We start from the raw sequence: 67,123 nt of genomic DNA on the forward strand, positions 1-67,123 counted from the left end.
ACAGATAAACACTATAAAAAGGTTCCACCCCAGGCCCCAAACACAGACTTTACCCAAGATCCAATTCCCCAATTTTCATTATAATAGTCCTGATATTTCTGTCCCTCATTGTAAATGTGTTGGGCCAGATCTGAGATGTGCTCAGAATTATCAGGAATATATGTGCAGCATTCAGTGCCAATTACTGCACAAGTTCCTCCTTGGGCCGCCAGTACATAATCTAAAGCTAGTCTGTTCTGCATGGCCACTGTTCTGAGGGCTACCATCTCATCATTAACAGCCTTCAGACTAGATGAGGTAGAATTTGCTAATTCTTCTAAAGTCGAGGCAATTTGAATTAACTCTCGACTCAGAAAGTTAATGCCGGCTTGTGGAAATATTATACCTAAATAATATTCCCAATCAGCCAGTTTTCTTTGTGGTCTGTGGTTAGGTCCGAAGGGGCTGTGGGTTTGAACACGGATATGAGGAACCACATATCCTAAGATAATTTATGGTCCGCTAACATCTTTTGAAACACTACAACAGGTAACACCCCGTGTGAAACATCATGAACATCTGTTAAAGCCTGAGTTTTACATACTCTAACGTAAATAAACGTTAGTGTTTTCCGGTGTGTGAGCCAATTTCGCCAAAAAAATATTTGTTAGTCTGCCGGGAGGCTGTGCAAGGTGTTAAGAAATAGAATTTCTAAAAGATAGGCTCCCTAAGCTTAACATCAAGGCAGAAAAAATGCTGTTTTCTCTACAGAAATGCTCTTTAAATTTCAGCACTGTTGCAACTCCCTTTATAAAGGGTGTGCACACGTATACAACCAAGGCATTGAAAGTTTTTTTTTAATTATTGTTCCAAAAAAATGTTCCATTTGTTTTCTTTTTAATGTTGTTGATTAAAAGATTTTATTAAATGTGAAAAAAATCTGAATGTGAAAAAAGGTCAAAATGCTATTGAAAAAAATCAGTAATGTGAGGAAAGATGGATTGTAGGAGCCGCTTAACTACTCATATCATGCTGTATTTCTCACTCATTCTACTGGGAGTGGTGCCGTCGCTTCTGGATAAAGTCTGTCAGTGGTCATTCCAGACGGGTCAGGTATGACTGCTCTTTGGCACAAGAGACACGTGACTTGCCAGGATCCCGACAGTGTCAGTTTTTTTTCAGAGCCCGGATAGCTCAGTCGGTAGAGCATCAGACTTTTAATCTGAGGGCCCAGGGTTCAAGTCCCTGTTCGGTCGGCTGTGCCGTTCTTAAGTCTATTGTGAATGTCATTCTAAGTAGTCTTTTATCTTTCACTCTTCTAGCTGTACTGTGGTTATTTTAAATGTCCATTACTTGTATTTACAGTAGTGTATTTAGTGTTTCATTTCACAAACCGAAAATGTTCAAGTAGATCTTGTCACTCTACTCCACGTAATCATCTAAATTAAATCACAGTAGAGTACAGAACACGCAGCGAGGAGCTCACACAGTGAGTACTCTTGAATACGACAAGAGGAAAGGCACACTGCACATCATCACGTCCGAGTTTACAGAGACAGCAGAGGTTGGAAGCAAAGTAGTTTTTTTATTACTCGCTCGCTGAACGATCTCTCAAGAAACCTCGGTGGAGATTTAACGGGTGTCTAATAATCACGTTCAAAAAGGTGACGATAAGTTTTTTTTTTAACTAGGTAGCCTTAATGGCAACACGGTGTGAGTAGATCTTAAAGCAGCAGCAGACAGAGTACCCGTAATGGCACCGCAGTGCTTTGAGTTCGGCTTTTCTTATTTCTTCTGCAGAACCAGTGGTATCGGAATATACTGATCCGCATAAGAAGCGCTTTTGGGTTCTGATCATTTTTATTGAGCGCTACTCTAAACTTTACATTTGCTCGGGCAAGTTTTCCCCATGAAAAAAAGACATATCCCTAATTACATAATTTCACTTTTTTCTTATCAACGAGTAGAAAGAAATAAAATATATACTTCATTATAAGCACTGTATCTGGGAACAGTGTGTAGATGACAGGTTTGTGACTTTCTCATGAGCACGGTATATGAATCCTTCAGATTAAAGGCACTGTGAGTTTGAATAAAATTAACGATAGTCTGTCCCAGCTCACCGCGATGGTGTAGTGGACAGTACTTTGTGCTGTGACCGCAATACCCGCGCTTTGAATCCGGGTGACAGCAGCCCAAGACAAGAGAGCTTCCTTCGTCGATATTACTTCAGTGAAGGGGGGCATGCGTGTACAGCGAACGATCATCGAGTTGATGTGTTGCCCCATATAAGCAATGTGAACCAACACTGCTTTACAAAGGAGCACTACCTGAGCTTATCGTTGGTAAACTGGAGACCAGACCGACCTCTTCTCTGACGAGAAGAAAAGGACAGGAGCCGCAGTATTTAATATAAATAAGAGATTTCAATTTTCTGTGGCGCAACTATCACCAAACACTTAATCTCGGGGTTGTGAATTCGAGCTCCACGCTGGTAAGAAATCATATAGGTTATGATAAATTTACTTTTTTAAATAAAAAGTAATATTATAAAACTTTCCCGATACCAGTTTGCAGGTGACATTTTCTTTATAAAAGTAATCTTTAGTATGGGATCAATAACCGCGCCAGAACAAATATCGGAAAGAAATCGCCTGTCACTAATGAATTTAAGGAAAGTAGAGACATAGTCAGAAAACCTACATATAGGAAATGTTAGTTACTTTGTATGTGCTTTAGCGTTTTCTTTTATATACCGAAAAAAAGTTCAAGGCGTTCTAGTCGCTGTACTCCTCGTAGATAATCTCAACGAAATCACAATACAGTACAGGACATGCAGTGAGGAGCTCACGCAACGAATAGTCTTGAACATGCCAAGCGTAAAGGCACACTACACACCTGCGAAACATCACATCCTAGTTTAGTTACAGTGAGATTATAGACTGGAAGCTAGGAAGTCTCAGATCACTTTTTTATTAAAAGTTCAAGCAAACACAAATACCTTTGTAAGAGACATTTCAGAATCCCAGTCAAATCCAGTACGATTGCTGGATCCCTCGAATTCGGCAATATCACAGATCTGCAGTCCACGATTAGAATACTTTAGGTGCGTTGTGTAAGACATACCACCCAGAGCATTTCTAAGACAGGAAATACATTTTCGTTACGAAATGAGATATACTATACGTAGAGTCAAATGGTCTGGTACGAGTCCTAAGTTTGAATAGTTCAAAAAAGACGAAAAGGGTAATTACAGACTCTTTCGAAATATAAGAACATTAAAGCTGCGCGGACCTTATCTTCATTTACCTAGTTTAATCGTTTTCAGAAAGTATAATTGTATTATTTTATGTACCCCTGACGATTCTACTGATGTTATAAGTGCTCTTGTTTATATTGAATCTATTTTGTTGTTCAAATAAAAAGTAAAAAAAAAACTTTCCGGATGCGGCTGCTGTAAAAATAAAATGATATCAAAAGCGTTGTACGTAGAGTTCTGAAGCCTGCTCCACAGAAGAACTAGCTGAGATGAAGAGTTCGATATTCTACTGACAGGGCTATTATCGTCAACTCAGTTTCTTTCTGAAACAACATTTTTCAAGAAAAACTTACACCAAAATTTCACAATTTGAAATAAAATGTTTGCTTAAAAGTGCAGATTATTTTTTACCCAAAAACTGTAAATGGAGAAAACCGACCCGTTGGAGTCTCTGTGGTACCATTGGTCAGTGCAGTCAGGTCGGGACTAAAACGATAGTAAGGTTCTGGTTCAAGCATATCTAGGCACGCCTTTCTCACTGTTCCATCGTGAACATCATCTAGAGAAAAAGTGGCATGTACTGTTTAGTACATTATTGACCTTATTAATAATTTGAGGGAATACAAATGCTTTGCATGTATCGAATTACAGCACGTAACAACTGACTACCTGAGTCGATATCACCGGGCAATTTCCAATAACGACCAACATCAGAAACTTCAAGAAAAATAAGATTCCATATTTTGGAATGTAGGGCGGGAGAATTCATTTATAATCCTGTTGCATCTTGAGCTAAACTTTTTTTTTTAAAATATGACGCAGATTTGCTCAAGATACTTGTAATCGCCTTAAAGAGAGTTTTCATGAAAACGTACATCGGGTAGCTCTCCACTGTTAATTGACAGAACTTTTGAAGAAACTGTTCTTATATAAGCAACATACAAATTACACATCTTAATGAACATGAAGGGAAATCTATGGAAGCCCGTTTCTGCCAGGGAGTAAAAAAAAAACGCGCTATGGTATCTCATTGTATGTCCTTTTTTACTTAAAAAAGGTCTTCTTTAGCTCAGCTGGCAAGACCTGGGTTCGAGCCAATGCAGTGAGGCACGAACTAGGGTGGGAGCGGCGAGGGCACAAGCCCTAGAACCCGAATCCGTTACAATAACAAAAGGACAGACAATGAAATATGGGCTATTTCGAAGTCGCAAATGTGAGATATAAAGTCGGAATTCTGAGTTACTAAGTCGCAATTCTGAGTTGCTAAGCCGGAATTCAGAGATACCATAGCGGTTTTTTTTTTACTCCCTGGCACCTAAGACCACTCAGCCATCCTGACAAGCAGTGGAGGATGCCCGTTACTTTGTCAAAGGATTATTAACTACTTTTCTTTTCTTATTATTACAAAAATTTCTACATTGCAAGACAATTGACGATTTAGATAAAGGTATGTCGTGGTAAGCAACACGAGGCACGGACGGGGTTTGAACCCGTGCTCTTCGGTTTACGAGACCGACGCCTTACCACTTGGCCACTGCGCCCACAGTTTATTTTCCTTTCCCATCAAGGCTAATACATTTTGAAAATCAATAAAAAAAATCTTTGTGCACAAATTGCAATGGCAGGAGAACTAAAACAAATATGATTATGATGTACAGTAATTGTTCACTTAGTGAAATACTCACTTTTTTGGCCCACTAAATATAGTTCTTCTATGGAGCCAGCTTCAGACTCTGCTTATAGCGCCCGTCAAATAAAATAGATATTTAATTTTTACAGGAAGACGCATTCCGAAATGTATCTCTGCAGTTTTAGAAAAGTTTTGAATGGCATATTTTATACAACTCACAAACCGTATTCTAATTGCAGACTGCAGATCTGTGCAGCAATCGTACTACATTTCACTGTGATTCTGAAATACGTCTAGCAAACATATTCAGGTTTCCTTGAACTTTTAATAAAAAACGACTTCGCTTTCAATCTCTGATGTCACTGTAAACATCGGACATGATGTTCCGCAGATGTGCAGTGTGTGCCTTCTTGTCTTATTCAAGTTTACTGGATTTTTGAAACGAAAATACAAACTGGATAGTTTCAGACATACAATGGGTCATTGCTACGAACCTGGCTGCTGAAATGTGTCAGCAGCTCTGTACTAAACCTGTTCTCAATTGCAACAAACCTAAAATAACATCTGCTGCCCATAAGATCTTACTGATGTAGGAGACTAACTTAAACCACCTCTTCACAGGGTTTAAGTAGCTCAGTAGTGGAACAGTTGATCGCTTTTGAACTGTTCTGAATGTAGTGGAAATAATATGGTCACAAAGTAACGAACATACAGTATTCACCACTCACGTAGTGTAATTTATTAATAATTAAGATTAATGTAAACCTTTATTAGTAGCTGTATTACCGGTTAATCTGATGAGAATTCAGAACACAAGTCTCTCGCTCAGTAAACACGCTTTATCGTTTACTGAGCTTTCGATAAACGTCTAAGTGAAAGACAAATTCACTATTTTCACTTTTTGTTTAAAGAACACTTTATCACATGTTCTGCACTCCTGATGGTGTTTAACGGTGCTCTTCTCTACACGCCTGATTTGAGGATCCCCAGCTAAAATATTTTTTACTTAACAGGCTGGATTTGAGCGTCTTTACAGAGAGCCGATTTGGAAGCCTCACATATGCAAATGGTGACACTTTATCTTCGCTCCACATAAGAAACTCATTAATCTTTGAATGCTTTCCTCTTCACTTGCAGCACTAGCATTTGTCTACAGTTTGTGGCATCTTTTCAACACAATATATTTCACCATGGACTGAAAGGTCAAATGGTTTTGGCAAAAGATAAGGAGATCTCCTGGCCTGTAAGGGATCAAACCCACAACCGTAGAGTTATTAGAACGACAATCGATCCAACTGAGCTACACATATGCGTGAGACTCTCTGTGCAGCATAAAATTTAATTTAGAGAATTATTTTTCCCTCTGAATTTAAACCCTCACAATTATGTGTACTGGCTTTCTGGAAGTGGTGGATATGATGAAGAAGAGATCAGCCTCTGTGATGCAATATCAAGTGACACTGACCTTCTGTTATACTGTTCCCTGCTGCATTTTAACCTACTGGGGAAATGCTGGTATCCATGCATGTAAGGTTTCCTCCTTGTCAAATTATTTTCAAGCACATTTTTGTTGTTGAAAATAAACCTTGTGAATTTACATGATGTGTCCCTCTTCTGTTAGTGTCACCCAAATTGATACATTGTGCTCTGGCGATTCTTCAGATCATACCATTTTGTACAATACTGTATCAGTATTGTTAAACTCATATCATTAAAGAAAATAAGGCTTTTTTTGTATATTTTATTATAATTGTATTTATATGTGAAAATATGTTATTTTAATATCTACATGTAAATTTGAAAAATTATTTTCCCCCCTAAAAGCAGGCAGCCTAACATTTTCAGCTGACAAAAAATTATATGAATTTTTAAAGATCCAGACTGAAAGTTTATAAAATATTGTTTTACACTATATGCTGCTGTTTTGGAAGTTTACTTATTTTACAGGTGACACTGTGGTTAACAATGCTGCCACGCAGTGCTGGAGCTCTGTGTTTATTTCCTGACGTGTTGTTCTATCTGAGTGGAGTCTGTATGTTCTCCCCATGTTTGTTTGGAGTTTCCGCCTGGTGCTGCAGTTTCCTCCCACAGTCCAAAAACATTGTGATATCATTTTAGGAAGTGAATTTCATGATCATAAGTTTTCTAATGTCATTTTGTCACACCTGTCAAAGTGTGTATTGTTTGAACTTTCGTCTTTCCTGTCATTTGAACCCAGACGCCTTTGTAACTGTCTGTAGCTATAACATTTCTGCAGTTTTAGGTGAGAAAGAGATGCTGTATATTTCAACGAGCCGTCCCTTCTTGCAGGACAAGGACCCTTAATTTCTCTTGATTTGTAGGGAAATGTAAATAACAGTCAGGATGTCTCATGTTGTGTCTGGATTTGTCCACAGTGGCTTTTCTCCTTTGTGTGGTCCAATGTATACATATTGATAACAAACATTTAAGTTTCCCTTTCCGCTGGGGTTGATATTTTCATTGTGAGTTGAAATATGAAGAGCTCCTTCATTTTTAATTGATAGGTTTAATATCATACATTAGAAATTATAAGCACATAAAAATGGTTCTAAAAAGTTTGTTGCAAAAAAACCTTTAATAAAATGTATAAAAAATTGTTCCCATCAAAAGTATTACATTCAGAATTTACATCAATGAATGGTTTAATTTCTTATTTCTGAAACATCAAATTGTAGAAAGAAGAAAGATGTCCAAGCCTCCCTTTTGTAAAACACAAGGTGCAGATACAGACATTGAGGAGAGTTTGGAAACAGTGGAGTGAAGTGGACTCAGGTCACAGTATCAGTGTGGAAACAGTGGAGTGAAGTGGACTCAGGTCACAGACGGTGTCAGTGTGGAAACAGTGGAGTGAAGTGGACTCAGGTCACAGTATCAGTGTGGAAACAGTGGAGTGAAGTGGACTCAGGTCACAGACGGTGTCAGTGTGGAAACAGTGGAGTGAAGTGGACTCAGGTCACAGTGTCAGTGTGGATCCCATCCCTTAACTACCTCACCCACACTGAGTCCCCTGTATGTAGTCCCGTTAAACTGAAGTGGGGTCTCCCTCACTGTCCCCTGCATCTCTGTATCCAGAGGGCGTCTCATCAGAGAGGAGTCTCCCTGTGAACAGACGAGCAGGTCAGTAATGGCTCTGACACAGATTGGCCTGTCAGATACCTCTTCTCTCCCAGTCAGTGTTTATTTGCTGGTGTGAAATTAGGTTGAAACTAATCTCTAATGACAAAGGTTAGTCCAGGTTTGTACAGGGTGTACTCCTGCATCTTATTCATAATAACTCACCTGACAGCGTCTGGACTCTGGGGCACACTTTTTTTTCAAAACTCTCCTCCTCTCCATCTTCTCCTTCAATTGTTGCTTTTCCAAAACTCTCCTCCTTTCCTCCTCCTTCTTCATCTTTCTTTACCTCGTTTTCACAAACTCTCCTCCTCTCCTTCTCCTCCTTTGCTTTTTTCCTGTCTCCCTCTTCCCAAAATCTCCTTCTCTCCTTTTCCTCCTTTGCTTGTTTCTTATTCTCCTCCTTCAGCTGCTTCCTCCTCTCCTCCTCCTGAGCTCACCTCCATTCCTCCTTCTCATTCTGCCTCCTCTCCTCCTCCTGCTGCAGGCGTTTCTCCAGCCCCCTAGCGTAGGCTTTCCATCTCTTCTGCTCCTTCTTCTCCCATCTCACCTCCTGCTTCTGCTGCTCCCTCCTGTTCTCCTCTGCCTCCCGGGCGCGTCTCCTCTCCTCCTTGTCCACGGTCCTCCTCATCGCATCTGCTGCCTTGGTGCGTCTCCTCTCCTGCTTCTCCTCAGTCTTCCTCCTCTGCTCCTCCTCCTTCTCCCATCTACTCTCCTGTTTCTCAGACACCTTCCTCCTCTCCTCCTCCTTCTCCCGTCTCCTCCTCTCCTTCTCCAGCACCTTCCTCCTGTCCTCCCCCTCCTTCTCCCATCTCCTCTCCTGTTTCTCAAACACCTTCCTCCTCTTCTCCTCCACCTTCATCCTCTCCTCCTCCAGCTTCCTCCTCTTTTTCTCCTCCTGCACCTCCTGTCTCCGTTCCATCAACCACCCTTCCTGCTTCTGCCTCCTCTTCTCATCCTGCCCCTGGGTGTTCAGGGACCGGTGCCTCCTGACCTGGACACTCCTGACTTTCTCCACTGGTGCCGCTGTCCTCTTGCCCCCTTGCAGCTCCTTCCTTCTCTTCAGCTCTGTAGTGTCGCTCTCATCCTCATTGACCCTGGAACAGCACAGCATCCTGATGAAGGAACGGCAGGAGCTGACCTGCATAGAGAGATGGAGTTAATACAGACACACTAACTGGACAATCCAGTACATTAACACTGCACTGAGAGAGAGGGGTTAATACAGACACACTGACTGGACACTCCAGTACATTAACACTGCACTGAGAGAGAGAGGGGTTCATACAGACACACTGACTGGACACTCCAGTACATTAACACTGCACTGAGAGAGAGAGGTTAAAACAGACACACTGACTGGACACTACAGTAAAGGTTCACTCCTCACCCCTCCTAGAGTCTCAGGAGCTACAGGGTCCTCTAAATGTCTCAGCAACTTTCAGCAACTCTGGAGGCTTGTTTTCAGGACTCGGACCTTCCTGACTCTCCTACTTCCTCTGCCTCTTCTTCCTCTTTTTCTTAGTCTTCTTCACCTCAGTCTTCTCCTGAGAGGTGATGGGAGGGAGATGAGGGAGGGGTCTGGGGACAGGCAGCTGGCTGGACAGTGGGGCAGTGACCTGGGGTGGGTCAGTGTCAGGATTGGAAGAGGTGGACATGTTGCCCTCTTCATCTTTCTCAGGGTCCACTTGGAAAGCACGCCTCTTTGCACCTGGACACTGAAGACAGACACAAGTCTTTGCTGCTGGGGTCAGTTCTTGACTTCTTATTCTTAATATGCCCTTAGTATATGCATTGTGACTGTAATAAGATCCTGTACAGGTGAGTCTGTACAGTGTGTCCAATAAGAATCTGTGCAGTTGACTCTAAACAAGGACAGAGGTTCTGTTCATCTCACCTGTTTCTGAATCTTAGGAGCTCTGATGTTCCTCGAAGGAGAGGACTCTTCTGGGGGTTGATGGGGGTAGCATGGAGCAGTTGGCAGGGAGTTTAATGAGCTCAGCGGGGTCACAGGTGAGTGGAGAGGGAGGGCCCAGGGGCTCCGAGGTCCAGGAAAGGAAGGGGTGGACAGCTGGTTCTCTTTGAAAGCCTCGTCCTCCTGGATAATGTGCCTCCTGGGCTGTGGAGGCTGAAGACACACAGCAGACCTCGGTAACGGAGACACCCTTCACTTCTAATTCTGTAACCACTCTAGGTCCATATGTACTGAGTTTCACCAGGTGAGTGCACAGTTTGTCCAATAAGATCCTGGACAAGTGTGTCTGTACAGTTTTTTTAAGTGTTTGTACGGGGGCGAGTCTATACAGTGTGTTTGACTCTGTTTTGAGTCTGTACAGGTCTGTTTATATAGTGAGTCCTAATAAGAGCCTGTACAGGTGAGTCTATACAGTGTGTCCTATAAAAGTCTGTACAGGTGACTCCACACAAGGACTGAGGTTCTGTTCGCTTCTCACCTGTCTCGGAAGCTCAGGAGCTCTGACGCTCCTTAGAGGAGGGAGCTTCTCCGGGAGCTGATGGGGGCAGCATGGCGCAGTCACCAGGGGTTTCTCTGAGCTCAGCGGGGCCACAGGTGATCGAAGAGGGAGGGCCCAGGGGCGCAAAGATCCAGGAGAGGGAGGTATGGCAGCTTGTTTTCTTCAACAGCCTCGCACACCTGGATTGTGCGTCTCCTGGGCTGTGGAGACTGAAGACACACAGAAGACCTTCCTGTTCCTGCTCTGACCACAACAGGTCAGACGGTCCTAAGACTACTACAAAGAGAAAAAATAAACCTGCTATTCACAGACCTCGGCCACAGCCTCTCCCAGGTACTTCTGCAGGATGAGGTCGACATCGACGTTGGCTGCAACCTGGTTGAAGCACTTGTCCACCTCGGAGAAGCCACACCTGACCTTTGTGTTTTCGAAGTAGGACTTCAGTGTCTCCTTGTAGTCATCCTGCTTCATGATTCCTGCGCTCTGGAAGGGAAAATCCTGGGAATAAGGGGAGGGAGAATCAGGCAAGATGTCCTGACCAGGTCTGCTGCCGTCAAACCAAACCTCCATTATCAGAGCTCCCTTTGTGTTGCCTGTTGTCTTCACTGTTTTAATTTTGGGATTGGGCCAAATTTCTTATCATCTCCTCCATGAAACTCCACTAACTCAGTACCAACTCCTGTACCAGAAAGGGAGAACAAGGACAGTGAATCATCATCATACCTCCACAGCGCCAGACAGGAGATGCAACCTAGGGGTGGAACTGTGGTGTCTCTAAAGCCAAAAGAGGGGGGGAGGTGGGTCACCCCACTGTTTATAGAGCCAATAGAGAATGGGGAAGTCTCCCCACTATTAATAGAGCCCCGCTGTTGCCATCGATGACCAAGAGTCTCACCACCTAATCGATGATGGCCCCTAGTGTTGATCTGTAAGCAGAGTGTCTTTCACCCACCCACTTGATATAACAGCAAGCTGGAGTCCCAGCCCAGCTCCTGTCTCTCTCCCCTTGGATCTGGAAGATTTCCTGGGGACCAGGTTGAGTGGGGTGACGCAGGTATCTTGGAAAGTTGAGGGGGACAGGAGAGTCATTCCAGCCCCTAAGTACTGCAGTGCAAGCTGGACAAGGGGAAGGGGTTTCAGGGACTCACCAATCCCACTAAGCAGCCTCTGATCCAAACTCGGCCAGGACCTCATCATACAGCTCCAGGCAGTCAAGCTGGACAGAGGACATCGTGTTCTGAGCCCAGGTCCGCACCCGGCTCTCCTCCACCTAGAGCAGCCCCTCCAGTTCAACCCCCAGGTCCTCCCTGAGACACCACAGGGCAGCCGGGGCCAGGCTGGGGTGAGTGGGCATGCCAGCAAGTAGGTGAGGGTACACAGGGGGAGTCTGCTTCCTCTTCCTCCGACAGCCTGCAATCGTCTCCTTAATGATCTGTAGGAGGAAAGATACTGTCCCATCAGATGACAGCAGCAGACCTGACCCAACCCCACCTCCCCTTTCACACACATCCACACACAGGCATGACTGTGTCACCTTCATCACCACCTCCACCATCACAATCTCCATGATCTTAATCACGATCATGATCATGATCAACTACACCATCTTCATCACCATATCCTTCTTCATCATGAACATCATCATGTCCACCATCATCATCAACAGCTTTTTCATCAAGACCATCATCATCAAGACCACCTTAATTATCTTCACTATCATCTGCATCACCATCATCATCCTGAGCAGAACACACTGGTTGTCTTACTCTGGAAGAGCCTTTGCTCACAGCCCCTGTATCGGTCGCCCCTCTCTGGCCTTTCAGGGTCACGTCCGTCTCTGTCGAGATCTTTCAGTAAGTTGACTACTTTAGTCTCAACAGCAGCAGTAGACCAAGTTTATGCGTCTTGGAACAGGCTTATTCTTAGTCAAACAGTATTAAACACAGTAGTAAAACAGTATTTAAAACTGAGAAGCAGGAGGCATTTCTTTACATAGAACGGCGTGGGGGTGTGGAACAAGCAGTCTAGTCATGTTGTTGAAGCTGATTCCCTGGTTTATCTCAGGAGACAGCTGGATGAGACCCTATAGTCAGGACAGGTGGCACTACTGTACTAAGAGGGTGGTTGGGGCGTGGAACAAGCTACCCAACCATGTCGTTGAAGCCAATACTCACGTTTCTTTGGGATCTGCCCCAGGCATCAGTGTGAAGCCCGTCTCACTGCTTGGCTATTCCTCTCTCGCCTTAAGCGAGTCTCTCCCAGCGGCTGGGGAGTAGAAACAGAGTTACCAGCCAGGCACACAAACACACCTTCATCATCATCATCATGGGCCAAGATGACCATAAATCACAGTGGTCTGTCGTCCTCGAACCAGAAGCAGTGTCCAGCCCTCAGCTATCCAGCTTCATGATCCCCAGCATCCCTGCTGAGGCCTGTTGATGGACCAGTTCTCCTAGACCAGGAGTCTCAAGCCCCATTCCAGTCACTGGAGAGCTAAGTGCATCTCCAGGTTTTCTTTCGAACTGGGGCTAGCCAATTAAACAATTAAGCTAATTATTTTCTTAGTAAGATGTGGAAATAATGTGTTCAATAATATATTTTAATGTCTCTCACTGTTGAAGACTCAAAACGTTCAAGGCACAGTTAAATATTTTAGGCCTGTAAAATGGAATTAGAATACTTTTTCGTTTAATTAAAAAAACTGGATCAACTTTGTAACCGAGATCTGGATAGAAAACTAGGAGACTGATGTCTAGGAATGGAGTTTGAGACCCCCTGTCTCTCACACCCTCTCAATCCTAATAATAATAATAATAATGCAGACTCACTATTTTTGGGGTCCACATCCTGTGTCAGTTGAGTCTCCTGTTACCTCCCTCCTGATCTGTCGGACACACTTCTGTTACAGACAATGGCTGGACCAGACTCACAAGCACACACACCGCACAGACACACACTCCCACACACTAACACACACACAGACGCACATACTGTCATGTAGAGTCTTCTCTTCCCCCAAAAGAGGATGGCAGAGCCCTGCTACTGCGATGCGTTTTAATTTTAGGAGGAGGAGGAAGAGGAAGAAGCACAATATGAACTAGAACAGCAGTGGACTCACAGCTCTCTGGGTCTGGGGCCTGACTCTTGAACCTGTCTCCAGTCTCTGGTTGGTCTGGACATCTTCTCTGTTCACCTCTGATGATATCTGTGGACAGGACAGTTCTGTTAGACAAACGAGTTCGACCAGACTTCACTCTCACAGTCAATCAATCAATCATTTTTTTCTTATAATGTGCCATTTAATCCAGAGCATCATACCACTTTATAAAACATGCCTAGAAAATAGGGTATAAATGTGTAATACTGTAGTTTCTGAATTAACTGCTTGGATAATCCAACTACCACTGTTGTTACTGCTACTGCTATTACTTCGACCATGACTTCAAATTCTTAAACTAATTCTGATACTAATACTCTTGCTAGTACTACTGCTGTCATTATTTGCAATAGTGATAAAAACAGAGCACTCACAGCTCTGTGGACATTGGTCTGGACTCTACACCCACAAACTCACACACATTATCACACACTGACAGACACCCACCCACACAAATTAACACAGAGACACTATACTCATTCACAGGCACCACACACACACACATAGACACAACACACACTCACAGACACTACGCACATACACACGTTCACAGACACATACATAGACACTACAAATACTTACAGACACACCCACACACTCACAGACACACACCCACACTAACACTGTTAATACACTAATAATAATACACTATAACTAACACTAACACAAATTCCACTAACATTACGACAGTAACACTATCACTAAGACTTACATTATCATCATCACCACTAGAACTGACACAAACTACTACTACACTACTAATACTATTAATAACAGTAATGCTATCACTAAAACTAACATGACGACTAATGTAAATACTCTAACAGTAACTCTATAATTATCACTAATATTAACATAAATACTAGCATTAAAAAATCAGTAGCGATATCATCACTAAAACTCACATGAACACTGGCATTAATATTAAAACTACAAGTTGTACTCACACTAATATTAACATGAATACACTAGCATTAGTACTAGTTGCTGTCCGTGACGTCACACAGCTCTTTGTGACAAGTCGAGACCTAGCCGGACACAGTGATGTGGCACGTGTTGCCGTGGTTACCATACTTATGGTTTGTAAACAGTGGAAAAATACATTTAAACTGTTGCCTACACAAATTTATCAACTTGGAATATACTTTTCTAGCTCTAGGATACAATTCCTTATTGATCGATACAAGCTGTATTGACTGTATTCTAGATTTTTAAAACAGGGTCAAGAAAAGAATCAGTACTCACCAATCGGTGAAGTTAATCAATTATTCAGTTTAATTAATTGGTTGTCGATAGATAAGTGATCAATAACTCTCCCTGCGCTCTGCGCGCCTCCAGCGGTCTCACTCTCTGATCTCGGCGCTCTGGCTGGTGTCTGTGACGTCACAGCGCTCTTTCTGACAGAGCAGAGCGCGTCTCCGCTGGAGGAGACTCCTGTCTTACACATATAACACCTCCAAAAAAAAAAACACACCGGGCTGTGAAGAGAAGCGATTCCTAACAGTTGGAGAAGGACAGCGACAGACAGGAATGAAATTAATTAAACAAAAAAAAATAGTTTACTTCACAGACTAATGCGTTGTATAGCGTACTCCCGTAGAGCAGAAAAGAAAGAGCACAAGTCACTGTAATAAGCGCTTTTAATCGTTTTACACGAATCTCCACAGAATAGAAGCCAGGAGGATCAGACTCCTGATCCTGGAGGTAGAAGTGCATCTCCTGGTTTTATTTCCACTCAAGCACTCAGTTACTCAACCTATTTGATTCTTTAATTATCTATATAACTGTTATCAGATTCTGTTTAACTGTATATTTATAAGACTCTCTATTGTAGACATGACCATTGGTCTGCTGCTGCTGAGAATCATAATACACTGATCAGAGTATCAATACTGGTGTTCATTACATAAGTTATAATAATTGCATATTGCTCAATTGTGAGTCAGAACATTTCTGACAGATGTTTGGAGGTTGAATTAAGTAAGTAATAATAAGTACAAAATATTTACAATAATTACATAATCAGACTGCTGTTCAATTATTTGTCAAAACGTTTCTAAAATATGTTTGGAGGCTGACTTACAGTAAAGACACTGAATCAGGGCAGTAATACTGAAGGGCTGGAGGTCCTGGAAAGGGTTAATAGAAGCTTCTTGCTTCTGACCTGGAACAGAGCCCATAGCTGCCAGATCAGTGACCCCTGAGCCCAGTTCACAGAGAGGAGAACCAGGAGCTCTGCTCTGTCTCTAAAAAAAGGGGGAGATGTGACTGTTCTGTCTGATATTATTCATGTAGCAGCACTGATTGTCTCAATGTCCTCTGGTTCTGGATTGTCAGGATAAAGAGAAGGATGGAGATGAGCTTCTGTTTCTTTTGGAAAGAGGAGTTTGGGTAAAGTACTGAGGGACCCAGAGCTCTGTGTGTGAGTCTGAGCTGTGAAGCTGACTGAAAAGAGTTTTTTTTTACTCTGCTTCTGATATTTTTTTTTCCTTTGCCAAGTGATGTTACATCCCCTTCAGATACTCTGCACAGACTGTCAGAGTGAGAGAAGGAGAGAGAGATGGAGAGATAAGAGCACACACAGCGAGAGAGACAGGAAGGTGGAGAGAGAGGATAAGGAGCAGGAAGACAGTGCAGGTGTTCAACCACACTGTGACCACAGGAGACAGGAGGCTTCTCTCAGCTGCTGAGGAGCTTAGGGCTCATGGTCACTCAGGCTCAGAGGATCTGGCAGCAGTCAGGTCTGAGAGCTTCTCCTCATACTGACACTGGAGCTCTGAGAGTCACCTTCCTTTTTGACAGGAACAGCCCCTCCTGTTCAGCCCTGAGAGACACTATGAGAGAGCTGTGTAGGGAGAGGACCTGCCACCCTGTACAGCACTGGAGCTGTGAACACATGACTCCTTTTGTGTCTCCCTATACAGCACTAGATCTCTTAACAGTGGGCTCTCCTGTCTCTGTACAGCCTCATCACACTCACACCCACAGCCTCACAGTACAGCCTGGCTTCTTGTCCTGGAAGAGCGCAATGTTCAGACTCACTGCAGAGTCTGACCTGAGGCTCCAGTAAAGCTCTGCCTTATATCACTGCTGTTAGGCTGTATTAAGAAGGACTGTTTATTTTTAATTCATCATATTTTTGCTTTTTCAAATTTGAAACTGACTCCTGCTCTGCTGCTCCTAATGCTGCAGTTATTACGGTGAAGCTGTAACACAGGAGCTCTGCTATATTGAACAGGAGATTTTTTAAATACAGCATAACTACTAATACCTTTAAGAATAATAAGGAGGTGGAGGTGAGCTGTGTCCTCACTCTGTTCAGCCTGGGGGTGTATCAGCTCCACTGTATTTTTAGATAGTCTCAGTCTCACAGTCAGCTCCACACAGAGAGACATTGGGGCCACAGCTGGAGGGGCTGGAACATCTGTGTGGACTGGAGCTGCACAGGGACAGACTCAGGGTCTGAGGGACTCTACTGGAAGAGCTGCTGTCCAAGGCTCAGTACAGAGGGGACAGTCACTGCTGGGCTTTTCAGATCTCTGCTCACAGCCACAGGACAGGCAGTTCGTATAGCTTGTCTCTGTATTCCTGTGCTAACTGAGTGACCTTTTTACCACCTTGAGGACTGCTGTCTGGAGATACAACAACCTCTTTGTGACTCACAGCTGGACACCAGTCACTGGACACTGCCTGACACTCGCATGCAAATTTTATTTAGCTTTTGTATTGAACATAATTGAATAACTTGATAATTATTTAAAGTTACGTAACTTGTCTAAATAAGAGAAAAGTGCAAATTATTTTTATCTGATCCTTTCCTGTCCCTGCAGCACCTGCAGCCCTGCTGTTTGTATCGGTATCTGTGTTTCCTCCTATGAGACACAGAGCTGCTCCTGTCTCTCCTCTCCTCCGCGCTGCTGGGAGTGTCTTCAGGAGAGGAAACAGTGATGTGTCTCTGATATATATGGAGAAGACTGAAAGGGCCCTGTGTGATTGGTGTCCCGCCTGTGTGAGAGGTTCCTGCTATCAGTCTGAAAAGGCAGTGCTGTGTGTGATTGGCGGGGCGGGGGGCTGTGTTGTTACTGGGGGTCTGGTGTGCGGAGCAGCAGCTCAGTTGCCCTGTGGGCTCAGGGGTGAAGACAGGGGTCTCAGCTGCTCTCTGTCCTGATGACAATGGAGAGCTGCCTGTCCATCTTCTCTCTCGCTGTCCTGGTGCTGCACAGCTCAGCCAGTAAGTGTTGAGTCTTCTCCTGTCCAGACAGACAACAACTGGAATTAAATTAAGTAAAGTTTTGATGGAAATGGAGCAATAAGTGGGTTGAACAATTTTTGAATTTTTATTTAACATTCAGCTTTGTGGGTATTCATCAAAAATATTATAACTGTATTTTATCTTGGTCTGTAAGTAAGGAAATATAATTAGCTGTGTCTAAATATAATTAGTTGCTTTTAATTTTTATTGGATTTTTTAAAAATATTCTTAAGATTTCTAAATATTATATAATAATAATGTTATAGATGGATACAGCAGAAGCTGGCCATTATCACCCTCTATTGATAATTTGTGAAAACATGGAGTGTATAAAATCTTTAAAAAGTTATTTAACTTACTCGTTACTGTAATAATAAACTTTATATATAAGTGATAATTTGAGTGATATGCTGTGACATGTGAAAAAGTCTTCATTTACTCGAAAACAAAAAAAGTGTGAGCAATAAAAAATGTTTCTAGAATAATATCATATTATACAGGATGATTCAGAAATACCCTGGGTTGTTTATTGTTTTATTTTGTTCAATTCTGACTCCTCAGTATTGTATTATTACAGACTGGTGCATTAATAGAGATACACGTGTTTTTAAATAGTGAATTATTATTGAGACTGATATTAAATTATTACAGACTGATGTATTAATAGATATACAGTTAATATGTTGTCACCACCTAAAGTGTTTATGCTAGAGAATTAAGACTGGAGTTTTAATGCTGCCATTATATCTTTGGTGTATTCAGACAGTCCAGGTTTCTATCGTTAGGCTGTGTGATATTCAGTTGCTGTGAAAACAAGTAGTTCCTCTAGGTGTTTTAAGAATATGTGTTCCAATATGATAGGAAGTTATGAATGTGAATTCTTCATTTTAAAGACATACAATTACATTTTGAAAATGTATTTTCAGTCATAAGACAATTACCTCTTGTATTTTTATAGTGTGAAAATAAAACGTGTATACTGTATGTATTTGTATTTGTATACCTTGTTCATAAAGACCAGGCTTGCTTGTTTTCACATTGAAAAGCACAGGCTGATAAAAGTTACATTCATTATTGGTTTATAAGCTATAAAATGAAAAATATTAACAAAATTGTGGAAATTCTTAGTATTGTAGGTGTATTATTATTAACTGGGGTCTCATCAGAAACTGAGGTGTAACATTAATAACATTAACAACTACAAGACATTGTGGCATTACAGGAAGAATTAAAAAATGGTAGTTGTGTTTTGTGTTTATACAGGATTTGTCTATTATTTAACAGCTAAATAATTTAATTTGTGTTTTTAGGTTAGTTATCTAATGACAGTTTTTTTTTGTAAATTGTGAAGTTTTAATAAGAATGCTTTATTGTTTTTGACTACATTAGGAATCTGAAATTATTATCAAATCCAATTATATAAGTATAAGTAATACAAATTAAATATTTAATTACATGTTATCATACAAATTAAATATTTAAAAATTAATTCGTAATCACAGGACTCAAGTTTAGATTTTTGAGCAGTTGCTCAGGACAACATCACAATAAATGTATCTGTGCCTATATGTTAAACCTGTTGAATTCAATTAAATTCAACTGTATTGTCATTAAACTTACACAGGTGCAAGGTATAATGAAAAGTGTTTCTCATTAGTCACTCAGGTGCATTATATAAATAGGACAGAAGATAAGACAATAGACAGTAACACAATAGCAAAAACAGTAACATGTAATAACATAACATAAATAACATGTAATCAAGTAATCAAAACTGTGCAAAATTCCGCAAACAGAGAAAATATTACAGGACAAAAACAGTGCAAGGTAATTCTTGGAAAAGTGCAAAAATAGTATGGTTAAAAATAGTATGGTTAATTAATAAATATTAAATATTATTACGACCGGTACAGTTTTACTGGGCTGTCTGGTATTTTTGAAAAATGTTGTTCTTTAATATAATTTAATCTGATGATCATGTGTTAAGTTTAGATGTTGGCAGGTAAAGGCTAGAAAATCATTGTCAACAATTCACATACAGACAATGGGAATATACACCTCACACACATTTCAGCACAACATGTGAAGTACCTGTCAGCCTCTGACCACTGTTGTGACCACAGGTCCCACTAACACAGAAACACTGGTCCCAGGACTTGGAAGCCACAGAGTTAGTACAGTGTCCAGTACAGTGACCACAGTCTCCTGGAACCCAGGACCAGCCATCTGAGGTTCTATAGTCATTACAGCCACTGCCCGCCGTAGTGACCACAGTATGCAGAAGCGCTTTTCTGTTTAATTTAAAACTCAGCTTTATGGATATCCCTTAAAATTATAATTGATGCTATAAATAAGGGAGCTTATATAATTAAAAATAATTATAAATAATAACAAGAATTTCACCTCTACAATTAATCATAATATTAATTCAGCTTATATGAATTTTTAAACTATTTTCTATTAATGCTGTATTAATAGTTTTATATGCAGTTATACACTATTACACACAACACAGACTAAGGATAGTGTTTTTTAAGTACTAACATATAATTATTATAACTATTAATATTGTAGATATTTAGCAACCTTATCAAAAATGATATACAACTTGACAATCCCTTATCTATTACCTTATCTATTACCACAATAATAAAATACAAAATTTTAGCTGTAATTTTGGTGTGCTAGGACTTGTGGAAATTTTCCCATTTGCAAACAAATAGGAATACAAATGTTTTAACAATAATACAACATCTTCAAAATATTTACCAGGGGTTGTTTATTTCATTGTGCTCAATTCTGCCCTCTCTAACAGGTATAATAACACACTAGTGTATTAACAGAGATCAGTGTGTTTTTAAACACTGTTGTATTGATCGGACTGATATTTAATTTTACACACTGATGAATTAATGTGTTATTAAACACTGGAGTATTTTTAGACTAATATTTTAAATGAGATAAGTGTGTTATTTAATACTAGAGTATTATTGAGACTCCAGTATTATTACCATTGACACATTTTGTATTTGCTGTATTATTAAAGTAACACTAAAATAATAACATTATAACATTATGGAAATGTTATTAAAAAATAGAGTATTTTGAGAGAAGGTGACAATTTTAGTGCAAAGAACTATTACAGACAGGTGATCAGAGATAAAAGTATATTTAAGGCCCGTTTCCGATTAACAAATAATATTAGTAACTATTGCAGGTGAATGTGCTAATACAAATAGGAGTACTGAAGGTAAATGTATTAAAATATTTTTGATCCATGGTTATTTTTGAGAATGATTACAGTAGTTTTAGATACTATGGTAATTATATTACAGAAGGATCTAACATTGTAACATGATTGAGGACAAGACATATAGTTGTGTTTATTTGTTATAACAGTCACATTCAGGTGGTAGGTATTTGTATTACAGTGTGTTGTAGTTTTCTGACCTGAATCCATACTGGGTGCTTTTAGACAACAATGTCCAGTTTCAGAGTCCTGAGGCAAATCTTGTAGTTTTTTCAACTTTAAACAAAAGTTTGGGATCTGTTCAGACTAGAGTTTTATTTGAGAAATGTGTCTATTATGTTGGAAGAAATGTGTATTTGACCCGGAAGTCCTTCATTTTGAAGAGAGAAAGGTTTAATTATTTTTTCCATGTTTATTCTGCATTTGACTGATACTTCACAGCTAAATGAATTGTTGTTTGTAAGTCTTAGATAACTAATGATAGGGATAATCTTTCTTACATTATGGAATTTGAAAAAAAAGATTAATAAAAACAACCTGTGCACTGTGATTCTAGAATATATTATTAAGTGCAACTATTCAATTCAATCTGTGAATTATGTACTAAGAGGTAAAAGCTAAAACACATTGTTCACATATTTATCATGTAAGCATAGCAAAAAATATATGAATAAAAAGTAGTATTTAAATGAATTGTAGCATATAGTGTGTAATGGAAAAAAATATTTCACACTCCAAACTGAAGGTGATTGAAAATGTAATCAAAAAGAACAAATCTAGTTACTGTAAATGTGCCCTGGACAGTAAGTATACACACTTCACGTACAGTCTGGGCTGGGACTGACTCAACAGCAACATTCCCTTGAGTGCTCACCCTGTCATTCAGACTGGGTCAGGACGTCTTTCAATTAAACCTTCAGTCTTTCATTCAGGCTCCCAGTCACACTAATCACCTCTTTATTTGAAACTGTTCAGAACACCGAATCTCCATCATTAGAGCTAAACCTTGTGAACCTAGCGATCACATTACTCTCATAGTCAAGTTTATCACTTGGTTATTTTAATTTCTCACTACTCCTGCTCTTCGATCCTGAAATATTTTCTGTGTTTTAATTCTTTCCTTTTCCTCACTGACTCTCCAGCATTTGTTTTCTTTATTTCAGCTGGGAGACAGGTGTCCCTCTTTATTTTTTCTTTCTGCTCACCTTTTTCATTCAGCCCAGCAACCTGCATTCGATCTGTTACTCCCTGATCATTCAAACTCTGAAAGAGCTCAAAGTCCCGTGCCTGGGTTTCAATTATATCTCCTGCTGCAGATTTTCCATCTTTCTGCAGCATTACACTTCACATATTTCAGCACAAGTTGTGAAGCATCCATCTATTAAGAAAATATTTTTATTGATTCTGTTTTGGATTTTATAACTTATTTTCAAAGTAGACCATTAAAAAGACTTATCAGTGTTTAAATCAGTGTCTGATACAGACATGTGGTCAGTGTGCACTGCTAAGTACATGTGGGGCCTGAGACCCAGATACACCAGATACACCAAACCTGGTTTCAGTCATTCAGCCTTCTGACACCACAGCCACTGTCCACTGTACTGACCACAGCTTCCAGAAACCCAGAACACCATCATTACAGTCACTGTCCACTATACTGACCACAGCTCCCAGAAACACAGGAACACACTCATTACAGGCACTGTCCACAGTCCTGACCACATTTTCCAGAAACACAGAAACACCGTAATTACAGCTACTGACCACTGTACTGACCACAGCTTCCAGAAACACAGGAACACCGTAATTACAGCTACTGACCACTATACTGACCACAGCTTCCAGAAACACAGGAACACCATCATTACAGCCACTGTCCACTATACTGACCACAGCTTCTAGAAACTGAAGAACATAGTCTTTACAGCCATTGTCCACTCTACTGACCACAGCTTCCTGAAACACAGGAAGACCATCATTACAGCCAACTGACCACTATACAGACCACATTTTCTAGAAACACAGGAACACCATCATTACAGCCACTGTCCACTGTACTAACCACAGCTTTTAGAAACACATGAGTACAGTCTTTACAGCCACTGTCCACTGTAGTAACCACAGCAGAACAGCCCTCTGCAGTCACACAGTGATATGGACAGAGAGATATATAACAGGATCTGGACACAGGTGTGTGGAGGGAGAGGTAAGATGGCTGCTGGTGGACTTCCTGTCACTCCACTGTCTCTTGTTCCCCATGGGAGAGACTAGCAAACCAATCAAACAGGTAAAACAAAATAAAAATTCCAGATGTGCTTCTAAAATGTCTTAGTATAAAAATATCCTGTAGACGTGGTGATAGGGATTGTTTCTCTCTCTCTGCAGGCAGTGCTGATGTGAGGCTGGTGAATGGTGCCAGTCCCTGTGAGGGGACAGTGGAAGTGTATCATGGTGGAGAGTGGGGGACAGTAATTCACTATGGTTGGGATCTCAATGATGCTACAGTGGTGTGCAGACAGCTGGGCTGTGGATCTGCTGTTTCAGCACCAGGAGGAGCTCACTTTGGACCAGGGTCTGGATCAGTCCTGCTGAATCAGGTCAACTGGAAGGGGTCAGAGGCTGTGCTGAGGGACTGTGGAAAACAAGAAGTGAAAAAGATTAGCTATTATCAGGATCATGACTGTGATGCTGGAGTGATCTGTTCAGGTAAGAGACACAGACTCTCTCCAGTCTCAAGCACTGAGGATAATTAAAACTCCTGCACCAATCTAGAGTCCTTCATCGTTTGTCCATCCTCCCATTGCTGCTGCTCCTGTCCTGCTGAGAGCTGTAACAGCACTCATCCCTGTCACTGTGTGTCTTTTCTCCTTCAGGATTGTATTTCCTGCAGTCTGTTGAAAAGATATTGAAAACTGTCTGAAACCCCCAACCCCACCTGTATGATTACTGTTAGGTTTTACAATTGACCAATAAAGAGGCCAAAGGACAGTGTTTGATCATAAGGCTGTAAATCTACAAATAAATTTACAGTATGTGACCGATAGATCAGTATAAACAAATTTATTCTTGGTCTTGATTTGAAAACTACTGTTTGTCTTCCTTGTAATTCACCAGCATCATTTTCACTTACAGTTCTGCTGTGTCTCTAATTGTGTCTCTAATTCAGATTCAAAGAGCTGTATTGATCAAAGAATTACAGCATTGACATTGAACATCAGTTGCTTTTCTCTGACATATTTACAAACATTACAACAACTACAACATTCTCTGAGATTGAGTGAAACAAATTAGTTACAACAATATCTTAAAAACTATAGAAATAAAAACTATAGAATAAAAACAGTATGACTGATATGTATTCTCAAAATTTAATCTATTACAAAGTAGAGGAGATCTCTCAGCTTCCTGGTCCATTTGGTAGTCAGTATTGATCCAAGGATCTCATCCACTGTTTCTTCAAGAAAGCTGGGATATCTGGGTAACCTGTTCCATATTCCTACAATCCTTTAGCAAAGGTGCCCTCAGTTCATAGTGTACATATGTAACCTTTTTAAATACATAATGAATACAATCACATTCTTAGAAACTAACTAAAAAATCAGATGTAACATCTCAGAAAATGTCCTTCTCCCTCTGTTCCATGTCTTCCAGGGTTCAGGTTTCAGAAAAGAAAAACGCTTTGTAAGTTAGTGTCAAACCCAGAAGCCAGCTGCTGTAAACAGGCAGGTCTTTGGATGAACACAAATACAGCCTTCATTTCCAAAGTAGTGTTTCATTATTTACAGAACAATAAAAACAACCCAAAAACAAAAAAAAAAACTAAAGCTAAACATTTGAATGAGCATCTTCACATGAACTAATACAACAGGCAGTTAAGCTGCTTACCAGCTCTTTAATATCTTTCTCAAAAGTGATCAGTCCCTTCCTTCTGCTCCCATCTCATCAGGGTGAACTGCTTCCTGCTTTTAAATGTCAGCTTACAGGCGACTGAGGATGGCAGATCAATCTTCATGGGTTTGACAGAAATCACAATCTTGTCTTGTCTCCACATGCTCATCCCTTTACAAATTAGAAAATAATATGTAGGCACTGTACCTGAAATAAGGTCACATATGCACACGTCTGTAGCCAATATATACTATAAATACATGAAGAATAATACTGTTTCTATTAATCTTAATAGAAGTGAGCTTTGGTAATTGAGCCTATACTTCCTAAGGGTCTGTTTCTCTTTACTGTCTTACCCTCAGCTAGTGTGTGTTGTCATATTGTCCAGAGTGTCTGTCAGTGCCCAGGTCAGACAGTCCTGCTCCAGCAGTGCCAGACTGTGACAGTCCTGGTCTTGTCCAGAGTGTGTGTCAGTGCCCAGGTCAGACAGTCCTGCTCCAGCAGTGCCAGGCTGTGACAGTCCTGGTCTTGCCCAGTGTGTGTGTCAGTGCCCAGGTCAGACAGTCCTGCTCCAGCAGTGCCAGGCTGTGACAGTCCTGGTCTTGTCCAGAGTGTGTGTCAGTGCCCAGGTCAGACAGTCCTGCTCCAGCAGTGCCAGGCTGTGACAGTCCTGGTCTTGTCCAGAGTGTGTGTCAGTGCCCAGGTCAGACAGTCCTGTTTCAGCAGTGCCAGGCTGTGACAGTCCTGGACTTGTCCAGAGTATCTGTCAGTGCCCAGGTCAGACAGTCCTGCTCCAGCAGTGCCAGGCTATGACAGTCCTGGACTTGTCCAGAGTATCTGTCAGTGCCCAGGTCAGACAGTCCTGCTCCAGCAGTGCCAGGCTGTGACAGTCCTGGTCTTGTCCAGAGTGTGTGTCAGTGCCCAGGTCAGACAGTCCTGTTTCAGCAGTGCCAGGCTGTGACAGTCCTGGACTTGTCCAGAGTATCTGTCAGTGCCCAGGTCAGACAGTCCTGCTCCAGCAGTGCCAGGCTATGACAGTCCTGGACTTGTCCAGAGTATCTGTCAGTGCCCAGGTCAGACAGTCCTGCTCCAGCAGTGCCAGGCTGTGACAGTCCTGGTCTTGTCCAGAGTGTGTGTCAGTGCCCAGGTCAGACAGTCCTGTTTCAGCAGTGCCAGGCAATGGGGAATCTTTTCTTTGAGTATATGACATGCCATTCTGCTTCTGTGAATTTGGTGATATGGATCAGTTTTTTTTTCTTCTGTATTTATTAAGTCTACATCCCTAGCTACACTGGGAATCATGAATTGTAAGAAGCAGTTCGAAAATGGATGGATGGATTTGTGATCAGTTTCTATTTTTACTTATTCTACAGTCAAATGTGTTCCACAGGTGGCATCTTCAGCACTGTGGTTATTGCTATGAACATGTGGAACAGCTGGAATGAGGGTGATAGTTTGATTTGTAGTATTACACAAACTGATTAATTTAGTGTCTCTGATTTTCATATCTTGTATTTGCCCCAGCGTAAAGGTAATGATGCACTGAACACCTTCTTTGGAGGCACATGTTAGAGCACAGAGGTGGAGATTGATGATTTAGAGTCTTTGATCTTAATAGAGTTTAACATTCATCTACAATTATTAGATGTACATGTATCTACATTATTTCTGGAGGAAAACAATCAATTTTACATTCAGTAAAAACATTCAGCCCTAAAAGATTTTTTGGTTTAACTATCTGATGTTGACCTTTCAGATTGTCTTCTGACTCTCCTCTCTTTCATTTCATTTTTATTTATATCCTATTATCTACTTTTTTATCTATATCTATCCTATTATCTATATTCTTATTGAAAGCACTCTGCATTATTGTACAATTGATTGTAATAGTGTATGTATTTCTAAAATGTAATTTTCTACGCCAAATTGTAGGTGTAAATCTGTTTATGAATGGAACAATAAGAAGTCAAGATTTAAATTGAGAATCTATCATATTTATTTTTTCACATGAAGTTGGTTTATTTTCATAGGGTAGTAAGTTTAATTCTCACAGGCACCAGGTTCAGTGGCAGTGAGCAATGAGCTGCACTATGAGAGATTACCTGCTCAGACTGACAGCCTGTAGTTCTCTATTGCAGGTTTTGTGAGGCTGGTGAACGGACACAGTCTCTGCTCTGGGAGAGTTGAGGTGAATCTCAAGAACACCTGGACCTCAGTGTGCGACTCTGACTTTGACTGGCAGGATGCAGAGGTTGTCTGTCGGGAGCTGGACTGTGGGGCTCCTTCGGTGATACACAGAGGCGCTCATTTCCGACAGGGCCAGGGTCCAGTCGGGTCAGAGCAGTTCCAGTGTACAGGACAAGAGTCCAAGCTACGGCACTGCCCCACTGCAGCCAGGCCAGAGCAGAGCTGCTCCCAGAGCAGAGCTGTGGGTCTCACTTGCACAGGTAAGATAAGATCACTTAACTAAAGGCAAGGTTGTTGTCATTTGTGAGTATTGTAGTATTTGTGAGTATTTGTGGGTATTGCAGAGGCAGTGTATGAGACTTGTGTAGGACTAGTGTAGCACTGATGTTGGACAGTCCCTGTGTCCCTGGAGGTCACATCTTAATTAATATCAGCTGTGGACCTCCAGTTGGCCTATATATAGGTAAATGAGAGATCTAGTGAGACATGAGGAGCAAAATAGATTACCAGTGTCCAGGAAAATTATTTGATTGAGACTTTGTTTTTGTTTTTATTTTTATTCATGTCTTGGATTTGTTAATTTTAGTTGTTTTGAGTCAGATTAGGACAGGGAGTTAGCCGAAGACTTTTCTTTTTGTGTTTGTTGTGTTTTCAGGTTCACAGCTAGTTACTTTTTTAAATTTTTCTTACTGATAGGACCTCGCATATAACTGTGATATTATTTAACTAACGTTGTATCTGAGATTGTCAAATAAACTAGTACTCTGGTTTGTTTTTTCAAAAACAGGCACAAGTGCAGTTTGGTTTTGGTTTTTTTTGCGGCTCATTGTTAGCCACAACGGGCACACCTGCACACTCTCTAAGTTTTGGGAAGGCTAGGTGGGAGCATAACACAACGCTCTTCTTCAGGTCTAAGGCTGGGGTTGTAGTGATGAAAAATAAAAGTGAAAGCCTTCAGCTTGGAGGCTGATGATCGGGCAGTATTTGTTCTGCGTCTTCTTCTCCTGGTTGTCCTTCCTGGTTTCATCAGGCCTGGAGCAGGGAGCACATTGTCTCCTGTGAGCTTCACATCACTATCTTAGGTGCTGGGAAAGCTTGGCAAAAATAAAAAGTAACACATCTTGAAGAAGCCTTAACATGGCATCACAATATTTGTTCTTAGTCAAAGCTTTCTGTTGGTCTCTCGGTCACTGAGAGCTGGATGTTACAGTTTTTTCATCTTATTGATTTTTTTTTTATTGTTGTATTTCATGTGCCCTGTTATGGTGTCATGCTGATGAAGTTCTCTCTTATCTGCAGGATACACAGGGTTCAGGCTGGCGAACGGCTCGGACTCCTGCTCTGGACGAGTGGAGCTGCAGTACGACAGTAAATGGGGGACAGTGTGTGATCAGTGCTGGGACCTCACAGATGCCAGTGTTCTCTGCCAGCAGCTGGGCTGTGGGGAGGCTGTAGCAACACCAGGACAGGCCTGGTTTGGACAGGGCAGTGGACCAGTATGGGCTGATGTGTTTGATTGCAGGGGGAATGAGAGCCGTCTCTCAAACTGCTCTGTCTCCTCATGGGGGAGAGCAGTGTGCTCTCATGGACAGGACGCAGGAGTCATCTGCTCTGGTGAGAATGCAACCATCAAACCAATTTACATCTTGATAATTAAACATGTTAACTACTAAAAATATATGAACTCGGGACATGCAGCCATTACATGCAGAATGTAAATGTGATTTTGACACATTGCTGGTGCTCCACTTCCATCAATCTTGAACTTGAACTTGAACTTTATTGCCATATGTAACCGGTACTGGTACAATGGAATTCTTACTTACAGAAAGTCTCTCGATTGTAAAACAAGTGTAAAAAAACAAAACAAAGTGCAAACAGTGCATCAAGACAATGTACAAACAAACAATAGACAATGTGCAAGTAAACATGCAGGCAGTTTGAATGTAAACAATACAGACGTGTAAACAATGACTGGAGACGTACAATAAATAAATTACAATGAGGTAGATGGTGATGGTGTGGGTGTGGTCCGAGGGGGATGGCTAAATGTGTTCGCCAGTCTCACTGCTTGTGGATAGAAGCTATTGAAGAATCTAGTGGTAAGTGTCCGTATGCTCTTATATCTCTTGCCTGAGGGCAGTGGGGTGAAGAGCTCATGCCCTGGGTGGTGACTGTCCTCTGTGATGGCCAGAATTCTACCACGGCAGCGGTCCTCATAGAGCTGTTTAATCTCGGTGAGACTGCAGCCGATGATCTTCTGGACCATATTGACCATTCTCTGCAGTGCCTTTCTTTCTCGCGAAGAGGTGTTGCCATACCACACGGTGATCCCGTTGGTGAGGACGCTCTCGATAGTGCAGCGGTAGAAGTTCACCAACACATGTATTGGCATCCCCCATCGCATCCCCCAATCTGTTGGATCCTAGTGAAAAATTGTCTTTTAAATTGAAATTCCAACCGTTTTCTAACAGCTTCATCCAATTTAGGGTCATGGGGGAGTTAGAGCCTACCCAAGCAAACAACAGGAGAAAGTGATACCAGTCCATCACAGTGCACACACAGACACAAACACACACCGATACCTGGGGCAGTTATCCCAAAATCTAAATAACCTGTCAGAATGTTTCTGGACTGTGGTAGGAAATCCACGTGAACATGGGAAGAACATGTAGGTCATTAGTGCTGTGAGGCAAGCAATGTTAACTACTGCACCACAATGCCATCCAATAAATGAAACATGATGTCCAAACATTTTGTTGAAAAACTGTTAATAATGAACATTGGGTGGAGTGGTGGCTCTGCGGCTAAGGATCTGTGCTTATGGCTGAAAGGTTGCTGGTTCAAATCCTGTGACTGGCAGAGGAATCCTACTCTGTTGGGCTCCTGAGCAAGGCCTGTAACCTCAACTGCTCCAGGGGTGCTGTACAATGGCAGATCCTATGCTCTCTCCCTGTCTGTGTGTGTCTCATGGAGAGCAAGCGGGATATGTGAAAAGATAATTCTTAATGCAAGGAATTGTTTAGGGTTAATAAAGTGATATTATTATTATTTAAAAACAATGCTTCTTGAGGTTGAACACATGGATGTGTCATGTTAATTTTACCAAAAGATAACGATGAAATCAGTCAGGTATGAACAAATTTTCCATCCTTTCACCTGGACAAAACAAATTCTCCATCTCTGTGGGCTGGTTTTATGGTACTGATATCTGACTGACAATAAAACGTGATGTTCATTTATTTTTTAGATTCATCCTTGTCAGCTCTAGATGGTGGAGTCCAGCTGTCAGGAGGAGAGAGTCACTGTGATGGCCGGGTGGAGGTTCACTACAACAGCACCTGGGGGACACTCCTCCAGCACTCCTGGAGCTACAGAGAGGCCTCTGTGGTCTGCAGACAGCTGGGCTGTGGCTCAGTGGTGCAAATATACAACTCCTCTCTGTATGAGACAGGCGACAGTGCTGTGTGTCTAACAGGTATTCAGTGCTCTGTAGTACAAGTCTATAACTCCTCTCTGTATGGGACAGTGACAGCACTGTGTGTCTGACAGGTATTCAGTGCTCCGGGGACGAGTCTCACCTGGTGAACTGCAGTTCTCCACAGACAGTTAGCTGCAACACTGGACAGGATGTTGCCCAGCTCTGCTCAGGTAGGAGCCATTCAAAGTATTTTTGACTGTTATCATATGCAGATTGATATGTAGGACATAAAAGACAAACCCTAAAAGATTTGTCACAAAATATAACAGCTGGACCTGTTAAGAGTTAAAATATTGTATGAAGTGATATTTGTTCCTATTTTAAGTCTTTTGTCCATTAATATAGACTGATAATAGAGCTGGGATAAATGTTTCCTGAAACTTGAGCATGTCTGTAGAAGAAGCTCTGTATATTGTTCGATCCAATCATCCCTTTCTGTAGAGATGCAGTGTTTTGTCATCAGGTTAATGCACTGCTGACCACAGATGTGAGGCCTGTGCTTCTAATTCATTAAGATCTCCTTTCTTGCAGTTGTGAGCAACAGAGATGAAAACTGAGAATATTTGCATGACAAGTCAATACATTAATAAAGAACAATGAAACTCTACAGCCTAAGGAAACAAACATTTTATCTATTCATTTTTTTGAAAGAATGATTGGTGGGCATTACCAGAACATATGGATGTAGATGCACTTACTACATCATAAGCATTGAAAAGTACTGGTTTATTAGGTCCATAAAAACAATCTTTTAGTGTTATTAATGATATATAATGTTTTATCTTGAATGGGCTGGATTTCCATTGATATAACAAGAAAATAAACATTAAAACATTCAGAATCTGTCACGCCCGACATCCCTCCCTAGAGGGCGCTTCACTGCTCCCATTATTGTTCGTGTGATTAAGCTCTCCAGGTGTACCCTTTTAGTGTTATTATTTAAGACCAGCTCTTCCAGTCCTCGGGGCTCATCATTAGGGTAAGATGTTGCGAGGCCCGCCTAGCACCAGGACACCCTACGCCCGTCTCCTGAGGGCATAGGCCTCATCCCCGACACCTCCCACTTCCTGAGCCCGGGGGCTGGAGGATCTCGCCCCGTCACCCTTGGACCTCCATGTTTTGTTTGTCTGTGTGCTCCCCCCTCCCGGGGATTTTAACTTTGTTGCGTCCCAGGATGGATTTCTAGTTGATGGACTCTCGGACTGTGCTTTGACCTGCCTTTGGACCCGTTTGGATTTGGATGCCGTTTTGTCTTCCTCGTACACTGTCTCACGGACTGTCACTATTATTTTGTGCACTATTAAACCCCTGTGTGTTCCTTTTTACCACGCCTCCTGTTTTCTCCAGCTCTTACCGCATCGCATAGGGTCTTCTACAAGATCTGACATGGATTTCAGTCCGTGTTCGTGACATAATCTTAACAAATCCATTGGAGATGGAGTCTCAGGTTGTCACAGAATCCAGGGGAAATTTCCACCTGGAAGAAAGTGCCCTTAAACATCTTGGGGTGCAATATCTTGTGAAGTATAGACAGTAGAGGCCTGGACCAGGGCTTGGATTGAAGATAAACCCTTGGATATTAAACCTGAATCATCACATTTCTCATATGTCTTAGTGACATAGGCAGTGCTAGAGAGGCTATATATAGGATTTAAGCAGTAAAAAAGAAGACTTCTTACAAACTGATTGCTAGAATCTGATTGATCTGCACTTGACTGACATGCAGGCAATGAAGATTAAACAAAAACTTGTTTTTTGCTCAGCATTGCCCCAAACAGCAATGATATCTCTCTAAGCCTCAGAATGGTCAGAATTCATTGACTTATAGCTATTTCTATTCGGGTTTTCTACAGACACTTAGTTTGAAGACAGGGTAAAAATCCATAGTTTACCCCTTGTTATATAAAACATTTTTCCCTTATAACTCTATAATCTGAAATCCTCTATGATGCATAAACAGGCTAACCAGAGAATTACCCTGCATCCTAAATGAACAGAATATGTTCTCACTAATATAATGCCGAAAAGTGAATGAAAATCTACTTTCTATTCTAAACCTCCAACTAGGAGAGAATGCCTTTAGCCTGAGGATTGCACAATAAAGGAAACCTGAAAATGTTTTAATGTTCTTAAATTACAAGACTGCAAGGTCTCTTAAACAAGGTTCCATTATTTAACTAGAATTTTATCTCCAGTTCTTCTTGTCTGACATGCCTCCTCTCTCTTCCTTCCTTCAGTTACCTCTCTCTTCTTTCTCTTTGTTTATATTTTATCCTGTGAATTTAGTCTGATGACAACTCTAATAAGGAGGTAATTCGAGTAAACCAAAAGATTCACTTTGTTCCTCTGTGCTTACCAGTTCTGCAGATATGTAAACTAATATTTTTGAGACTCCTAACTTTTTTTTAAGAGTCAACGTTAGCTTGAATGACACCACTCCAGCCATAATGATATATATGTCTCTTTCCTAGCCCAGCACTCCCTCAGGCTAGATGAGGTAGGAGGTAATTGTATCAGCAATGTTTATAGAAATTCACACCTGAAGAAGGCTCCACGGCCGAAACGTTGTGTTTTTTTTCTTCTTTTTTTCAGCATGGAATAAGCCTATTGTTCCTTTGCAGCCTACGCATGCTGATGCAGCTACCCACCTGAACTACTATGTTTATAGGAATGTGTCTTTATCATTTGGTCCTGCCTCTCTCCTAGCCCAGCGCTCCTTAAGGCTGGTTGGAGCAGGAGGCGATTGTGCTGGGAGGCTGGAGGTTTATCACAATGGCTCCTGGGGGACAGTCTGCGATGACTCCTGGGACCTGGCAGACTCTCAGGTGGTGTGCAGGCAGCTCCGGTGTGGGACGGCCCTCAGTGCCCCAGTGCCAGCCTCCTTCAGCCAGGGAACTGGACCCATCTGGCTGGACGAGGTGGGCTGTATGGGGAACGAGTCGTCTCTGTGGGAGTGTCCTTCAGCAGGGTGGGGACAGCATGACTGTGGACACAAGGAGGATGTGAGAATCCTGTGTTCAGGTAAACGAACGAAAAAAAAATCATCCATATTCTCGAATTCCACAACGTGGATATGGTTTGCATTTGGAGTGCTTAAATATATCCTACTGAGGAAAATTCAGTTCAATACAGTTTAGTTTTATTTGTATTTTTTCAATGGACATTGTCACAAAGCAGCTTTACAGATTTCCAGGCCTGAACCAAGGCTCGAAAGGGGGAGCCTATCCTCCTCTGTTAATTAAAATGAACAGACATGGTGAAAAAGATAGTATTTTTATTTCAGTAATGTGTAGTGAGGTCCAGCAGTGTCTGGAATGTTCAGTAGTTTCCTTTGGTTGAAATTTCTCTGGGAAGTTGAGTTCGACAGGTAGAAGGAGCTGGATTCTGGGCCTGGCTTCCTAACACTCCACCTCAGAATAGACAAGAAATAAAGTATTAGTGAATGACAACGAAAACAGAAATTGGTAGGTTGCGTGGCTTGTTTTTCCTTAATATTTATCCAAAGGCTAGACTGAACAAATATGTTTTTAACCCAGATTTGAACGCTGGGAGTGCGTCTTAATTCCACACATCTGCGGGGAGGCTATTCCAGAATTGGGGAGCTCTATGAGAAAATGCTCTGTTGCCAGCTGTGACTTTTTTAATTCCAGGAACAACTAGGTAACCTGCTCCTTGTGATTGAAGTGTACGAGAGGGATTATAAGGGACTAAAAGATCACTCAAATATTTTGGGCCAAGATCACGCAAAGCTTTGTAAAAAGAGACTAAGATATAGTTATGATACAGCTGGGAATGCTGTAGAACCACACAGTCCTGTCACCTTCATATCAACTGTGTTATTGTACAGCTGTCCTTGTTTCATTACGTGAGTCAGTTATAACTGGATTAGTACGGGAAATGAGACTGGTTGCTGTTCACATTGTTTGCTTGTAGTTTCTTACCAGTTCAGAATGAAATGCTGTCTTGTCAGGGTTTGTTTCCTTTGACTTTCCTTGCTGTCTTGATAGATCATACTCTCCTGAGGCTATCTGCAGGCTGTTCAGGACAGGCAGAGGTTTACTACAATGGCACCTGGGGCAGCATCTGTGCCAACAGCATGACAGACACTACAGCTGCAGTGATCTGTAAACAGCTGGGCTGTGGAGACAAGGGCACCACTAGAGAGACAAACTCCAGGCTGAGCCCTGATCCCAAATGGCTGGACTTTGTCTCCTGCCGCAAACACGACTCCACCCTGTGGCAGTGTCCCTCCTCCCCCTGGGGCCAGAATGACTGCACAGACCGAGAAGTGGCTAATATCACCTGCTCAGGTACAGAGGGAAGAGTAATGCTCTGTAAATTAGTGTTCTGCCATATTTAGAACAGACAAAAGCTTTAAACTGAATTCTTATTAATTTATATCCAAACATGTATAAAAATGAAAGCAATGTCATTGTTATTTATTTTATAATAATAATGTTTTTATATGATTATTAATCTTTGAAGGTCCTAGAAAAGAAGCTGACAGAAGCACTCCAGCCCCTCAGGAAGAGCAGCCTCAGCTGTACTGCCCAGGTGAGTTCAGTGTGTAAAACACTCAGAGACACCGCAGCCCTGAGCTGAGGAACAGTAACCATACAGCTCTCTTCTAGAGCCACTCAGTACCTCACTGATCTCTACTACAGTCACTGAGCTAAATACACTCAGTAACCTCTCTGCTCTCATCTACAGTCACAGATCTGATGACACTCAGTAACCCTTCTGTTGACTTTCAGTCCCACTGGCTCTGCGCCTGGCTGGAGGCACTAACTGCTCTGGCCGGGTGGAGCTGCGGTATGAGGGCCCCTGGGGGACAGTCTGTGACGACTCCTGGGACCTGCAGGATGCCCAGGTGGTCTGCAGACAGCTGGGCTGTGGGGACGCAGTGAGTGCAGCAGTAGAGGCCTCATTCGGACCAGGGAGTGGCGCCATCTGGCTGGACGAGGTGAACTGCAGGGGCAGTGAGGTTCACCTGTGGGACTGCTGTCACTCTGGACTGAATCAGAGTGACTGTCGACACAAGGAGGATGCAGGGGTTACCTGTACAGGTGAGGAGAGTCTTAGAACTGTAGATGAACAAAGTAGGAGATTGATGGAGAAGATACACTGTTACACATATTCTATCACTGCTTAATATCTTAAGATCATCAGTCACAAGATCGGGATGTTGTGTAGCCCTGTGTGTGTGAACAGCACTAGACTTTAATTCTGAGCAAGACACCATTCATCCTGCAATCCTACATTTGACCTCAAGGAACACATGTAAAGATTTTTATTTTATTAAGACCACTCTGGATTCAGCTTGCTATAAAACCAAAGACAAAATAATGACAGTTCTCATATCTCTTTTACAGGTTTGTCAGAGCCAACATCCAGTCCAGCAACAGCTACAGGTGAACAGAAATCCTCCTTGTCAGTGATAACTCCTGTCTTTCTGTCTCTTCAGATTCCCAGTGTAGCTGTAATGTCTCCTCTCCTCTCTCAGGGTGAAGATCAGTGTTTTCAGATTCCCATTGTAGATCTAGTGCCTCTCTTTCCTCTACGCACCTGATCCTGAACCATCATAGCCCCATATGGGAAATGGGGGAGGACAGAACATTCCATCTGTCAAAGCGTACATGAGCCCAAGAGCACCTCTCCTGATCCCTGTTCATCCATTGTCTCCCCCTTTCTCAGGCAGAACCAGGACAACACCCCAGACACAGCTGCTGGGAGGTCTATCTGCCTCGCCCCTGGTCCTCCTGCTGCTGGGGGCTCTGCTCTTCGTGGTGCTGGCTCTGTTAGTGGGGCAGCTGATCCAGAACAGGAAGCTGAGGAAAGGTAGGGAGGGAACTCTCCATCCACATAGTGACCTCTAGTGGTCAGTTCTGTCACTCACATGGAACTGATATTTATATAATTACCGTGAGGAATAAACCTGGTAGAGAAAACCATTTGAAGTTTAAAAAAGATTATCAACAATTACAGATGGAGATATCAGGAAATTTGCAAATCCAGAAGCATAACATTTATGTGCTCAAATGTCCAAAGAAGGTTTAGTAGTCAATGTTTGATCTTGTACTCTGCTCCCTGCATGTTAACCCTGAGTGTCTGTTTCCTCACACAGCCCTATCTAAGGGAGCACTCGCCCCTTATCATGATGCCATCTATGAGAAAATAGAGTATAAACTGGCCAGAGAGGGAACCTACAGTGCCCCCAGGAGACGTGAGTGGAGAGAGTCTTCAGGTGTGATTGATCTCCACCCTCTGAGGAAGATCTGAGGAAAAATTGTAGAAAATCTAACCATCCTGGTTTCTGACTGGTTTTCTCAAGAGGTGTGTTAAGGTAGATAAAGAAAATGATCACATCACTATCCCTGGGCTGCCTTATAAAAAAAAGTATTTTTTAGTTTTAAACCTGTAGAGTTTACTTTCTCAACTGGTGTCAAACTAAGTGAAGAAAATCAACACAGCACGATTCTGGATCTGCCTTATAGACACAAACTCACATCCTGGCTTCTCTTCCAGTAGAGGACAGTGTGGTTGCTGTCTGACTGCAGGTAATATTGATCTGTTCTCCTGTTCACAGGGAGATTCCTCTCTGATGAGCTGCCCTCTGGATACGATGATGTGGAGGACAGTGAGGGAGACCCAGTACCAGGTGAGGGGAGGTGGAGTCAGGGGGCTCAGTGTGGGAGTGGGTGGTCTTCAGTCCAGTACTCACTCTCACCTCAAACCAGGATGCCATTTAGAGAACTTATGTAGACAATACTGAATTATACAAATAGAACCACATGTGTTTGATACCTTATAAAGCCAGCTCTTCAGTGTTGCCTCACACTAGCCTTATCTCGGCAGATCACAGATGCTGAGCAAAACTATAGCTGGTCAATACTGGGGTAGTAAACAAGGTGCTGCTCTAATTGGTTTTGATAGAAAAGGAGACTGGGGAACAGCATGCTGTAAAAACTGCCTTTCAGATCAGATAAATCAGCGACCCTAGAGTTATGGCTTAACTATACTCCACAAAACATTTAAAATCACACTACAGTAACTTTGCAGCTCTATGGTCAAAGTAAGTCTGAGTCCGGAAGTGTAAATTCTCTGTCTCTCTGTGTGGTTCAGGAGACTCGATACCCTCTCTGAAAGAAGAGATCCCAGAGTACTATGATGATGCAGTAACTGTAGCTCAGAGCCCAGATGCATTGTCAGGTGGGTTACTTCAGTCCAGTCAAATGGGGGAAACTCTGCACCAATCTCAGTGAGTCTGACTCTCTCTTTGATCTCAGCCTCTGAATATGGAGTCTGTGTTATCCTTCACCAGTCACATGAGTCTGACTCTCTCTCTGTGATCTCAGCCCTGCACACTCAGTCTGCTCCTCTTCAGTTGCTCATAGTGTCCACATCACCACTCTCTCCAAATACAACCAACCTTTCTCTCCCCTGATGTCCTTCAACATCTTATTTTAACATTTAGGAATTGTTTGAAATATATCACTGAAGTGAATAGGATTAGAAATCAGGTTCCCTGATCTCCTGTACTTGTCTGGAGTTTTAGTTCCTTTGTGATATTCAGTTAATCAGTGTGTTCTGAGGAGCTCCAGCAGTCCGGTGCTCTAGATGGCTCAGTGCTCTGATATGTGTCACTGAATCTGTGCTCTTTGTGGTTCAGGAGAGAAGATGTCCCCTGTGACAGAAGAGGCCCCAGAGTACTATGATGATGCTGTAACTGTACCTCAGAGCCCAGATGCCTTGTCAGGTGAGTTATTTCAGTCCAGTCCCATAGAGAAACCCTGTACCAATCCCAGTGAGTCTGACTCTCTCCTCTCACTGTGCACTGCACAGTACATCACACTGAGTCTGGATTTTGGGGCTCACATTACTGCTCTCTGTCCAAATATATTCATACAACAAAATCTAGGATTAATTTTAAATTTATGACAGAAATGAATAGGAGAGGAAATCAGGTTCCCTGATCACCTGTACTTAAGAGTCTGGTGTTTTAGTCATAACATGATGTTTAGTTAATCAGTGTGTTATGATGAGCTCCAGCAGTCCTGCGCTTTAGATGAAACAGTGTTTTGATGACTGATAGTGACATTGTGCTCTGTGTGCTTTAGGGGAGCTAATGTCTTCTGTGAAAGAAGAGGCTCCAGAGTACTATGATGATGCCATCACTGTGCTCCAGAGTCCAGACACTGTGTCAGGTGAATTATTATTAATAAGATTGAGTACACCCTGTACCAGCCTGCATTAACCTTTGTCGTTAGAAATTAGTCTTGACCTAATTTCGCATCTGCAAATAAATACTAACTGGAAGAGAAGAGATCTCTGACAGGCCAGTCTGTGTCAGAATGACAGAGACATTACTGACCTGCTCTTCTGTTCACAGGGAGACTCCTCTTTGATGATACACAATCTGGGTACAGTCATGTGGGGGACAGTGAGGGAGACCCCGCTTCAGGTAAAGGGGGCTACAGCCAGGGGGCTCAGTGTGGGCAAGGTGGTTCAGTAATGGGGAAGGCGACTCCCAGTAATCCATGTCAGTGCCACTTTCATTCAAGATAAGGGGGCATCAGGCATTTTGGGATCAATATTCGCCAGTACAGGCTGAGAGACTGTACTGGTACAAGGTTAGACTTCATAGATCAGAGTCTCATTGAAACCCAAATACTGACATACCCAGCCAATCAGATGTTTGAGGTTGATCAGCTGCTGATCTATTATGAGAGAGTGAGGTCTGGGCAGAGCAAAGCTCTGGATTCCCCAAGACCAGGAATTCTGTTCTCTGACTGCAAAAAGAATGAGTCCAGAAAATACTGTCAAAGTATTTCTTCACTGTGGTTTTAGAGCACTGGAACTTCATAAGCATAAGTGAAATCTGCACTGAACCATCAACTCATCCTAAAAAATACAATTTGATTTAAAAAATGTCCTATTCAAGGCTTTTGACTAAATGATTGTAACAACTGTTCTGTATATTGATTTTGTAGCATCCAGGTTCATAAAGAGAGAGATTTAACTGTAGGTCGTATTCTGTTTGATTTTTAAAAAAGCGGCTACTGTATATCTCTTCTTTTGGCCTGTGTAGGTGTTCTGTAAAAGTTAAATACTTGGTGACACTTTGTAGTTTCTCTGGGTGGTTAGGAAGTAGTTGCCTAAATTTGTACAATTCATGTGTGCTGTACATTTCTTCTGTGTGTTGTTTAGTGTGAGTATTGTCATTGTTAACAAATATTTAACTCATTGTGTCTGAAATATTACTTGTTTTCCCAAAGCTGTACCAAAGAACAAAGAACTAATCTGCCTTTAACTATACCAAAAGCTTGGGTATATTCTTAGCAAAATTTTAACAATTTTTACAAGGTGGGGGCTATGATTTTTTTAATTATTAATTTATCTACTCTGTCATTTCTGATATTCACCATTTTCATAACCCCTATTTGTAATTTGTAATATTATTTCAATACCTGATTCATTTGACAAACCGTATTTCAAGTATTAATTTTGTGATACTATCTATTTCTAGCATTGTTTATAGGCAATTAATTCCTATAGATTTTAAAATCGCACATATACAATTAAAAAAACTGCATACTGTACCCGTGATTAAAAATTGATGGGTCCAATTTTAATGACTTGCTAAACCAAAAATATCAGCTTAGAGTGTCCTACCTGTCCATCAGTTGTCCACTGCCTGTCTCTTACTCTGTGTCTCTGTTTCAGGTGTCCCCCACACTGGCCCTGGAGTGGACAGGGTCCTGCCCACACTGCCCTCTGAAGAAGGAGTCTCTGCCCCTGACAGGGCTGACTACGATGATGCTGGGGACGAGTCTCAGGGAGAGGATGGGTGCTGTGAGACTGACAGGGCTGTCTGGGAGAAGCTCCTCCTGCAGGTCTAGACACAGAAGAGCTCCACCAACAGAGTCACGCAGTCTTACAGCAGTTCTGAGCACTGAGACTGTCTGACACTGTCTGTGACCTGAGTCCACTTCACTCCACTGTTTCCACACTGACACTGTCTGTGACCTGAGTCCACTTCACTCCACTGTTTCCACACTGACACTGTCTGTGACCTGAGTTCACTTCACTCCACTGTTTCCACATTCAGACTGTGACCTGAGTCCACTTCATTCCACTGTTTCCACACTGTCCTCGGTGTCTGTGTCTACAGCACCTGCAGCTTGTGTTTTAGAAAAGGGAGGCTTGAACATCCCATTTCTGCTCAGTCTTTCTTCTTTTTATATTTTGATGTTTTAGAAATTAGAAATAAAACCATTCATTGATGTTCAATTCTGAATGTACCACTTTTGATGGTAACATTTTTTTTATAAATGTTATTAAAAAGATGTTTTGCAATAAACTTTTTAAACCCATTTTTATCTGCGTGTTATTTCTAATGTATGATATTAAAAGTATCAATAAAAAATTAAGGAGCCCTTGGCCACTCACAATGATAATATCCACCTCACAGGAAGAGGAAATGTAAATGTTTATCAACTTAGTCATATAAATTGATCTACACAAAGGACACTGTAGACAAAACCAGACACAACATAAGACAACCTGGTATTAAAATTTCCCTACAAGAAGGCACAGAATCCCAAAATCTAAAACTTCAGAAATGTTATAACTACAGACATCTACTAAAGCATCTGGATTTAAATGACAGGAACACAGGAGACTTAAAAGTTTGCTCAAACAATACACACTTTGATAGGTGTGACAAACTGACATTACAAAACTCATGATCATGAAAAAACGAGCCTTTTAAGCTCACTTCCTAAAATAATATCAGAATGTTTTAGGAGTTTAGGAGGAAACTGGAGCACCTGGAGGAAACTTATGCAAACATGGGGGACAACTTACAAACTCCACACAGATAGCGCACAGGGCAGGAATGAAACACAGAGCTCCAGCACTGCATGGTAGCAATGTTAACCATGGTGCCACCTGTAAAATAAATATAATTTGTGAAACACTAAGAGATTGTGTAAAACAATATTCTATATACTTTCACTCTGGATCTTTAACAATGTATTAAACCTTTTATGTTAGGTTGCCTGGTTTTGGGGAATTTTCCAAATTAAATGAAATTAGCAATTATTAACAGAATGTATTTCTACATATCAACACTATAATAAAATATGCAAAATATTATTGAATGATTTGAGTTCTATAATACTGATACAGTAATTGTGTTTGAAATGGTGTTTTCAGTCCTGTTACTGTTATTTACAGATGTTTTTAGCACCAAAACCAGACAATAACAGTTCAGTCTTTCCCACTTCAATCTGCATCTCTCCACTATATTCTCACCAGTGAGGAAGTTAAAGACTGGCTTCATACAAGTCACCCCACTGACCTGACATCTCCAGTTTTGTGTCCATTTCTTCTTTTATTGTTCCAGTCACTTCACAATAAAGCAACTCAGACCACTTGTATCCGCTTCCAGGAAGTAAGGACACGTATTTGCAAGAGTTTCAATTCTTAGTAAAAGCTCTAAAACACCTTCTATGCCGCACAGTGAGCAATCATGCCCTCTTCCTAGGAGGATAGAAAAATAGATAGAAAATCAATTACTAAAACCATTTTGTCCACTTCCAGAGAGCCCACACACTTAATTGGGAGGGTTTCAATTCAGAGTAGGAAAAAAAAATCTCTAAATTAAATTTTTATGCTGCACAGAGAGCACTTTCTTCTGTATGGCCAGTTAGCTCAGTTGGGTAGAGTGTGGTGCTAATAACACCAAGATTGCCCGTTCCTATACGGGCGAGGAGAGCTCCTTCTCTTCTGCCAAAACCCTTTGATCTTTCTTTCCATGGTGAAATATGATGCAAAGATACCACTTACTATAGATAGATGAGTGTGTTGCAGGTGAAGAGGAAAGTGCTAAAATATTTAAAATCTCATATGTGAAGAAAAGATAGAGTGTCACTATTTGCATAAGTGAGGCTTTTAAATAATCTTTTGGAAAGACACTCAAATCCAGCCTATTAAGTCTCAGGACCAGATGATTGGCTCAATACCCAGGTGAAGATAGTCAATCAGAGAACTTAGATATAAAAAGTGTGTCTGAGTGGAAGTTTATTAGTCTTTTAAGACAGGAATTTGGGTCTCAAGTCCTTTATGGGGTGGAGTGTGTCTCACTTCTGTGCTCAAATCCCAAGATTACACTCAAAGTGAGGACGAAGTGTGTTGCGGCAAATGTGATGTCAGATCAACTGCTTTTCCAGAAGCCAATGTGATATAAATTAAAGTTTTCATTTGACCGAGGATCATCGTGTGCTGAAATTGGTCCTGGAGAAGTGCATACTGTATGGCAGAAGGTTTGTACTGTTTATAATAATAATTATAATAATAATAATTGCTTACACTTATATAGCGCTTTTTCTGGACACTCCACTCAAAGCGCTTTACAAGTAATGGGGATCCCCTCCACCACCACCAATGTGCAGCATCCACCTGGATATACTGTGTCAGAGTGGCCAATAGCTCCCTGTTGTTATTACAATATTTTAGATAACTAAATATTTCTTGTGCATCACTGTTCTTATAGTAGTAAAAAGTAGACATTTTGCTATGAGAAGCTGGAATGGGTTCATGGAATGACAGTGTGACAAGCCTTGGAAAAAGTTGTGTGCCCATCTTCAAGCAATCAAATCCTATGATTAAATGATGTTCCAGCAAAAGTGCTCTGTTTTACTAAGTCATTATTTCTATGTCTTGTAGAGAAAAAGGTGTTTCTATCGGTTCAGGTATAGAACACAAACACCCATTGTAAGCAATTGAGCATTCATAATCCTGAATTTTAAACCCACGGAATATTTATACTTTGTATTAGTATTTGTGAATATTAGAGCTTTTAAAAAAATGTTTTAACAAATTGTGTGAGCATTTTCTGTTACATCACTTTATTGTTTTGTGCATTCTGCTGACTTTTGAAAATATATATTTTTATAAAAATATTGTTGTCTTTTGAATGTATTTCTAAATGATTGTTTTTAATATAAATTGCATAAAACACAAACAACACCCATGATAAGAATTTAATAATTGATCATTCATTTTAAACTTTTTTACCGTATTAAATTATGCTAAGATTTTTTAACATACTGTTAGTATATCACTTTTTATCAAGTGTGCTTTAAATCTTTCGCTACACCATTGATATTCAGTTACACCTATTTAAAGGTATGTTGTACAAAAATATTAACCGTTTTATTATTTTTGCACGTTACTAAGATTTCCAACATACTGTACACATGCTGTCTCATTCCTGCGTAGAAACGGCTGTGATCTCAGAAAACCGGAAAATCCTGACATTGTACTTCAACTGACTCTCAGTAAGCGCTCCGGGTGCCACCTAGCTCTCTAACAAGCGTGCTGTAGCGACAGAAATTACACTTTGCCTGCGTTATGCACGAAATGACGAGGCTGCATGCTCCCGTATGGTCTAGCGGTTAGTGTTCTTCAATTTCAGCAGGGTGACCCGGGTAATACTTTATTATTATTTGAAATTTATTTCTTGTATTGCCTGCTGCCTCTTGGTATTTTGCCAGTATCGGACACAGAAAACACAATGAGGACCTTCCCACGTTATATGCGTATCTGTTACTGTGTGAAAGAATTAAGCGCTTTTGATAACAACCATTAATTTCAATGACTACTGACATTTGCTCTGTTTTGAATAGTCAACATACCACACCGTGAAAGACACTAGAATCCTGATCACCACATAATTATAAGACAGCTACCTCTTCAAAGTGACGACAGCAGAACCAATCAGGCGTCGGCGTCTGACTAACTCAATCGGTAGAGCCTGAGACTCTTAATCCCAGCGTTGTGGTTTCCAGCCCCTGTTGGGCACAGTGTATGTCATTTTCTTACACAAGGTTCCGCTCATCTTTAATCACCTTAAGTTACCTAGCACTAAATAGCAATGCATGTATTTGATCCAGCTAAAGATTATCAAGAAGCAAATCTCTTTCCTTGCTTTAGTAGATGAATCAAGGACTCTGCTCTCAATGTATTTTCACCAGACACTAGGGCAGATAAACGCAGTTAATACATGCCACATTATAGTATGAAATTGCTTGAGCAAAACATTGTTCATTATCACAACCATTATTGGTAGCTTAGTTCCTCTTTATTTTTTATACAGTAGTTTCTTTAAAAAAAACATGCCTGTCAGAAGGCCAAAGAAACAAGGTGAACGTGATAACCACCGCGCTACGGAAACGACAGTACATCCTACTCCCAGAGCAGGATTGGAGACTCCACATTCTACAGCTCTCTAGCAATAGAGGAGTTCCGACTAGAGAAATGGGGATAACCTCCTCTTCAGGATGTGGAAATATATTTACCGAGACGAGTCCTTTTTTTGAAGGTCAGCACTCTCTGCCAGTCACTCCTCCCCTCCTCCCGCAATGTATCTCTCTTAACACACCAAAGCGATGACTATTATTACACGTTTTTGCACTCCGCATGCTGTTTTACAGGGCTCTCTTCTGCGCTGAGCTGCTCCTTTGAAATCCAAAAGGCAACAGACGCGCTCCTATACCCGAAGTCGAACCCAGTTCGCCTGGGTGACGGCGGTTTAGAGATTACAAATAATTTAAAAATACATTATAATGCTAATAATATGTAACAAAATGTTTAAAAAAACACGTTAACAAGAGTGCAGACAGTTTTTGAAAAGGAGCTCTGTAAAATTCACAAATACTAAGACAAGGTATGAATACTCCATGGGTTTAAAATTCAGGAATATGAATAATTTCAAATTTGTAATTTGTTTACAATTGGAATTTTTATGGTTCGTATGATTTAGCGACTTTTTTACAATATGTAAAATAAAACAGTACAGCTAAATAAGAAAGCCTTAGAGCCACAGAGGAAAAAAAACTGCGTTTAAAGTTATTTTAAAGACGAGATAATATTGCACCATAAACTCAAATGTTTGTCCTCTTTGTGGCGCTTGCTTTTTGTTGCTTTAGCTAATTTCATGCAGTTTATTTCCGACCCATGACGTAAAGAGCTTGTGTATTTACGACAAAAAGCAGGGCAACAATTTTCATCGGTCTTATTGAAACTGTTAAAAAGTAAATGAGATCCTGTGTCAAAAATCCTGAGGTGACTTTCTTCCTGTCTTGTCATACAGAATGTATCATTAAGGACAATCACATAGGGCTTGATTTTGTTAAATGCAAGTACAGTATTTATTTCCTATCTTGGAACCACTTGTTTTTCAAGAAATTCAAACAATTTGTGAAATATGAAATAGAAATCTTGCTTATCGGTGCAGGAGAAATACTGCCAGTTGGCAAGAAAACGACAGCATTTTTTTTCTTTAACCAAAAACCTGCATAGGGAGATGTAGAACAAAAATCCGATTGAGACGTTTTCATTGGGGAGGAGGGTTGTGAAAGGGCAAAAAAATGTATCTGTTCCGTTACGAACGGCGAAGGTCGCAGGTGATTCACTCCTCTTGACTAGGTGGCGCTAGGAGGTGCAGTGAAGTTTATATCCGGCTGCAGAAACTCCTCTTTCTCAGCTCCGCTTCTCGGTTGTCTTGAAGCCGCATCCGCGCTAAAGAATGACGTCATCATACTGCGCGACACTGCGTGTATTTCACACACGTGTGGGTGACTGAATCTTTTTCTTATCATTATTCATTATTATTTTTTAAAGACTTCAGGTTCTGAATATGTAACGTCTCGTCGGCTGAGTTTATGCTTGAACAGAACAGGATCTGTGAAGAATAAAAATAAAGAAGCTATTCTGTTTAAACTTCGGAAGTGAGCCTTTGTTTCTGACCTACTCTGAAGAAGGATGGCGGAGTGCTTGTTAAATCTGCAAATCCAGCTTGACTCTTTCATGCAGGTTTTGCTCAAATCGATCGTGTATGAAGTTTCAGAAGTTTTCCGAAACAGGATTTCTGACTCTGAGGACGAGTTTCAAGACAAACTCCGCAGCGTCTCCCAGATTCTGGTGAGACGGGCCGTATTTAAAATCACACAGTGTGTGGAGGACAGTGTCGGGAGTGAAATGGCGCAGCTGAAGAAGGAAAACGAGAGCCTGAAGTGGAGATTTCAGCTGTGGGAGAAGGATTCGGGAGCAAGAGGAGATCAGGGACAGACAGATCGTGTTGGACACACGCTTCTCTGTGAAGTCACTGCAGAAATAAAAGAAGAAATGTTGTCAGGTCAGTGTGGTGAACTTGTATGTGTTAAAAACCAGTGTATATAACTGACTCACTGGTGAGATTTTTTAAATAACAAACTTTATTTTAAAGAAAACATCTCACAATAGTGAACATTCTCATTCTCATTAACAGTACGCATTCTAACAAAGTATCTAACAAAGTAACAAAGTATCAAACTGTCATCAAATAAACTTTCCGAAAGAGGTGAGAGTATAGTGGAGAGATGCAGAGTGACGTGGGAAAGACTTGTGTGATGTAGCAACGGGATTCTTTATTGGAAACTGAACTGTTTTGTCCGGTTACGATGCTGAAAACACCTCGTTCACATTCAACAATTGTTCCACTGAATCAATTTGTAATCCAACGTCATTAGGAAACACCATTTATAAATATTGTATTCACGTTGTATCGGACTAGATTGTTTTTATTTAAACAAATGATTTTGTAAATAAACATTATTTTGATTGGTTTAGATATTACCGTCCTCCAGGGTCTGTGTCTGTATTAACTCCTCTGGAATATTAATCCGGTGTGTCTGTATTAGCCTCTCTCTCTCTCTAAGTGCATTGTTTATGTACTGTGCAGTAAGTGTGTGTGAATCAACCCCTCTATCTCTCAGTGCAGTTAATTTACTGTAGTGTCCAGTCAGTGTCAGTATTAACCCCTCTCTCTCAGTGAAGTGTTAATGTACTGTAGTGTCCAGAAAGTGTCCGTATTAACCTCTCACTTAGTGCAGTGTTTATGTGCTGTAGTTTCCAGTCAGTGTGTCTGTATTCACCCCTCTCTCTCATTGCAGTGTTTATATGCTGTAGTGTCCAGTCAATGTGTCTGTGTTCACCCCTCTCTCAGTGCAGTGTTAATGCATTGTAGTGTTAAGTCTGTATGTATGTATTAACCTGCCTCTCTCTGTGCAGTTTTAAACTACTGTAATGTGTGGTCAGTGTGTCTGTATTAATTCCTCTCTTTCTCAATGCAGTGTTAATGTACTGTAGTGTCCAGTCAGTGTGTTTGTATTTATCCCTCTATCTCTCTCAGTACAATGTTAATGTACTGTAGTGTCCAGTCAGTCTGTCTGCATTTACCCCCCTCTCTCTGAGCACTGTTAATGTACGGTCTGTATAAATGCCTCTGTCTCAGTGTAGTGTTAATGTACTGTAGTGTCCAGTCAGCATGTCTGTATAAACCCCTTTCAGTGCAGTGCAGTGCTAATATGCTGCAGTGTCCAGTCAGTATGTATCTATTAACACCTCTCTGTCAGTGCAGTGTTAATGTACTGTTATGTCCAATCATTGTCTGTATTTACCTCTCTCTCTCAGTGCATTGTTAATGTGCTGTAGTGTCCAGTCAGTGTCTGTATTAACCCCTCTCTCTCAGTATAATGTTAATGCACTGTAGTGTCCAGTTATTCAGTGTGTCTGTATTAACCCCTTTCTCTCTCAGTGCAGTGTTAATGTACTGTAGTGTCCAGTCAATGTGTCTGTATTAACCCCTCTCTCTCTCAGTGCACTGTTAAAGTAAATGTAACGTGATTGTGATATTATTACAGTAGACTTACTTTTTACATAGGAACAAGTAATAGGTTTATTCCATGCTGAAAAAAAGAAGAAAGAGAACACAACGTTTCGGCCGTGGAGCCTTCTTCAGGTGTCAGGTGTCAGGTGTTACTTTTTACATGGTAGTTAGGGTTTTGACAAAGCTAAATCAGAACACCCCCTTATTCCGCTATGTTTAAACAACCCAAATTGATTGTCAGTGTACTAGTACGCATGTGTGTAGTTTAAAGCTTTTTAGATCACATGGCCTCAGCTATCACTACTTTGCTGATGATACTCAAATATACATCCATACCAAACCTGACACTGATGTGTCTGTCTCTATTCTATTTAGTTGCATCTCCCATATAAAATCTTGGATGACTCAAAATGTCCTTCATCTTAACTGTGACAAGACTGAAGTCATGCTTATTGGCACCACCCATCAACTTTGTAAAACCAATGCTGTAACTCTATCTGTAGATAATCTTATACTTGAGCTTCAGTCTATATTGAAAAACTTAGGGATGCTATTTGACGTTTGACCCATATGTGCAGCAAAAATATTGCTCCACTACGCCCTATGTTATCACTAACTGTGGCTGAAAAGTGTTGTCTAATCTTGAATTGACTACTGTAATGCTGTACTCTCTGGGGATTCTAAATCCACATTGAACAAACTCCAGTATGTCCATAATTCGGCAGCCAGAATCCTGACCAGGTCTAGAAGAAGTGTTCACATTATTCCTATCCTGGAGTCCTTGCACTGGCTTCCTGTCAAGTTGCATGTCGACTTAACAATCCTCCTGCTCACCTATAAGGCTCTCCATGGCTTGGCACCTCAGTACCTGTCTGGTTTATCACCCTACTCCCCACGTCACAACCTTCACTCTTCTAATTGTGTTCTCCTATCTGTCCCCCAGTCCGTCTATAATCAATGAGTGACATGGCCTTCTCCTGTTAGCTCTGGAACTCTCTCCCCAAGGATATCAGAGAGTCACCTTCTCTAAACTCCTTCAAATCCAGATTCAAAACCTTCTTCTTTAGAAGACCCTTCATTGAACTGTTCTTTACCCCTCTGCTCCTACTGTATTTAGTACCACCATCTACTGTCTCCTCTAACTGTGTGTTCTCATCGTGCTTATTTTGTGTATTTTTTGTTGTTGGCATTCTGTAAAATGCTTTGAGAAGCCACCTTTAAAGGTGCTATATAAAATAACGTTTTTTATTATTATTATAAAGATTTTATCTTGTTCTGTGTTTACAGGCTCAGAGGCCAGTGCTCTCTCTGAGGCTGGGGAAAGGGCTCCTCTTGAACAGAAGCATAGTGCGGAGGAGTGGGGCTCCAGTCTGATGCAGGAGACAGAGCTCGTTGCTCCAGAAGGGAAAAAGACTCTCAGTGAGCAGCACACAGAGAGCAGACAGATTGTTGAGGTTCTGGACTCTGTGCCCATGATGAAGATGGAGTCTGAGAGTGGGACACCTGGACTCTTAGTATGTGATGAGTTTACAGAGAAGATGAATAATCTGTACTCAAACAATATTACGCAAGTTTGTAATGAACTAGGCTGTTTCTCTGTACAAGAGCACAAAGAAGAACTGGGTGAGTTTAATCTTACAGAGCAGGACATGGATCCCCAGTTGATTGACCCTGCAGAGCAGCAGACTGATGTACCTGGTGAAGAGAACAATACTGAGTCACAGCACACTGAGAAGAGTCAGTACAGGGAGGAGCAACAGCAGCTCCTACAGGGCTTGATAATAATTAGGCCTTGTTCTGTTCAAGTGGAGAGACTGTCATTGCAGAGTCTCAAACAACCATATGATCCCTTAGTATCTGATGACTTTACACACAGGTTTAATGATCTGGTTACTGAGAAAATTGTTGAAAGTTTTAATGAACTGGAGAGTATGTCTGTTCTTCGGCAAAGAGAGGAACAACTGAATGAACTGGATGGTTTTAGTCTCAGAGAGCTGGAGAAGGAGCCCCAGATGATTCACACTGCTGAGCAGCACACTGAGGGACAAGGTGGAGAAAACAAATCTCAGTTTCAGCACACAGAGCAAGATCATTCCATGGAGCATTTTCAGAATAAGAGACCACAGCACGATCAAAGGATGAGGAAGAATCACTCAAGGCCTTGCTCAGATGGAGTGGACAAACTGCCATTATGGCACAGGGAGGAGCAGCGTTTCTGTCAGTCTAGCATTTCAAAACCCTACCAGCACCTTCACACAGGAGAGAGACCTTTCAGCTGCAGTCAGTGTGGGAAGAGTTTTAGTCGGTCACGTAACTTAATAAACCACCAGCGCATTCACACGGGAGAGAGACCGTTCAGCTGCAGTCAGTGTGTGAAGAGTTTTAGTCACTTGCACAACTTAAAACGACATCAGCGCATTCACACAGGAGAGAGACCTTTCAGCTGCAGTCAGTGTGGGAAGAGTTTTAGTCGGTCAAGTAACTTAATAGCCCACCAGCGCATTCACACAGGAGAGAGACCATTCAGCTGCAGTCAGTGTGGGAAGAGTTTTATTCGGTCAGGTGACTTAAAAACCCACCAGCGCATTCACACAGGAGAGAGACCATTCAGCTGCAGTCAGTGTGGGAAGAGTTTTAGTCGGTCAAGTAGCTTAATAGCCCACCAGCGCATTCACACAGGAGAGAGACCATTCAGCTGCAGTCAGTGTGGGAAGAGTTTTATTCGGTCAGGTCAGTTAAAAACCCACCAGCGCATTCACACAGGAGAGAGACCATTCAGCTGAAGTCAGCGAGGGAAGAGTTTTAGTCAGATAAGCCACTTGCAATCTCACCAGCACATTCACATAGGAGAGTAACCATTCAGGTGCAGTCAGTGTGGGAAGAGTTTTATTCAATCACATGACTTAAAAATGCACCAGCGCATTCACACAGGAGAGAGACCATTCCGCTGCAGTTAAGAGTGGGTTTTTTTTCCAGTCGGGTGACTTAAAAACACCAATCTAGTCACCAGGTCAGTTATCAGCCAAGTAAACTAAAATGTCTTTCAGTGCAAGTAGGCATGTGACATCCGAAGAAGGCTCCACAGCCGAAACATTTATTTTCTTCTCTTTTCAGCATGGAACAAACCTTTACTTTACTAAAATATCTATTAGTCACAGTCACTTTGTACTCACCCACTTTTGAGTTCATCTGGTCAATTAAATTATGACTATACTCTTATTTACGATTGACTAAAATAGAAATAGCTCTTGTCACAGAGTTTAATTTATGTGTATAATAAAATGTTTTTAGTGTTATTCAATTTTAAAATGAATGAGGTCTAAATTGAATAAATTTCATTGTCAATTGAATTGAATTCCTTATAGTCTTGGAATGTTAATTTTAGTCCTGTTTAATTTTCCAATTAAGACTGTTCTCATTGGATAAGCTTGTAATTGTGTTACAGCTTTTAACTTACCATGTTATACACAGAATGTGTATAAAACAGATTAAGATCCTTAACTGTCACTCTTAAGGAAAAAAAGTCACACATCTGATTAAATTCTACAAACAAAAGCTCAAAGTCTTTGTTGCACAATCTAAAGTGTATTTTCCCCAGAGAGGATATATATCAAATACAAGAAATATTTATACAATAAAGGGTAAATAATAAAGAACAAGATATCGTATGAATTAGCAATAATTCTATAATAGTCATTTTTTTCAATGCAACTATTGTTTTAACAAGACAAGCAATATATACAGTGCCTTCAGAAAGTATTCATGCCCCATTGTTTATAATGTTAAAATGAAATTAAATATTTATAGTTCTGAAGTCATCTTTTAAATAAAAATGGAAAATTACTTAATTGATAAGTATTCATTCCCTTTGTTTTAACAACCTAATTTGGGTCAATTATCTTGAGAGGTCACACTAAATTATGTTAACAAGGTACACCTGTGTTCCTTTCAAGTTCACCGGTGTTCACTTGCTCGATAAATTAATAATATCACTGACTGTGAGGTCTCACAACTAAAACAGCAGATCAGATCAGTCCTGCTGTCATGAGGACCAAGGAGCTGCCTGTGGAGCTTTGAGATAAAGTTGTTAGGAGGAGAAAAGCTGGAGAAGGTTATAAAAAGATTGGCAAAGCTTTGAATCTTCCTTGGAGCCCCGTGAAGTCCATTGTAACTGAAGTGGGACGTGTATATATCTCACTTATCCAGCATCACAGTATCACCACTTAAGCACACTGTGAGAGGTGTTGATGGGGTCTGTTAATCTAGCCTCAAACAAAAGTTAAACTAAGATGCCATAAAGCTGACCTGCTTTAGCAGCCCCAGTGGCTTAATGCTACATAATAAAAAACAGGAACAACACCCACAAACAGGATAAACCAGACCAATGTCTGCTGCATATCAAAGGACAGAACCTAAAGCAAGACAGAGTAGGACAAGAAGTAATTACATATCAAAGAACAGGACAAGCACTCAGGTGGTGAAACAAACTTTCTTCTGACTGTATATAAGAACTGGGAAACCCTTGCGGTTTGTCTGTTCTGTGGGGCAGACCCAGCACGCATTGTCAGACTTATTGAGCTCAATAAAACTGAATCTGCACAAGACCGTGTCCTGCTCCTCTGATGAAGAATTTCCCACAACAGTTGGCGTAGTCGACAGGATTCTCCAAGTCTTCGGTAATTCCCAGACAGCACACAGGGTGAGTATATTTTTTATGTTACCACACAATTAGGTTACCGAAAAGGAAGGACCGGAAACATACAGAGAATATAAAGAATCATTAATAGGGAAAAGAGTAAGGACACGCCTCTGAGATTCAGGGTAAAAATCCCTTAACCGAGACAAGACACAATTCCTCTGAGCTTGGTTTTGAAACCAAGACAAGATGTGGTTCCTCTGAGCGGGTCTCTAAACCAGGGAGCTTTCCCCCTGGGGTGAAGCAAAGTCCCTAAACGGAACAAGGTGAGCTAAGCGACGATATTGTGCCAGCAAGATTCCCTCTGAGTTCAGACAGGCACCCCTAAGGAAGCTAAGGTTAATAATATTATTAAGATTATATTATTAACAATATAAGTATAGACCAGTTGTGCTAGCAGGTTAATCACCAGTGACTGCTGAACTGAGTGTTAAGTGAGGAGTTGGCCCTGTACGCTAACACCAGACTCATATTCACTGACTGCTTCACAAGGGTACTTGTAAGTGATAAATCTGGAGATGGTATCTAGTCCAGATAAAAAATCTCAGGGTCGTGGGTTGGAGCTTGACCTTGGGCAAGGTGTATTTTCTGAGTGAAAGAAAGCTCCCCTTCATCCTTGACCAATTTACATTTTATTGGTACCTACCACAAATCGATAATCAAGGTCCATCTGAACATTACCTAAAAGCAAATGTCTTTCCGTGTTTGAGTATCTAAATTACGGAAGCCAATGCTGCCATCAAGGAAAAAAATCCTGAGTTATGTAGTTTTGAGACTCTAAATATCGGACATTCAGTTTGAAGTGGTACAATGGATTCCAGGGCACATTAGTTCTTTATTCAGGATATATATGAGTGTGCTAATGGTTAAAACTGTGTTTACATGAGGTACAAACGGTAACCTTTTCATTCCGAGAAGAAAGTCAGTCTGTGTGTATTTCTCAGCATGCGCAGTGTCAGGAACACTAAACCCACAGTGACAGCAAACTTATCGATAGCCTGTAGGTACTGCCATTGCAAATGTAACAGGTTGTTCATACACACATATGATATCATTTCTATCTCGTAATTAGGAGATAATTTGGTATTTCTTAATTAAGAGAACTCTTAATTAGAAACTCCTTGGTGGCAACAATACGCTTCCACAATAAATCATAGACTCTTCTTTCAAAATAGCTGCACCAGGCACTTGGACACAGATAAACACAGGGATTTAAAATTCAGGAATATGAATGGTCAATTGCTTACAGTTGGGTTTTTTATGTTTCGTATTTAGCGATTTGTGTATCAATCTTTTAACAATTCATTAAAATGCTAACAATATGTAAAATAAAAACAACAGCACCGATAAATGCTGGGGAGACGGGTAGTTTTTTGTTTTTTTTTACAATCAGATTCCAATCTCTAATGCTGTGTGTGAGAGCTTGTAATGTAACTTTCCTTTTCTCACATTTTCTGACAACTATTCCAAAGGGGCACCCTGTCAACTCCTAATACTTTTTAAAAAGTCTGCCTGCATGTTTGATTTTGTCGTTTTATTTAGAAAAAGTTCAATATTGATCATAACTAAAGAAAATTAGGATCAGGAATAAAAAAAGGGGCTAAAGATATGAGTCGCTCTTGAATCAGAGCTGGGTGACACGGGCTTCTGTTCTGATATAGTTGTACGAGAAGCAGGAGGAATCACTTCTCTCCTATGGAGCATGAGCTGAATCAGGAGGGAGACATTTCCTATACTCGTGCATATGTCAACGTTGTACCTACATCGTAAAACTAAAACTAAATTAAAAACTAACATTAAGTTGTCAGAGACATTCATTTATATACGAACAAGAGACAAAGTAATAATTCTACATTAACTTGTCCTACACTGATCAGACTAATTGAAATGTATGGATGCCCGTTTCCGCCAGGGAGTAAAAAAAAACGCGCTATGGTATCTCAGGATTCCGACTTAGTAACTCAGAATTCCAACTTTATATCTCAGAATTGCAAATTAAAAACTCAGAATTGCGACTTTATATCTCGTAATTTTGACTTTATATCTCACATTCGCGATTTCGAAATAGCCCATATTTCATTGTCTGTCCTTTCGTTATTGTAACGGATTCGGGTTCTAAGGGCTTGTGCCCTCACCACTCCCACCCTAGTTCGTGCCTCACTGCATTGCCTCGAACCCAGGTCTTGCCAGCTGAGCTTAAGAACACTTAGAACACGGCCAGCATCCCTGTTATGCGCAGGGGAGGGCGGTGCCATCACCACACTGCAACCAGATCGTACAAATTGTATGTTGCAAAGGAACAAGTAATAGGTTTATTCAATGCTGAAAAAAAGAAAGAAAACACAACGATCATAGGATCTATAGGCCTGAAGACTTGATAAAAATCAAATTAATTACACTAATTGTTATGGAATCCCATTTCTGCCGTGAGGCTTCCATAGTACCCGGATGGAATAGCGGCTTTTAAAAAAAATATTTAAACACCAAAAATACAAAAACGGACACAGAATATGAAATAAGATACAGAAGCGGCGAGGGCACAAGCCCTAGAACCTGAATTCATTACAATAACAAAAGAACAGACAATGAAATATGGGCTATTTCGAAGTCGCAAATGTGAGATATAAAGTCAGAATTCTGAGTGTTTAAGTCGCAATTACGAGATATAAATTCGGAATTCTAAGTTTCTAAGTCGCAATTCTGAGATACCATAGTTTTTTTTTTTACTCCCTGGTGGAAACGGGCTTCCATAGGTTCTCAGTGCTGCGAAGCAAAAGCAATCTGAAAAATCAGACAAATTATTATCAGATCATGTCAAAAGCTGATCAGTATTTCTTTACTGGGAAGCAAAGAAATGCTTGTATTACACATTTTAATATGACATGCAAAAATGAAAAATAGTAAAATTATTTTAATTGCGTTACATGTTGATAGAACAGCCCCCTCGATAAAGGAAAGTGTGGACGGATGTGTCACATTTTCCGTACTCTATCTGACAGCGAGTTTAACACACTGTCCTCGGAAATTAGAAACGAACAATAAATTAATCTGAGCCAAATCTACTTGTGTGGGTGATTTTATTCTGTCTAAATTGCGTGGAACTCCTCCACTGAGGTCAGATACACACGGTGTTCAGGCGGCTTCACGGAGACCTGCCTCATACTGGAAGCAGGTTCTAATTAGACGCTGAGAACAATCCGGGTCTCTGTGTGTAATTGATTGTGTTGATTGAGCGGTAGTGTGACCAGGTTTATGGTAGCAGGTCCTGCCAGTGTAAAAACCTAGTCACCGCTTTCATACTTTATGCTCTCTTGCTTCAACACAGTTTGGTGGTTTACTTGTCTTACTCCTGTAGCAGTTTGCCGGGACGTCAATTTGGCGATGCGCTCATTTTCTTTGTGCTGTGCCCGCACTGATCTCTGCCGGGCCGGCTGGCTGGGACTCTCGGGAATTAGCGCTCCAGGCCAACTTCCCGGCTCTCGAAGACGCAGCCCAGTCGGAGGACTTGAGCCTGGCAGATGCGCCCTCCGAAGACCTGTCTGCAAGCGAGAACAACTCGCAGTCCTCGGCTCCCGACCACCGCTGCCTTCCCGTGTCCAGAGACGCGCACTCGCCTTCTTCAACAAGGAGAAGATGAACCCCGAAGCCGGCAGCCGGCCCTTACCCGCCTACGTCAAGAGCGTCCTGTTCCCTCCCCAGCGAGGGCGGCAGCCGGCTCACCAGGCCATCGGGGGCACCCGAGGAGTGGCTGTGTGGTGCGACTCCAGCAGGATGTACGTGAGGGTCAGTGGGAGTGATAATGAGCTCAATCCAGCTCCCAACAGAATCCATTCTGGTTTGTTTACTGTCAGACTATGCGTCTAAGGCTCTTTGGATTCCAACGTGAACAAAAGAACAAAAACAACTGCTCACATCGTGTGATTTCTACTAGAGGAAGGGAAGATATCACCTTAGAAAAAATCAGAACTTAATATTTGGATCTGGAGCCCCAAACTTATCAAATTATTAAAATATCAGATTGTGTTTCTGTAACATTTCGTGCACAATACGCCATATTTAACAAGAAAACAACAGTCACAACGAGGCCTTTACACGCAGCCTGGGGTATTTTCCCCTTTTATATTTTTGCCACTTCATATCGAACCTGTTATTTTCCCAAAATTGAACAGTAGCTTGTACTTAAAAAAATGTACAATTCACCGCTGCTATAAACAGATGTGTGCCTTGTTTGCCTTTGTAAGCATTTGTTTATAAAATAAGTTCACAATACGTTAAAAACACAAAAAGCACAAACTTAATAATACAACGATACAAAATCAAAACCAAATCATAAAGCCAATTAAGTACCTATCCTTTGAAAACAGAGAACACCTTTATATACAATAAAAATGTGACATTTGTATCTACTTTTGAATTACTATACAAAGTAGACAGAATAGTCCCTGAATTCAAAGATCAGATCATGGCCAAAACAAGACAATCAGACATGAGCTGAATTCGGACCAAGAGCCTCTGCTTCGTCGTTTATTGAGCTTTTGATCAAAGTCTGTGTGAAAAAGATTGGCTATTTTAACTCTTTGATTGAAGTACACAAAAAGCACCTTCCTTCGAGCCGGAGTCAAACCAACGACCTAAGGATTCCCCCATTTCCACTGCAGTCCTCCGCTCTACCATCTGAGCTATTGAAGGGATAGCAGGTATTGCTTTCTGGATCTCAATGATCTTGAAGACACGCCCATGTAGAGCAGCATGTGATGATTTGTACTATAAAAGACCAAGTGCTCAAAGTGACATTTACCGTTTACAGTTTTCATCTCAGGCGCACTTTTAGAAAGCAAAGATGGAGCAGTTGTGTTGAATCATTCTGCAGTAGCTGTGAGTAGAGTGGTGCAGCGGAAGTGTGCATTTTTACGCACGATTGATAATTAAACTGTTTTTTTCCTCTCGTGTGTGTGATTTCTTGATGTCACACTTGCGGTACTCTTTAATCTTTACCAATAGCAGATGCCCAAATGTATCTTTGGTTGTTCTGAGATCCTTGATAGTTTCCTCAAATCCTTCAAATGAACATCCATATCAAAGCAATTATGTTTATATATATTACAATTAAGGTACATATTAAAAATATAAATGCACATTTGTATAATGCTCATTTAATAAGTATTGTCAAGGATTGTCAAGTTCTCCAACAAATCTGTGTTCTTATTTTAAAATATTTTTGCTAAGCATACAATGGGTGTATAAATGAATTCTCCGGAGTGCCAATTGAAGATACAATTCCACACGTGAAAATGGTTTTCTTGGACATTGACTTAAGTACTTAATCGTTTACTTGTTGTAGTTCCACACGAGTAAACCACGCACATTTCCAACAAAGTTCAAGAGGGTTAAGGTTTTGCGTAGAAATCCCATCAATTTTTTGCGGAGATAATCTGAAGCACATTCCTGAGTGTGCTTGAACCACCAGCCCTTTGTTTAACAGCTGCACAGAGACACACTCCCATTGCTTTTCACCATTCATATGTTTGTAGTTAAAATAAAATACTGGCATTTTCCTTCCAGCAGGCAGTATTTCTTCTGCACTGACCAAGTGTAACCAAGAACTTCATTTCATCTTTCGCAGGCTGTAATCTACAGAAAAGGAAGTGAATACTTGTATTAAGCTAAATTAAGCCAACAGAGATGCACTGCCGTTGTTTTTCTCCACTTTTCGTTAAAAGGATAAAAAAATCACTGGCATTTACTTGCAGTATTTCTTCTGTCCTGCTAAGGAAGATTTGTATTTTATCTTGTAGAAATTTTATGAATTTCCTGAAGTTCGGAAACAGCTTGTTCCAGAAAGGAAATGAACACTTGTTTCAAAGTAAATCAAGACTTATATCTCTCTCGTTGCGTGTGCTCTTATCTGTCTAACCCTTATCTGTCCATCTCTCTCCTCTTCTCTCTGGCAATCTGTGCAGAGTATCTGAAGGGGATGTAACACCACTTGGCAATGAAGAAAAATTCTCAGAGGCAGAATAAAAAATATTATTCTCTTCTCAGTCAGATTCACAGCTCAGACTCACACTTGGACAGAAGTTCATCTCCATACTGTTCTCTATCCTGACAACCCAGAACCAGAGTATATTCAGGCAATCAGTGCTGCTACATGAATAATATCAGACAGAACAGCCTAGACTCAGGTCTAATCTCTGGGCTCAGGGGTCACTGATCTGGTAGCTGTGGGCTCTGTTCCAGGTCAGAAGCAAGAAGATTCTATTAACCCTTTCCAGGACCTCAAGGCATTCAGTATTACTGTACTTTCTTTACTGTATATCAGCCTCCAAACACGTTTTACAAATGTTTTATAACACACGTGAGTGTGGAAGTACCTTAGTTTTTATGTAATAAACACCAGTAGTGACACTCTGGTCAGTATATTGATTATTAGTAGTTGATGATCCGATGGTCATGTCTACAATAGTGACTAGTTGACCAGTCTGTAGCTCTGAGCAGTGGAACTCAGATCACACAGAAGATTCCACACCAGCCCTGGGATTCAGCTGCTCTCACAAGTGTCTAACAGTCTTCTAAATTTACAATTAGATTAATTATTGTAACAGTTACACAGTTAATGTAAACCATCAGACTACCTGTGGAACTGAGAGCAGGCTGGAAATGAAGCCAGGATACACATTTTAACCTCCAGGAACAGGAGTCTGTTCCTCCTGGCTCCTATACTCTAATGATTCGTTTAAAACATTAAAAAATTATTACAGGGACTTGTGCTCGTTCTCTACTGCTCCACACGGGTACGCTTTGTAACACATTAATCTGCGAAGTAAACTATTTTTTTTCCTGTTTAATGAATTTCATTCCTTTGTTTGTCGCTCTCCTTTTGCAACTGTTATGATTCGCTTCTCTTCACAACCCGGTGCGTTCTTTTTTTTTTGGGGGGGGGGGGGGGGGGGGGTGTTATATGTGTAAGAAAAGCCCCCCGGGCTCCGGACAGGAGTCTCCTCCGGCTGAGGCGCTCTGCTCCATCAGAAAGAGCGCTGTGACGTCACAGACACCAGCAAGAGCTCCGGGATCAGAGAGCGACCGCGGGAGGCGGGTGGGGTGCAGGGAGGAGAGTTATTGATCACTTATCTATCGACAACCAATTAATTCACCTGAAGAACCGTAGAATTAACGATTAACTTCACCGATTGGTGAGTACTGATTCTTTTTCCGTTCTTGACCATGTTTTAAATATCTAGAAAACAGTCAAAAAAGACTGTATCGATCAATTACCATAGTGCGTTTAGTATTAAAAATGTTCAAACTGAAATTAAACAATAATTATTCATATTATTTACGTAACTGTATCCTAAGTTGATAAATGTATGTAAGTAACAGTTTACATGCATTTTTTCCAGTGTTTATAAATCATAAATATGGTAACCACGCCGACAGGCGCCATGTCATTGTATGCATCTAGGTGTCTCGCTTTTGTCACAAAGAGTGATGTGACGTCATGGGTAGCAGCTAGTACTAATCCTAGTGTATTCATGTTAATATTAATGAGAGTACAACTGGTCGTTTTAATGCTAGTGTTCATGTGAGTATTAATGATGATAGCGCTACTGATAGTTTTAGTTTTAATGTTCATATTCATGTTAATATTAATTATATTGTTTCTGTTAAGAGTATTAACAGTAGTAGTACTGTTAGTTTTAATGATAGCATTACTGTTATTATATGTAGTTTGTGTCAGTGGTAGTGATAATGATAGTGTATGTATTAGTGATAGTGTTACTGTTGTAATATGAGTAGTATTTGTGTTAATGTTAGTTATTGTGTATCTGTAGATACTGGACAGATAGCCCTCCTGCACATCAAACAGTCCGAGTGACTGTTAGTGTCAGTTAGTGTTTACTGACCATTGACAATATACAACTATTTCTTAGCGCCAAGTTAAGTAAGCGAAAGTGTTCAAAAATCCTTTTGCCCTGTTCTGAGGGCCTGTCCACATCCTATTCCATAATGTAATTATATATAATATAATACCTTACAACAGTGACCATTTCCTTACTAACTGCATGCGTTGTACATAAGCACATAGCAGCACATTGCCACAATGTATTATCAATTTTAAATTACAACCATAATATCGACAACATTAATAAACGCATATATTATTGAAATTGAAAACAAATCTAACACAGCATCTTTTCCAGTTATATACCAAAATGCATTGCTGATATTCATTGGTCGCCATTTTGGTTAAATACTGTCACGTTTTTCAACAAAGGAGAAATCTGCAAAAATCTCAGCAATCCTCTTTTCACGAGTAAGTATAAATAATAATCATACTATTTTAATGCATCAGGTCTTACTTAATATTACTTTGATGAAAAATAGTATGTTAATAAGCAATAAATGACACATAAAAATAGTGTGAAGGTGAAGATCACACAAAATCAACTACAAATGTGGGAATTTTAAATTTTTAAGATTATAAATTACATGTAGCACATTAGCAACACTACAGTAATGCTAATATAACAACAGCGTAAGAAAATCCTGACCTTATTCCTTTCAAATGCTGATACAAGATGTGAATGATTTCAGAGTTTCAGAAGCAGGTATTGAGTCTCCTGACAGAGATCAGAGATGAATTGAGGCGTGTGGGAAAGTGTACAGAATTGGTGAACTCCCAATTCCACATCAAAAGGCTGAGCACAATGGAAGAGTTCTGTACACGAGAGCGAGTCCTTGCTGCTGGTATGATACTATATTCTCTCTATGAGAAGATAAGTCCTTGAATCTGGCACCTTAGACCACTCGGCCATCCTGACAAGCTCCGCAAGTTGGTGTGTTGAAAGCACCAGTAGTTCACAAAACTGAGAAATGCTTTGCTGGAGAAGCGCCACGTTGCCTAATGTTGCCTAAATGGATCGCGGAAATCAAATATTCGGATCGATTTAGAGTGTGCTTTACAGCCTTTGTTTAATATTTTAAATTGTTTAAAGTGTGTACTGTGTACTACGTTAAGGACTAGCTATTGCGGTAGAATATGGAGGTCATCTCCAGCTCTGAGCTCAACTGCAACAACAAGTCCTGCTGAACAAAGTCAGAGTTCAGCTGAACGTGTGCTCAGGACTCAGGAACATTGTTGTGGTTCTAATTAGCACGAACTGCAGGGGCTCTGAATCAGAACATTTTAATTTATCTGTTCAGTAAATTAAAATGCAGGACACTTTAAAATCGGATTATTACTGTGTCTCTGTCCCGTTTGTATATAACCGAATGTTTAAAAGATACCAGTAAGGACACACAACTACTAATGTGATACTCATTGGAAATAGTCCCAAAACAAGCACGTCTGGCAGCTGGTAGACCCCTGTAATAATTTTGCAGTGACAGAACACTTTGAAGATTTGCAATCTATTTAAATATGAATTTACTAAATTTCAGTTCTCTTTACTCCCCGGCATAACTGAACTCTCACTGTCGCATACTAAAGGCTTTACTAGCTGTGATACTGTTTCTAATAAAGACAGAATGAAACTGTTTTTTATGTGTCTCATGGTGATCCTCTTCTCGATCCAAATGAAATGTTTAATATGATCCCCCAAGAAAAAAAAGGAGTCCATTTCCGCCTGGAATGATTGATGCTCCATCAAACATTTTGTAATATTCCCAGAAGTTTATACAGTAGAATCCTGGTTTGTGGCTTAAATTCAAGGTAAACAAGACTAAGGAAACGAGTTGGAAACTTGATGTCGAACTGGGATTTAAATCATCCGGAACATTTCACTACATTGGGAAGTATGTGCCAGAGAGCAGCTCTTGACATCTGACAAGTTCAGTTGGTAGAGTGGAGGACTGTCGTAGAAACAAGAGGGAATCCTTAGGTCGCTGGTTCGACTCCAGCTTGAAGAAATGTGCTTTTTGTGTATTTCAATCAAACAGTTAAAATAGCCAATCTTTTTCGCTCAGACTTTGATCAAAAGCTCAATAAACGACGAAGCAGAGGCTCTTGTTCCGAATTCAGCTCACGTCTGATTGTCTTGCTTTGGCCAAGATCTGATCTTTGAATTTAGGGACTTCTCTGTCTGATTTGTACAGTAATTCAAAAGTAGATACAAATGTCATGTTTGTATTGTAGACAAAGGTGTTCTCTGTTTTCAAAGGATAGGTACTTAATTGGCTTTATGATTTGGTTTTGATTTTGTATCGTTGTATTATTAAGTTTGTGCTTTTTGTGTTTTTAACATATTGTGAACTTATTTTTGAAACAAATGCTTACAAAGGCAAACACAGCACACATCTGTTTACAACAGCTGTGAATTGTATATTTGTATTAAGTAGAAGCTACTGCGCACTTCTGGTAGTATAACAGGTTCGATATAAAGTGGCAAAAATATAAAAGGGGAAAATACCCAAAACTGCGTGTAAAGGCCTCGTTGTGACTGTTTTATTGTTAAATACGGCGTACTGTGCACGAAATGTGGCAGAAACACAATCCGATAGTTAAATAATTATTAATTTTAAGTATGAGGCCCCGGATCCAAATATTCAGTTCTGATTTTTTAAAGTGATATCTTCCCTTCCTCTGGTGGAAGTAACACGATGTGAGCAATTGTTTTTTGTTCTTTTTTTTCACGTTGCGATCCAAAGAACCTCAGACGCACAGTCTTACAATAACCAAACCAGAATGGATTCTGTTGGGAGCCGGACGGAGCTCATTCTTGCTCCCTGTGCTGAAAACAGAATTAGCTCTTACCCGAGCGCCATCTACAGCTGCTGGGTAGTGCTCTGCGTCCTGCTGCTCCAGCAATTATTTTGATGAAAGACAGATTGTGCACATTTAACTTTCTCGCAGCTATAGGTGATGCTGAAGCTGGCAATATGAAGGCACCCGCTGGTACACCTTCTCTAACTTTCACAATCGTGATAAACATTTTTTTTTAAAAAAAGACCTTTGAAAAATTAGATATAGATGTATGTATAAAACTAGATAAAAAACATTAGCTTTATCAGTTTGTACATTAATCGATTTTGAATCAAATTTGAACTTTTTACATTGCATTTTACATTGAAAAAAAGCGTGCATACCTAATCCACCAACAGACTGAGCAATATTTTACATTGCCTTCCAGAGCTTCCAGCATGTGATGGATTTGTATGATACCACTACAGCACTGGCGCAGGTGCAAAATCCACTTTCACAGGACTTTTTCAGTGTCTTCTCTCTCAAATGGACCGAAGCACAGGAGCCAATATTATAGAAAACGACAGGTGTTTAAACAGAGGATGTCCCAATGTCTTGGACAATGCATTTTGATTTTGTATAAAAGCAAATGGTTTATCATTTAAAAGCCAACAACATTCTTTTTCTCCCTGGCGCTAATAAACTACCACACATGCGAGCTGTTGTGTGAAAGAAAATTCATATGTGCATAGGGAGCAAGAATAAAATCCAGAACTGTATTGGTGATATCGATAAACAGGGCTCATGTTCACAATAAAACCTTACTGTATAAAACGTTAAAATCCATAAATATATTTTTTTAATTATGCAAAGTGTCTGTTAAACCATTCATGAACGATTTTTAGAGAAAAAAACACACCATTATATGAGAAAATATATTTACTATATGTGCATTTAACTTACTTTTTAACAATTTCAATTTCAAGGTCGATGAAAATTGTTGCCCTGCTTTTTTGTCATAAATACATAAGCTTGTTATGTCTTGTGTCAGAAATAAACTACATGAAATTTGCTAAAGCAACAAAAAGTAAGAGTAATGTTATCTCGTGTCTTTAAAATGACTTTAAACACAATTTGTTTTTCTCTGTGGATCTAAGGCTTTGTCATTAAGGTGTGCTGTTTTTTTACATGTTGTAAAAAAGTAGCTAAATCATACGAAACATAAAAACTCTAATTGTAAACAATTGACCATTCATATTCCTGAATGTTAAACCTATGGAGTATTTACATCTTGTCTTCGTATTTGTGAATATTACAGAACTCCTTTTCAAAAGCTGTCAGGTATGGATTAGTGCCCAGGTTTCCTGGTGTTCACCCAGGCGGTCCAGGTTTGACTCTTGGTATAGAAGCGCGTTTGTGTTGCCTTCCGGATTTCAAATGAGCAGCTCAGTGCAGAAAAGAGCCCTGTAGATCAGCATGTACATTTGCCTGGACAGTAGATTTTTCAGAAAGTATAATTGGATTATAGCACGTGCCCCTGACGATGTTATTAATACGTCATATGTGCTCTTTCTTGTATTATATGTATTTTTGTTGTTCAAATTAAAAAAAATATTAAAAAAAACTTTCAGGATGCATCCTGCTGTATAAATAAAATGACATTAAGAATGCTGTACGCAGAGGTCTGAAGCCTGCTCCACAGAAGAAGTTTATCTGGAGGTGTTAAAGAAGTCGAGATCTCTCCATGAGAGGGGAAGCATCTCAGAAAAAGCAGGTGTAGTCGGTTCCATGGTCATAAGCTATAAGCCACCTGGCTTCCTCTGGGCAAATAATGAGACAGAGAGAGAGCACAGTGAGTAGTCTTTTTGGAGGCGTGGGTCCGAATCCCACCACTGCCAGATGCTTCTGTGAACCTTTTTCTTCTGACTTGAAAATCGGAATTGTGGAAAATTGTGGAAAGTGGAATTGTGTTTTGACAGTCCCTTGAGAACCTAAGCAAAGTTTTTAGAAATACTTTGTCAGCTTGACATCAAGGCAGAAAACAAAAGCTTTACTGCATCCTTTCAAACCAAATGCGCTTTGCCACCTTTAGCGTTATACAAGGAACAACGTCTGCTGAGATCACTTTCCAGTCAGTGCAAATTGTACTGTGTTTTAATATTGGTTGTGCTGGCGTACTGCTTCTGTCTGTGAAACTTGAATGTTCTGCTTCTTCACTCCGAATCATTGGCGAGAGTTGAGCTTGTTAAATCTTTGCACATGGCGCTCCATCAGAAATAACAAATGGAACATTTTTGGAACAATAATAATAATAAAAATCTTTCAATGCCTTGATTGCATAAGTGTGCAAACCCTTTATAAAGGGGATTGTAACTGTTGAAATTTAACGAGTCACATCCCAGATCATGAAGAAAGGTTATTTGCCTTCCCCAGACATCAATTGTATTGATTCTGATCAGTCCAAATTAATATCAGTTGATCTCATATAAAGAACCAGATTTTGGAGAACAAACGTTCAAACTGCACAGCAGAACCTGATGAGAAATCCATCTGCTGATTGACACCGAAGAACGTCGTTACAAATTTTTCTCCAAGCTGTTTTAAGTGTCCGGCCACCTCTGTCCTTCCTACTTTGCAGTGAGCACAATTATTTCAGTTTCTTCTCTTGTATTTCCTTGCTATTTTACTGTCTCTTTCTTCCATGTGGAGATGGATCCACAGCCCAAACCCTGTGTTTGTGCAGTGTCAGTGGAGGAGTCTTGCCCGTGTTTTCAGGGGTAGAAGCTCGCTGTTGGATTTATGTTGGTTCTTCTGTTACTTTTTCTACTTGATGGAGCTGTATTAACTCAGGCACACCTGCTTCCATGGCAAGTTATTTTATCACTGCTCACAAACCTACATACTGCAGGCACCTCTAATACTGTCACTGCATGTGGGCCACGTGTTCCTGCTGTCAGCCTACTATACCACGTTCATGCACATCTAGAAACATTACTACTCTAGAACAAGAGTGAAAAACGAAACGAAAGCACAACCACTTAAAAAAGCATATTTGTCAAACCCTGAAGTCGACGAGGATGGGACAAGAACCCACCTGTGCAGAGCACAATGGATTAACAGTCCATCACCTGTGCTGCACTGGACTCCCTGTAGATCATCAAAAGCATATTGAGCTCCTAGGTAATGAAATTGCCAGCTAAAAGCCATTTCACATCCTTTCTCAACTTGCTCAGCGAGCAGGCTCAGTGCACACCGAACGAAGATGTGACAGAGTGGTGTGTCCAAGAAGCTGTAAAAGGACAGTACTTCGCAGGTGCATGGCTTAGTTGGTTAAAGTGCTCGTC

General features: G+C 40.8%; 3 protein-coding genes and 1 non-coding gene across 4 annotated transcripts; 2 read left to right on the plus strand and 2 right to left on the minus strand.

The window, feature by feature from the left end:
- Positions 1-4,707: 4,707 nt before the first annotated feature.
- Positions 4,708-4,779, minus strand: trnat-cgu (transfer RNA threonine (anticodon CGU)). Its single transcript has one exon. It is a non-coding gene; the product is annotated as a tRNA-Thr (tRNA).
- Positions 4,780-7,494: 2,715 nt separating this feature from the next.
- Positions 7,495-9,117, minus strand: LOC148825737 (uncharacterized). Its single transcript, XM_088926235.1, has 3 exons — positions 8,839-9,117; positions 8,169-8,733; positions 7,495-7,988 (listed from the first exon to the last, which is right to left on the minus strand). The coding sequence occupies exons 1-2, from the start codon at positions 9,115-9,117 to the stop codon at positions 8,440-8,442; spliced, it is 573 nt and encodes a 190-aa protein (XP_088782361.1). The 3' UTR covers positions 7,495-7,988; positions 8,169-8,439.
- Positions 9,118-17,807: 8,690 nt separating this feature from the next.
- On the plus strand, positions 17,808-40,591 carry LOC148825738 (antigen WC1.1-like). The gene is made up of 15 exons (XM_088926337.1): positions 17,808-17,865; positions 23,522-23,842; positions 27,163-27,471; positions 28,511-28,825; positions 30,462-30,689; positions 30,764-30,862; positions 33,399-33,713; positions 34,700-35,002; positions 35,178-35,246; positions 35,447-35,758; positions 36,387-36,530; positions 36,817-36,915; positions 37,279-37,350; positions 39,082-39,231; positions 40,416-40,591. Exons 1-15 carry the CDS (start codon positions 17,808-17,810, stop codon positions 40,589-40,591), a joined length of 2,970 nt encoding a protein of 989 aa, XP_088782463.1.
- Positions 40,592-46,284: 5,693 nt separating this feature from the next.
- Positions 46,285-51,760, plus strand: LOC148825739 (uncharacterized). The gene is made up of 2 exons (XM_088926208.1): positions 46,285-46,893; positions 49,693-51,760. The coding sequence occupies exons 1-2, from the start codon at positions 46,521-46,523 to the stop codon at positions 51,186-51,188; spliced, it is 1,869 nt and encodes a 622-aa protein (XP_088782334.1). The 5' UTR covers positions 46,285-46,520; the 3' UTR covers positions 51,189-51,760.
- The last annotated feature ends 15,363 nt before the right edge of the window (positions 51,761-67,123 follow it).

The sequence above is a fragment of the Atractosteus spatula genome, chromosome 10 (assembly GCF_055471065.1).
Source record: "Atractosteus spatula isolate fAtrSpa1 chromosome 10, fAtrSpa1.hap1, whole genome shotgun sequence".
Classification (NCBI taxonomy): domain Eukaryota; kingdom Metazoa; phylum Chordata; class Actinopteri; order Semionotiformes; family Lepisosteidae; genus Atractosteus; species Atractosteus spatula.

Excerpts from the sequence above, each read along its gene's own strand:
- LOC148825737 (XM_088926235.1), bottom strand. The coding sequence starts at position 9,117 with ATGCTGTGCTGTTCCAGGGTCAATGAGGATGAGAGCGACACTACAGAG. Across the intron at positions 8,734-8,838 it reads TGGAGGAGAAGAGGAGGAAG|GTGTCTGAGAAACAGGAGAG; the intron begins GTGTTTGAGAAA and ends GAGAGGAGGAAG.
- LOC148825738 (XM_088926337.1), top strand. The coding sequence starts at position 17,808 with ATGGAGAGCTGCCTGTCCATCTTCTCTCTCGCTGTCCTGGTGCTGCAC. Across the intron at positions 30,863-33,398 it reads TGTTGCCCAGCTCTGCTCAG|CCCAGCGCTCCTTAAGGCTG; the intron begins GTAGGAGCCATT and ends CCTCTCTCCTAG. Across the intron at positions 35,759-36,386 it reads TGCAGGGGTTACCTGTACAG|GCAGAACCAGGACAACACCC; the intron begins GTGAGGAGAGTC and ends CCCCTTTCTCAG.
- LOC148825739 (XM_088926208.1), top strand. The coding sequence starts at position 46,521 with ATGGCGGAGTGCTTGTTAAATCTGCAAATCCAGCTTGACTCTTTCATG. Across the intron at positions 46,894-49,692 it reads AAAAGAAGAAATGTTGTCAG|GCTCAGAGGCCAGTGCTCTC; the intron begins GTCAGTGTGGTG and ends CTGTGTTTACAG.